This window comes from Megascapheus bottae, chromosome 18, assembly GCF_031878675.1.
Source record: "Megascapheus bottae isolate mThoBot1 chromosome 18, mThoBot2.hap1, whole genome shotgun sequence".
Taxonomy (NCBI): Eukaryota; Metazoa; Chordata; class Mammalia; order Rodentia; family Geomyidae; genus Megascapheus; species Megascapheus bottae.
The window spans coordinates 41,211,509-41,281,921 of record NC_143526.1 but is presented as its reverse complement, the minus strand read 5'-3'; the positions used below and the strand labels follow the sequence as shown (position 1 = coordinate 41,281,921).

The 70,413-nt window shown below is 49.5% G+C and overlaps 2 protein-coding genes across 2 annotated transcripts; both read left to right on the top strand.

Moving 5' to 3' along the window:
* The first annotated feature begins 26,226 nt into the window (after positions 1 to 26,226).
* Positions 26,227 to 43,837, top strand: LOC150050612 (uncharacterized). The gene is made up of 6 exons (XM_090352534.1): positions 26,227 to 26,390; positions 28,942 to 29,184; positions 33,527 to 33,688; positions 35,441 to 35,503; positions 37,164 to 37,415; positions 42,489 to 43,837. Exons 1-6 carry the CDS (start codon positions 26,330 to 26,332, stop codon positions 43,721 to 43,723), a joined length of 2,016 nt encoding a protein of 671 aa, XP_090208660.1. The 5' UTR covers positions 26,227 to 26,329; the 3' UTR covers positions 43,724 to 43,837.
* A 6,555-nt stretch (positions 43,838 to 50,392) lies between these two features.
* LOC150050611 (zinc finger protein 64-like) lies at positions 50,393 to 60,175 on the top strand. The gene is made up of 6 exons (XM_090352733.1): positions 50,393 to 50,453; positions 50,499 to 50,747; positions 54,818 to 54,952; positions 56,248 to 56,310; positions 57,899 to 58,150; positions 59,046 to 60,175. The coding sequence occupies exons 1-6, from the start codon at positions 50,393 to 50,395 to the stop codon at positions 59,726 to 59,728; spliced, it is 1,443 nt and encodes a 480-aa protein (XP_090208859.1). The 3' UTR covers positions 59,729 to 60,175.
* Positions 60,176 to 70,413: the final 10,238 nt, after the last annotated feature.

Below are 70,413 nucleotides of genomic sequence, written 5' to 3'. Positions count from 1 at the left end.
AACTCTTCAGCTTAAGGCTACTGCCCTACCCCTGAGCCTGGGCTTTGTTCCTGAGCTCTTCAGCTCAAGGCTACCACCCTACCCTTGAGCCAAGCCCCATTTCCCATTTTCTAGAGGTTAATTGGAGATAAGAATCTCAGGTCTTTGGACCTGGAGTTTGGCCTAATGGTAAAAGTACTTGCCTAGCATTCACAAAGACTCAGGTTCGATTTCTCAAACCACTTATATAGAAAAAGGCTGGAAATGGTGCTGTGGCTCCAGTGGTAGAGCACTAGCCTTGAGAGAAAGCCCAAGGACAGTACTTAGGCCTTGAGTTCACGGCCCAATACTGAAAAAAAAAGAATCTCAGGTCCTTTTGTGGCTGGGCTGGCTTTGAACCTTGATCCTCAGATCCCACCTCCTGAGTAGCTAGGATTACAGGCGTGAGCCATCACACCCCACTCCCGGCCCTTCTTTATTTTTATGAAATGACTTTCGTGAGTTCTCTCTCATTCCCTCATATTCTCCCCCCCCCCCTCTCTTTCTCTTCCCCTTTCCTCCCTCTGTTCCCATCTCTATCTGCCAGAGAAAGAGGGCCTCTAGCTGTCCAGGAACAAAGCCAACAGGAACAGGTATGAGGAGACAGGGAAGATTCTCACCTGGCGCACAGGTGAGAGGGGCATGGGAACACGGAACACCTCTGCTTGCACATCACAGCCATCACAGCGGATCTCCCATCCTGCCTCTTCTGCAGAGTCTCCCCAAATTTGTGCTGACCAATATCAACCTTCCTGTATTGTGAATTCCACCAAAGGCCATGTGTTGACCTGGCACCCGTTGATGGAGCTACCGGGAAGTGGTAGAACCGCCACGGGAAGAAGTTTAGATCCTAGAGAGCGTGCTTTCAAGAGGCGACTGTGGGCTGAGAACATGGCCTAGAGGTGGAGTGCTAGCCCTCGGGTCAATTTCTCTTTACCACCTACACAGAAAAACCTGGAAGTGGTGATGTGGCTCAAGTGGTAGAGTGCTAGCTTTGAGAAAGCCCAAGGACAGGCCTGAAGATTGGCAAAGGAAAAAAAAAGGATATTGCCAGCTGGGCATCAGTGGGTCGTGCCTGTCAACCTATCAGCTAAGGAGGCTGAGATCTGAGGATTGCAGTTCAAAACCAACCTATGCCAGAAAGTCTATGAGATCCTTCTCTCCAACTGACTACCAAAAAGCCAGAAACGAAGCTGTGGCTCAAGTGATAAGAGTGCTAGCCTTAAGAAAAAAAAAAAAAAAAAAAAAAAAAGCTCAGGAACAGTGCCCAGGCCTGCCTGAGTTCAAGCCGCAGGACTGACACAAAGAAGAAAATAAGGAGGAAGGGAAGGTAATGATGGTGGTGGCGGTGGTGGTAATATTTGCACCAGGGCCCTTTCCTGTCTCTCTTCTTGCTGCCAGCTGCCGTGACATGAACACAAGTTCTTTGACACCGTTCTCCACCGTGGAGTAATTAACGCTCCACCAGGCAACCACAGACGCCTCTGAAACCATGAGGCAAAACTGACTGTTCCACTTTATAAGCTGCTTCACTCAGGCAGTTTATCACCGTCCTGGAAATCTGACACCTCCTCCCTCCTATCCAATAGTCACTTATAAAATGCAAATAAGGGGACATTTTTATTTCCCAGGTCCTGGTTCTCTGCAGTATAGGTTCCAAGCTTCCCTCATGTGTGTAACCCAGCCATTCCAGTGAGTTAAAGCTACTCTTGGCTCAGGACAGCAAAACCTCGTCCTGGACTCAACTCCTTACAACCCGTCAGCCACCATGCATTTTTCTGGTAGTTGCTGACTCCACCCACTTACTCTCACCTGGATTCCTAGCAATCCTGCTCTCCACTTCCCTCTACAATCAGTCCTCCATATAACTACTCCGGAGATCATTCTAGACTGCCAGTGTGACAATAAACCCTTCTCCTAGTTCGCCAATTGCTCTCCCCATGCCAGCAGGAAAAAACAACCAACATATGCAATCCATCATGCCGGATCTAATCGCCACACTACCTCCTCCCTCTGTCCATCTGAAACCACTGAAAGTTATTTCACATCCTGGAGACTGCGAATGTAGTCTCAGCCTGCCTGGCCCCGCCCCTCCCCACCCCACCTATTCCATTAGCCTGGTGAGTTCCTCGCATCCTCCTAGATCAAGCACAATGAAGTCCTGCATTGTGAGACTATGCCACCACTTCTTAATCCTCCCGTTTGTGCTTCCCATGCCACGTCCCTTGATGTCTCATTGGTCCATCTGTGGCACTCATCTCAGGTTCTGTAGTGTCTTTTTTTTTTTTTGTCAGTCATGGGACTTGAACTCTGGGCCTGGGCCCTGTCCCTGAGCTCTTCAGCTCAAGACTACCGCCCTACCCCTGGAGCCACAGTGCCATTTCTGGTTTTCTAGTGGTTAATTGGAGGTAAGAGTCTCACTGGACGTTAGTGCCCTGGCTAGCTTTGAACCATGATCCTCAGATCTCAGCCTCCTGAGTAGCTAGGATTACAGACATGAGCCATCTTGCCAGGCAGGAGGTATTCTTTCAATCTGTTGATTTTGAAGAAAGCATTCACTGAATATACCCAAGAGAGTTTATGACGGCAGCCAACATCGATCAACTTTACAGAAAAGCAAATTGATTGGCAAGAAATCCCAAATTGAGGGACTATCCAAAAGACAAACTAATTAGAGACAAACTAATTAGGTCACTGCCTCCCTGAATTCAAGGGCCCATGGCAGCTACTGGACTCGCCTGCCACGGGGCTTCTGATACTTCTCCAGTACCCTTACCACCAATGCTTTTTAGATCAAGTGTCTCTGTGGCCCTCATGATGCACCAGCGAGGCGTGACAGCAGCCAGGGCAGCGGACCACGTCCAGACTAAGAAAGCAGGGAGAGGAAGCCCTCAGACGTGGTGTCCAGACACGGTGTCGAACCTGGTCTCTAAACATGGCTCCCCAAAATAACTCCAAACACTAGAAAAGAGGGAGGGGAGGGTGACACTGTCCAAAAAGAAATGAACTGTTACATGACTTATGTAACCGTAGCCCCTCTGTACCTCACCTTCGTAATAACAATTTAAAAAAAATTAAAACTTGAGCTGGGTGCTGTGGCTCACGCCTGTAACCCTAGCAACCCAGAAGGCTGAGATCTGAGGATTGTGGTTCAAAACCAGCCCAGGCATGAAAGTCCAGTTAACCATCCGAAAACTGGAAGTGGTGCTGTGGCTCAAAGTGGTGGAGCACTAGCCTTGAGCTGAAGAGCTCAGGGACAGTGCCCAGGCCCAGAGTTCAAGCCCCACGACTGACAAATAATAATAAATAAATAAAATTTGAAAAAAAAAAAAGATTACCAAACTTAGCCCCAAAGCACACATTGAAAATATGGCATCCACACAGGGCACCCCAACATGACCCCCAAACAAATATGGCGCCCAAACATGGCTGCCCCTTAGACTCTGCAGCAGAGTTTGACATGCTGCTTGCTGGTCCCGGTCCTGGTTGAGCTGGTCCCTTGTGGCCTGGGAAGCAGGTGTGTTGAAGCCTCCCCTCGGGATTTCACTTTGCAGCCAGGCTTGGATATGGTTGACCTAGCTGCCTGGACTTGATCTGCTCATGGAAGAAAAGTTCTCTGCTCCAAACTCCTCTATGCAATCTACAATCCACTTCCTGGCTCTTCTTACATGTCTGGCGTTAATGCTGCTTTCAACTCCCACAATTATGCCATTCCCTTATCTTTATACTATTGAGAATACCTTACCACAGCAACTAAATTTATCTGCCTGTCATTTTGTTTTCATTATCCGTGATAGCAATCTCTCGCATAGTTTATGAGGACACATAAAGTGCTTGCTTTTAAACAAACAAACAAAAATCTACCATACCACGTTTGTCCCAAGGAATGTGGGATGTGTGTTGTTTTGGTGTTCGATCTGGCTCCTGACTTCTTCGGAATTCTCAGCCTGGTTCTTATGCCTGTTCTCTGGCCACATGCTGGAAGACATGTGCTGTTTCCCCAGAGAATGCCAAGGCTGTGATCCAGGTTTACCCTAGAAAACCAATGGTTCTGAAAACAAGCGGTGGGAATATGGATGTGTGGTAAGAGGCCTAAGTTCATTTTTCAATACAAATTTGCATTTGCTCATTATGATGGACAGCTGACAACTTTTAGTCCGAATGCATATAATCAACAAGGTGAATTTATCAACAACCAAGGTGAGGACCTGCAAATTCATGAGGATATCAAACTTTCTCTCACTGTTGTGGTAAGAAAGGGCAGAAAGGCCGGGAGTGTGGCCTAGGGGTAGAGTGTTTACTTAGCATGCACAAAGCCCTGGATTCAATTCCTCAGTACCACATATGCAGAAAAAGCCAGAAGTGGTGCTGTGGCTCAAGTGGTAGAACCCTAGTCTTGAGAAAGTTCAAAGACAGTACCCAAGCCCTGAGTTCAAGCCCCAGGACTGGCAAAATAGAAAGAGGGGGTAAAGGGGGATTGAAAGATTCAAAAAGAGTCAGTTTAGAACTCACTGAGTACCTCCAGATCCAAGAGCTCCAACACTGGAGCAGATTCCTTCCTCAGTGTCTGGGCTTGGAGGCGAGCCCAGCCCCATCACCTCCCCGGGGCCGCAGTGGCTCCTCCTCCCAGCCACCCATCAGCCACGGTCTGCCAGGTGGCCAGCCTGAGCTCAGCCAGGACTTGTTGAGGCTTTGATTGAGGGTGAAGGGGCCAGCAGGGCTACTCAGACCCCAGGAGCCAGATGTGAAGGGAAGATGGCCTCCTCCCCAGGGACGGAGGCAGGCAGTGCTGCAGGTCAGCCGCCCCACCCTAGCCACTGCGTTCACACTATGGAAAGGGCTCGGTAAGACCTGGCTCCCACCACGTCCGCTGATTCTTTCCGTTTGGGGCCACAAAACTTTGGACATGCTGGAAACCAGTGGCTCACACCTGTAACCCTAGTTACTCAGGAGACTGAGATCTGAGGATGATGGTGTGCAGTCTGCAAATTAACCAGCAGAAAAGCAGGAGTTGCGGCTTAAGTGGTAGAGCACTGGCCTGGAGCAAAAGAGCTCAGGATCAGCTAGGAGGTCCGGAGTTCAAGCCCCAGGATTGGCACAAAGAAAAAAAAAGTTTAGACCTTGATAGAAAGGGTAGTTTAAACAGTGTGGTGAGCAGACTAAATGGATGGTAAATTCACTTTAAAATGGTGGATTTGGGAGCCCAGGGTTTGGCCTAGCGGTAGAGTGCTTGCCTAACATACACAAAAACCCAGGTTGGATTCCTAGATACCACATACATAGAAAAGACAGAAGTAGTGATATGGCTCAAGTGGTAGAGCTTGAACCCTGAGAAAGCCCAAGGACAGTTCCCAGGACCTGAGTTCAAGACCCAGGACTGGCCAAAAAAAAAAAAAAAAGGCTGATTTGATTATATGTAAATTTTGCTTCCATTTTTTTTATTTTTTATTTAAAAATCTTTAATAAAAGAATTACAGTTGCATAAATCAGGCAATCTCTTTTTTAAGAATGCTTTTGGGTACCAATAATAAATAAAACCCTAACTTTTAAGCAGTGGCTTAAAAATTGACATTTCATTGCCTTTTTTTGTAATGCTAAAGCAGAGGGGTTACACATAAGTCAGGCAAAGAGTATATTTCCTTATGGACAATGTCATTTTAACGTCTTACACAGCAGAGCATCTAGAGGTTGACAGGCCAAGGTTGACCAGTCCAGTCCTGTGGGACTCAGAATTTTTCTTTTTGCTCCATCAGGCTCAGCATGAGATAATGATGCCTCTGTTCACAAGGCAGCTACGCCTTCTCCAACCCTCACATCTATGTTCCACCTGGAAGGCTGAGAAAGATAAAGGGAAAATGGGACTGGATGGAGATGTCACAGAAACTGTCTTCAGAGTAATTATGGTACCTGAGAATCAACCCTGGTGGCAAAGGAGATGGAGGAATGATACTGCAATGCTTGCAACAAACAGGTTCTTCCAGTAGGGAAGAAAGGAAAATAGGGCCAGAAGCTTGGCCTAGTGGTAGAGTGCTTGCCTAGCATGCACGAAGACCTGAGTTCAATTCCTCGGTACCACATACATAGAAAAAAGCCAGAAGTGGTGCTGTGTCTCAAGAGCTCTAGCCTTGAGAAAGTCCAAAGAGAGTGGGAAGGCCCGAAGCTCAAGCCCCAAGACAGGCAAAACAGGTATTGAGAGCCCAGTGCCTGGAAGAGGGAAATCCTTGCTTTGCTGAGTGGAAGTGTGGGGTTTGGTCATGAAATTCTGCAAACTGATTCTGTGTCACTTGTTGCCTCTTACTGCTCCCAAGCATTCAGCTGCAGTTTAAGTCCTAAACGAAAGTTGACTGAGCAGGAGACAATGCAAGGCCTGTGAAAAAGACCAGTAAATCTAATGGCATTCACAGGGAAGTGGATGAATCTAAAGTGAATCATGTTGAGTGAGACAAGTCAACACCTAAGGAACAAAAGGCGCATGGTATCCTTAATATGTGGCTATTAGATCCAAAGAGTACAAGAGCAAGGACTCAATAACTGCATACCCAAAGCTATGGACATGGTAATGGAAATATAAACTATATAGACATAAAAACCTATGACTCTATAGACGTTTTATTTCATAAATTAATGTTTTGATGACATACAAACCCTTAGCCTAATTTTGATTAAGTTCTAAATACTAAGTCCCAGTGATTGTGGAGATTCCCTCCTTGAACACTTGTTTGTTAAACTTGTCATTTAAAATATGATGAAAAAATCAACGTTAATAAATTCTTTCATAAAAAAAGACCAGTGAATCATCTTCTGCCAATCATCTTTCTTTGCCTTTCCTTCTTCCTTTTTTTTCTTTTGAGTGTGGCTCCCTAGCTTGGGAAACAGTGCAAAATCTAAAATGCAGATCATTCACACCTGGGGTTTTCTGCCTGCAGGTTGCCCCCCAAAGTAGTTTTCTGTGGGTGGCTTCACCTGCCAACCCCATGCCAGCCCATGCTGGCAGAGTAGGCCTGTGTACTTCAGACAACTTCCCACTCAAGGACTGGAGAGGCTGAGAAGGGGGCTTGAGAATTCGTGGTGGGCTCTGAGGGGGGCAGGCAAGAGGGCTGTGTTCTCTCTGAATGTGAGGACACCAGCGAGTGCAGGAAAAACTCAGTGTCCACCATGAAAGCAGCACCGAGGGCTCATCAGTGCTAGGCAAATCCCAAAACCAGACTTCCTACCTAAGAACATGTCAGTTACAAAATGTACGTGTGGCAGCTGGACACTGGCAACGCCTGGCTGTAATCCCAGCGACTCCGGAGTCTGAGATCTGAAGATCCAAGGCAGAAAAGCCCTGGAGGCTCCACTTCACTGGCAAAAAGCTGCAATGAAGGCATGGCTCAGATGATAAAGGGTCAGCCAAGCAAGCAAGCACATAAAGCTCAAAACCCAGAGTTTAAGCCCAAATATTCACCATGCCCCACTGCCCCGCAAAAAAAAAGGGAAAAGGAAATATGAGCTAAAATCAATGGCAGGCAGAACTTTGGCCAGACTGTCTGATCCAGTCTACAGAGGCCCTCCATGAGCTTCACCAACCCGAGTCACAAAGCTGCGGGCGCCGTCCCTGCCTGGCCATCCCTCAGTGGACACCAAATCTAATAAGAAATCTGAGTATTGCTTTATTCGCTCAGGTCGGTTTCCAGCATACACTCCCTGTGTATGTTGTGTATCATGAAATGAACTGTGTTCCGCTCATTCTTGACAGCAGGTGTTTACTAAGGAAAGCCACGCCAAGCAGCCACACCTGTGCCTGACCGCGTTCGTCCAAGGGCTTGGCTCCATAAACTGCTGGTGCATTTAGGCAGGTGATTTCACGGTACAGGGCTGGACTCTTATCCTGGAGCACTGGGAAAACTGAGGAAGGGGAGGGGACAGGAGAGAGGAGGGGAGAGGGGAGAAGAAAGCACAAGGGCCTAAGAGCAATCAAAACAAACGCAGGCCAGGCTGTGGCTCAACGCCCATAATTCTAGCTGCTCAGGAGTGTGAGATCTGAAGATTTCAGTTCAAAGCCAGACCAAGCAGGAAAGTCTGTGAGACTCCAGTCTCCAATTAACCACCAGAAAACCAGAGGTGGAGCTTGGCCCAGAGTGGTAGAGTACAAAAAGAGCTTGTGCACAAAGACCCCAGGGACAGAGCCCAGGCCCTCTAAGTTCTATGACTGACAAATACATATACACATACATACATACATACACACATACATACATACATACGGGTCAGTTCAAGCCCCAGGAGCAGCACCAAAAAAAAAAAAAAAAAAAAGCCGAGTGCAGTGGCTCATGCCTATAATCTAGCTACTCAGGAGGCTGAGAGCTGAGGATATAAGTTCAAAGCTAGCCTGAGCATTAATGTCTGAGACTCAACTAACCACTAGAAAACCAGAAGTGGGGCTGTGGCTCCAGTGGAAGGGTGGTAGCCTTGAGCCGAGGAGCTCAAGTGTCCAGGTCTAGAGCTCAAGCCCTAAAAAAAAAAAAAAAGACATTTATATCTTTATTTTCATGAAAACATTTTTTCATCTATCACAAGATAATTCCCAAAAATTAAATAAAGGGCCGGGAGTTTGGCCTAGTGATAGAGTGCTTGCCTAGCATGAATGAAGACCGGGGTTCGATTCCTCAGTACCACATCTATGTATGTACCACATCGAAAAAAGCCGGAAGTGGTGCTGAGGCTCAAGTGGTAGAGCTCTAGCCTTGAGAAAGTCCAAGGACAGTGCTTAAGTCCTGACTCAAGCCCAGGACTGGCAAAAATAAATACATATATACATACCATAATTCACAAATACACATGAAATCTTGTAATACCACACATAGAAATGAATTTCTTTACCTTTCCATCACTCCATTTTGCATATCTGTGCCACATCACTATCAGATTAAACTTTGCCTTTAGGAAGTAGCACTGTGGCTCAAGTTGTAGAGTTCTCGTATTGAGCAAAAGGAGCTCAGGGACAGTGCCCAGGCCCAGAGTTCAAGTCCCATGACCCCCCCCCAAAAAAAAAAGAAAAAAGAAAACTGGAGGGGCCGGGAGTTTGGCCTAATGGTAGAGTGCTTGCCTAGCATGCACAAAGATCCGGGTTCAATGCCTCGGTACCACATACATAGCAAAAAGCTGGAAGTGGTGCTGTGGCTCAAGTGGTAGAGCTCTAGCCTTGAGAAAATCCAGGGACAGTGCTCAGGCCCTGAGCTCAAGCCCAGGACTGGCCAAAAAAAAAAAAAAAAAGAAAACTGGAATGCAGTGAAATTGCCCAGCTAGAGAAGAAATCAATCAATGATATGTTCTTCCCAGTTTGTGGGAAGGGCACGGTTGATTTCTCCAGGGGGCCTGGCTGGGTGCTGAGTTTCACAGCAGCTCCTCAAGCCATGGTCTTGAGGCACGAGTAGTCTGCCTTCAGCCCTCCTGGTTATTCTGCAGACACTGGACGTTCTGTCCTCTGGAGAGACCAGAAGCCTCAGGAACACAAGCAAAGATAGTCCTGGAAATTGTTTCAGATAACCAAAAGCACTGGAAACAAACCTGGACCGCGCTGCCTCGCTTTGTCTTTTAACAGATGATCTAAATCTACAATATTACACTTACATTTTCTTTGAGCAGTAACAGGGAGGGAGACACACACACACACACACACACACACACACACACACACACACACAGAGTCAAAAGGCCTCTGGGATTTCCAATAATTTAAACTTATGTCTTTCGCCTCTTTCGTACCTAATACCCCTGGGACTTGATTACATAGTGAGAGATTCCGGGTCATGTCAGACTTCTTAAGTGGAATTTCACACAGAGAAGCTGGAATATGAAGCAACATCTGGGAGGAAATTTCATAACATGCTCAACAAGAATTGTATCAGAATCCAGAGCCCTGTAGTCATTTTTTATTATTACTTTGATATGAAAAGAATGTTAAATACACAACTAAATAGCGCCCTCTAGTGAGACAGTATTGAGACAAACAGAATTTGACCTACTTTAGGAAAACGCCCAGCTCAGATTGGCTATGGACAAAACATATTATGCATTGAATAGATTCTTTAAAATCGCTATATTTTCTGATAAATCCATTTCTTAAACATTTCTTAGTAGTCTCTTTCCAACTACTAAATTAAATGTAATGGGTTAGTCTTTCAAATGCCTTTTTCTCCTCAAAGGACATCAAGGTTTTAAAACACAATTGTTTTCCTATTAAAATACACTCCTTTGTCTAGAAGTCCCTGAGTGCAAGAGTGCCTCAAAGGCACAAAGGAGGAGGACTCATTTTTTCACCTTTAGATGCTTCTCCCCTTTGGGCATTAGCAAAAACCTGCTGCTGGAGATAAAGGAAGCCCACAGAAGCAGATCTGAACCCCAGCCCCAGGAATGCCTCTGCTAAGATGAGATGCTAAAGGCTTGGATGCTGGATGGAAAAGCCAATAATGACAAGGGACTCAAGGAAACAGCTCATGGAAGCAGCTCATGGGTCAGACAGCCTGCCTAAAGTTCTGCCTGCCATAGATTCTAGCTCATATTTCCTTTTCCTTTTTTGGGGGGGGTGGTGATGGTGAATATTTGGGCTTAAATTTCAGATTTTGAGCTATCTCTATGTTGAACAAGTCTAAAGTATTTTTCCCCTAGAGCATAAACCATTCCTACCAACAATTTATTTCTGAATAAATCAGAAATAGGCACAGATGACTGGGAGTTTGGCCTAGTGGTAGAGTGCTTGCCTAGCATGCGCGAAGACCCAGGTTTGATTCCTCGATACAACATTCACAGAAAAAAGCCAGAAGGACCACCGGTACGGTGCCTGTAATCCTAGCTACTCAGGAGGCTGAGATCTGAGGATCTCGGTTCAAAGCCAGCCTGGAAACTAAAGACCCATGAGACCCTTATCTCCAGTTAATCACTAGAAATGGGGAAGTGGGCTGTGGCTCCAGGGGTAGGGCAGGAGCCTTGAGCTGAAGAGCTCAGAGACAGCACCTAGGCCCAGAGTCCAAGCCCCATGACCTACAAAAAAAAGAAAAGAAAGAAAATGCAGAAATGGTGCTGTGGCTCAAGTGGTAGAGCACTAGCCTTGAGGAACAGCCCAGGGCCAGTGCTCAGGTCCTGAGTTCATGCCTCAGGACTGGCAAAAAAGGAAAAGAAACAAACATAGGTGAGCATGAAGAATACCCTAGGCTTAGAGATTCATGTATGAAAATACAAACAACCTAATGTACTTACGACCTGACAAATGTAACTGTAGCCCCTCTATCCATTATCTTGACAATAAAAAAGAAAAAATACAAGCAACCAGGACTTTCAAAGGCAAACTTTGTTGGCTGTGTAGTTGCACAAATGTGAGAAGTGGCTGTAAGCTGAGAAGGAAACTGTTCTTGTCTAGTTTCAATGGAATTCCCCATGACCAGGTGCACAAACATCAGGTTTACCATGACACACACCCTGAACGTGCTGCACCCATCTCATCTCAGAAGTTATGCGGGCGGAGCCTGGTTACTGTGTGGATGGGAGACAAAACCTTCCATTTGAAACCTAAGGCATTCTGCAAAACATGAGGAGCCCTCCAGAGGAAACACTGCAAAAATCAATGGAGGAGGGCAGGGAGTTTGGCCTAGCAGTAGAGTGCTTGCCTAGCATGCATGAAGACCCACGTTCGATTCTTCAGTATCATATACATAAGGAAAAAAGCCGGAAGTGGTACTGTGGCTCATGTGGTAGAACTCTAGCCTTGAGAAAGCCCAAGGACAGTGCTCGGGCCCTCAGCAAAAAAAAAAAAAAAAAGAAAAATCAATGGAGGTAATAATGATTTAAAGTTAAAAAAACTATAACCAAGGAATATACACATATATACATAAACATATACGTATACATATACAACTGACTTCCTTCTAGAATAAAATGGGTTCTTTTGGGCATAGATATAATGGTTAAGTAAATACTAGCAGATTATTTATAGGCCTGGTTATTACTTCTCTACCATAAAACAAATTTATATGTCAAGTTAAAATGTGCCTGAAAGAAAAGTTTTTAAACATGCTAACAATGAAGCTAATACAGAAGAGGTCTCCTACTTCCATTTTTTTTGTTTTGTGCTTTATTTTATTTTGTTTTTAGAAAATCAGTGGGAGAGCATGGGGAGGGGCTCACGCTTGTAATCCTAACTACCCAGGAGGCTGAGATCGGAGGATCTCGGTTCAAAGCCAACCCGGTTACTACAAAGCCCATGAGACTCTTATTTCCAATTAACCACTAGAAAACCGGAAGTAGTACTTTGGCTCAAGGGGTTGGGTGGTAGCCTTGAGCTGAAGAGCTCAGGGACAGTGTCCAGGCCCAGAGTTCAAGAGAGAGAGAGAGAGAAAGAAAGAGAGAGAGAGAGAGAGAGAGAGAGAGAGAGAGAGAGAGAGAGAGAGAAAGGGAGAGAGAGAGAGAAAGAAAGAAAGAGAGAGAGAGAGAGAGAGAAAGAGAGAAAGAGAGAAAGAAAGAAAGAGAGAGAGAAAGAGAGAAAGAGAAAGAGAGAAAAATCAAGGGGAGAAGATAAAAAATAGGAGAGGAAGAAGGGGGGAAGGGGGACTGAAAGATACTGAAAGAACAGTTATGCATGCACTCCATCATAATTGGACCAAGGCCATAATTCAAGTGATAAAGTACCTGCCTAGCAAGCAGGGGGCCCAGAGTTCAATTCCCAACACAGCCAAATCAACCATATTTGGTTCTGTTGTAAACATTACAACAAGAGTCTAGTAAGTCACCTCCAAGAGTTATTGTAACTGTTTGATTGACAATCTCTGAATAATCCGCTGAAACTCCAGATGAATTTCAAAATGACTCCACACTGCATGAGATAAACCTTCAGGATGAACCTGTCAGTTTAAATTACATGATATGTTCGTCTCGATGCAAGAGTATCCAGTGCCTGGCTCTAATTCTCCCCCACGCAGCTAGAAAATCACAGGTAACAAAAGCATTTAGGAAAAACACATTGGTGTAAGATCCATTTTCTTTTCTCTTTATCTATTGATAATGTGTCTCTCGCTTTAATATAGTGGTTATCTTGATGACACAAATTACAGAGAAGTGCACAATTTTCCCCCCAAATCTTCCCCATCCTTCAAATTCCCAAGTAAGGAATAAATTCCTCTAAATGAATTTTCAGATGCCTTCCCCTGTTAATTTAAAGAGAAGCAATTTCTACATTGTCTCCATTCTGCCTATTTCATAGTTATTTGCAAATATTGCATTGAGAAGGGGGGAAACTCACAAAGCTACACAATGCTGTTTGTTTGAGAATGAGAGCTTATTTTTTTATGTGGGAATCAATAACCATCACCCCCATATGTAAAGCTTGGCATTGAGCTAGAATGAGATTTGTAGAACAAAACATCTAGAATGCATATTACTGTGAGAAGCATATTACTGAGGACAGCTGTGCTGTCTGTGGTTGGGTTTGTGTATCCCTCTATCCCTCCCTCCTGGGGCTCCTCAGCTTCTTAGTGTGATAAAATGATCTGAGCATGCGCTGTAGCCCTACGTCGCTCACACACACCTCCTCAACCCTCCCCCCTCCACCCAACAAGCATTTACCAGGGACTTCTGGAAAACACAGCAAGTGTGTAGGTACTGAATTACACAGCCACAAGGACTCTGAATCCTTTCATTTTCTTTCACAAATGGGCCTTTTGTCATTGTTAAAACTCTGAATTTTAAACAGATTCTTGGACTGGTGGTTTGTATCCATCAGCTCACTCAACTTTAGCACTGGTCTTGTCCCCTGTAGCTTTTCCAGAACTACCACCTTCACCATGAGGCTCCATGCGTTTTCCCAATTCAAACTTGGGCTTCTTCAGCGTTCTTACTTTCCTAACGAAGACAGAATGAAGTGGATAGACTGGCAAGCCTTTTCTTTGTCTTTACCAATGCTGTCTGGAATCAACTTATTAGCTACTTCTTTCAAGTCACTTGTCTGCACTTCTCTGGTCATGATTTATGATTTCCTTCATCTTCCAGATCTGGCGGACCTGCTGATGCTGAGTATACAAGGCCTTGCAGATTGGATTGGTGTGTTTTTGAGTAAAGCCAATGCAGAACAGAGGAAGCAAATACCCATCTGCAGTCTTGACATCCACATCAGCTTCCATCCTGGTCTGCCACTTTTTGACCACGGAGCACATTTTGTCTCGGGTGAGATCCATCCATGGAAGCTAATCAGGCAGTCCTTGCCCTGAACGTCCTCAGTAATTAGCTTGAATTTTCTAAATGCAACGTCATCGTTCTGCAGGTCAGCAAGGCTCACTCCAAACACCCAACCCTTGAGGCCATCAGATGCGATTTTGGTTCCATGAGGCCTCATGACTGGTGTTTTCCCAGTATTTCTTGTATTGAATATGGCCAGGCTTTCACATCATACCAATCTTTCTTAGAAAATGGGTCAACCATTTTCTTCTTGGCTCCTTTTTCGCTGCCTTTCAGAAGGCACTGATTCTTGCCAACCACCATGTGCTGATTAGAGAGCCAAAAGGGTATATTTTTTTTTTTTTTTGCCAGTCCTGGGCTTGAGCTCAGGGCCTGAGCACTGTCCTTGGACTTTCTCAAGGCTAGAGCTCTACCACTTGAGCCTCAGCACCACTTCTGGCTTTTTTTTTTTCTATGTATGTGGTACCGAGGAATCGAACCCGGGTCTTCATGCATGCTAGGCAAGCACTTTAACCACTAGGCCAAACTCCCGGCCAAGGGCATATTTTTTTTTCCTATGAGAATGTCAGAATTAAAATAGAGGCAGCGCCAGTAGCTCACACCTGTAATCGTAGCTGCTCAGAAGGCTGAGATCTGAGGATAACAATTCAAAATCAGCCCTGGTAAAAACACCCACGAGATTCTTCAATAAATTACTCAGGGGGCTGACGTTTGGCCCAGTGGTAGAGTGCTTGCCGAGCGTGCACAAAGACCCAGGTTTGATTCCTCGGTGCCCCATACATAGAAAAAAGCCGGAAGTGGTGCTGAGGCTCAAGTGGTAGAACTTTAGTCTTGACCACAAAAAGGTTTCTGACTTGTTTTTTGAGTAGTTAATTGGAGATAAGAGTATCATGGGGACTTTTCTGCCAGGTGTGGCTTCAAACCACAATCCTCAGAACTCCGCCTCCTGTGTTGCCCCACCTCGTGTTCTTGTTTAACTTTTTGCTCAAGGGTGACACTCTACCACTTGAGCCACTCTTCCACTTCTGCTTTTGTGTGCATGCTTTTTTTTTTTTTGCCAGTCCTGGGGCTTGAACTCGGGGCCTGGGCACTGACCCTGAGCATCTCTATGCTCAAGGCTAGCACTCTACCATTTGAGCCACAGCACCAAGGAATCAAATCCAGGGCTTTGTGCATGCTAGGCAAGCATTCTACCACTTGGCCACACTCCTGGTCTGTGCTTTTTTTTTTTTTTCCCTTTAAGTTATAGGGCTTGAACTCAAAGCCTGGGCACTATCTGAGCTTCTTTTGCTCAAGACAGTGTTCTACCCTTGAGCCACAGCTCTGCTTCTGGCGTTTTTTTTGTTGTTGTTGTTTTTTTCCGCTTCATTGGAGATGAGTCTCACTAACCTGACCAGACTGGCTATGAACTTGCATCTGTAGATTTCAGCCTTCTGAGTAGGTAGGATAATAACAAAGACAGGTGAAATTAAGATTTGAGCCACTAGCATCCAGCTTACTCACTGTATTTTTCTATTGCTCTACAGAGAGTACAGAAGGGTATGGAAAAATTACCAGCTATTGATCTGTGTAAGACATCCAGGCACACACGTGTGTCCAAAGCAATCTCCTTAAACCCCAAATCCTACATCCCACAGTCCTTTAAACAGTGCTCACTTTATCTAAGTTCATCTTCCACATAGAATGAAAAATGTGACATTTACAGGAATTATAGGAGGCTAAACACTAGAAGAGGCAAATTATAAAATCTCTAGGGCTGATTCCAGTTCCCAGGCCTGTAGTCTCAGCTACTCAGGAAATTGAGATCTGAGGATTGCTGTTCACATCCAGCCCAGACAAAAATAAAGCCCATGTGACTCTTATCTTCCAGCTCAGGTCCTAAGTTCAAACCCAGGACTGGTGTGCGCACACACGCACGCATACGCGCACACACACACACACAATGCCAGTGCTGTCTAATCTTAGCAAAGGGCGTCTAAAGTAACTCAGCTGACAGTGAGAACGGAAAGTGGCAGAAGCTTTGTGAGAAGCTCTTCTGCACTGGACTTGATGAGCTTTGCAGATTGCGCTGGAATCCAGTGTTGTCACATCTAAAAACTTGCCTTCAGAAAAGACTGATCTTAGCCAGGTGCTGGCATTCTCTATGCACGGAAATGTAGAAGGGCTAGGGAGCTGGAGCTTAGCCTGGCAGAACCCCGCCCCCACCCCTACTGGTACCCACAGTGCACTTCACTGAACCCAGTGAAATTAAAGTGTGCTATGAAATGCCCCATGTATAAAAGTTGTAATGTGTAAAAAGCTGAATACAATCACAAGGAAAAGAGTCCATTTGCACAGATCACCTACAAGAATGGCAAAACAAAAATATGGGGTGCCAGGTGCCAGTGGCACGCCTGTAATCCCAACCGCTCAGGAGGCTGAGATCTGAGGATCATGGTTCAAAGCCAGCCAGGGCACAGAAGTTCGTGAGACTCCTATCTCCAGTTAACTGCCAGAAAACGGAAAGTAGTGCTGTGGCTCAATTGGTAAAGCACTAGCCTTGAGCTGAATAGTTTAAGGAGAGTGCCAGACCCAGATTTCAAGCCCTGCAACTGGAAAAAAAAAAAATATATATACACACACACACACACACACACACACACACACACACACACACACACCTGATGGCCCAGGAGTGTGGCCTAATGGTAGAGTACATGCCTAGTATTCACGAAGCTCTGGGTTTGTTTCCTCAGTTCCACATACACAGAAGGAGATGGTGCTGTGGCTGAAGTGGTAGAGTGCTAGCTTTGAGAAAGCCCAAGGACAGTGCCCAGGCCTTGAGTTCAAGCCCCAGGACTAGCAAAAAAAGAAAACCAAAAAAAAAAAAAATGAAGCAGGGTGTGGTGGCTCACACCTGTTATCCTAGCTGCTCAGGAAGCTAAGATCTGAGGATCTCAGTTCAAAGCCAGTCTGGGCACTACAAAGCCCATGAGACTCATCTCCAATTAATCACTAGAAAAGGGGAAGTAGGGGTGTGGCTCATGCGGTAGGGCGGTAGCCTTGAGCTGAAGAGCTCAGGGACAGTGCCCAGGCCCAGAGTTCAAGCCCCACAACCCACGAAAGGAAGGAAGGAAGGAAGGAAGGAAGGAAGGAAGGAAGGAAGGAAGGAAGGGAAATGGATGTAGATCCTGTGAAATGCATATTTAACACAATATTAAGAGAATGGGCGTCGTGCTTTCTATTGTTATACAGATATACTGACAAACAAAATTCCCAGGTAGTACAACTTTTTTTTTTTTGCCAGCCCTGGGACTTGAACTCAGGGCCTGCACGCTGTCCTTGGACACTTTTTGCTCAAGGCTAGTGCTCTGCTGCTTGAACCACAACACCACTCTACCTTTTCTGTGTATTGGTACCAAGGAATTGAACCAGGGCTTCGTGCATACTAGGCAAGCACTCTATCACTAGGCTACACTCCCAGCCCTGGTACAATCTTTATTGTGGAAAGATAAAAGCAACCACAGTCTTCACAAGGTATTCCAACAATACTTCCACTGACACATCTGAACCATTGATTTGCAATGTAAATTCTACTCCAGAATTTTCCTGACACTTATTGGCTACATCCTACCAAAATTTAAACTTTTTTTTTTTTTTTTTTTTTTTGCCAGTCCTGGGCTTGAGCTCAGGGCCTGAGCACTGTCCTTGGACTTTCTCAAGGCTAGAGCTCTACCACTTGAGCCTCAGCACCACTTCCAGCTTTTTTCTATGTATGTGGCACCAAGGAATCGAACCCGGCTCTTCGTGAATGCTAGGCAAGCACTTTAACCACTAGGCCAAACTCCTGGCCCCCAAAATTTAAACTCTTAAATAATACATTTCAAAAGAAAACTCAACTTCACTTCCGAGATTGAACCTCAGCTCTAACAATTTGCTTAACATTTTCTGCACACTTCCCCCAAATTAATAATTATACATATTAGAAAGCAAGCAAACAAATTGCTATTTTGACATAATTAATTGGCCACTTTTCATTATTATAAATTTGTTATTCTCTCATAGTCATACTTTAATGTGTACATGTCAATAAGACAAGCCAGGGATGGGGATTTTAAATAGTTTCAAAAAGGAGCACAATTAATTTTCATGGTTGTTACATAGACCTTGCAATATGTGTCAAAGGAACACACTGGACGAATTCAAATGGCTTCATAAAAGCAAAGAAAATGAGAATCATAATTAACTTTATCAGAGAATGATCAATTGTTCTTTTAATAGAGGTCTCTTGCTGAGAATTAATGAACATTCATTTCTACCAGAATGTTCCAAAGTATGTGCTATTATTTGGAAAAGAGATTAACACAACAGTATTTCAGTAGTTTGCTGTTTCTTTTAACATATGGTAAAAGCAAATAGCCGGGTGTGGGGGTCTTTCGTCCGCAGTCCCTCTCGACTAGTAGGAGGGATAGAGAGGAACACGCCCCGACCAGGATGAGCCTTGAGAGGAGAGGGCCCACTGTCCTCCCGCACTCAGCCTTCTTACCCCGGAGCACGAACAGAGACACCACGCAGCTTCATCAAGGCAGGAAAACCTCTCTCTCTTCCCCATATCCCTCCTCCTTATATTTGGTGCTGTAGCCTATCAGCACAACAGGTGGGCAGGACAAAGAGGGCCACGTGTTTACCCCTACTACAGGTCGCAGCAGAAAGTTATTAGACATGGCGTTACTCGGCCCCCAACATCTCCCCCGTCTTTTAGAAAAAAGAAAAAAACTAGAATATGTGGGGCTACCATCATCTCAGATCTACTGTGCCTGTCTCAAGTGTCTCCAAGCTCTTCTTACCCATAATGGCGTCACCAAGTCCTACTTGGCTCCTGTCTTAGGTTGATAGGCTAACAGCTGGGACTTGCCCATCTTTGACTACCAGCTGTCTGATTTAAGCAAATCAGACCTGAGGGGATGCACCTATTTCCATGGCCAAAAACGTCTGTCGTATTAGCATTCACTGTCTACGTTGATTTTGTATTATTTTCCTTGGGAGTCTTCCAATCTCCCCCCCCTTTTTGTTTTAAACTACTGTCTCCCATGTCTCTAATTTATCCAAAAATGACTCTGGTCCTTTCATTTTAAGGGGGATGATGGGCGGCGATCCGTCTTCTATAACTTCTACAAGCTGACTCAGGGGCGTGGTCTCTATGTTTAGTTAGGGACCCTAAAAAGCTTTAGCCTGTTTTCAACTATGGGCGGTGGCTCCCTCTTTTGCAATTCTGCACCAGAGCACAAGCTTTCTAAATCACTACCACTTCATTCTTCCTCTCTCTCAAGTATTTTTCCAAGCGTCTCTGCGCCTCTTTTCACCTGTTCTTTCACATAGCATGCTGACAGTTTAACCTTGAACATGTTCACTCACACCCACTCACACATTCATACTTGAAGATCTTAAAGCGCGCAAAATTAACACTGGCTGTTCATTTTTCCACATAAGCCTCAGCCGTGGCTTCTTTTACTGCAGTACCATTAGCTTTAAGTAAAACTCTTTTACAACTCTAACCATCCGGTTCTTAGAAACTTCTGAACCCATCATTCCGGTTCTTTTTCCGAACCCCTTATTGCCTCGCCCTTATACCGCTCTGGCCAGTGACTCCCTACCGTGCCGAAGTGACCTGCGCTTTGGAGGTGATCTGGGAATAATTATTGCTTCGCCCTCCACGAGGTTCCTCAGTTTCCCCACTGTGCTGAAGTGACGTGCACTTCAGAGGCGGACTGGGAATGATCTGTTAAAACACCTGGCTTCTTCTGCTGTGTTTGACACAGCTGCAGCTTCTTTGTCTTTTTCCTCCTTAGCTTTGGGAGGAGTTTTTGGTTTTTCTTTTCCTCAATTTTCTCCGTGTGGGTTGCTTTCTTTATGGGTTTTTCTTTTTCTATCTTTTGCCTTTTTTATGGGTTTTTTTCTTTGTCCTTTGCTTTTTTTAGTTTGTATTTTCATTTCAGGTCTCTCTGATTTTTTCAGTCTTTGAGAAGTTTTTCTTCTTTGACTTTTGTAGGTAGTTGCTTCCCTTTCTCTTGTTTACCACCTTTTTTCTTTCATGCCCCATTTCGGGCCCCACGTTGGGCGCCAGTATGTCGGGGTCCTTCATCCCTGGTCCCTCTCAACTAGTAGGAGGGATGGGGAAAACACACCCTGACCACGAGAGGAGAGGGCCCACTGTCCTCCCGTACTCAGCCTTCTTACCCCGGAGCATGAACAGAGACGACACACAGCTTGATCAAGGCAGGAAAATCTCTCTCTCTCTCTCTTCCCCATATCCCTCCTCCTTATATTCGGTGCTGTAGCCTATCAGCACAACAGGTGGGCAGGACAAAGAGGTCCACATGTTTACCCCTACTACAGGTCGCAGCAGAAAATTATTAGACATGGCGTTATTGGGCCCCCAACAGCCGGGCATCAGTGGCTCACTCCTGTAATACCAGCTACTCAGGACGCTGAGAATCTTTTCTCCAATTAACTACCCAAAAAAACCAGAAGTGGCTCTGTGGCTCAAAGTGGTAAAGCACTAAGCTTGAGCAAAAGAGTTCAAGGATAGCACCCAGACCCACAATTGACAGAAGAAAAAAAAGCTAAATATTCCTTGAGCAAACCTGAGGAAGATACCGCCAGTGCTGCTGGTTATAATGAACTCCCACGTTGAAAGAAATTCAGTGTAAACAAAATGATTGCTGTTCTTGGAAGTGTGACACAGTCACTATACTGGATTATACATTGGATCTCTGTCCTACTTTCTTACACAGACAGCTCACCCCCTCCCCCAACCTCCTACTCCACAATTTCACTCCTCAGCTCTGTGCCCATCTCCAATTGCTGGTGCCACTTTTCGGAGCCTCAGGATGTTTGGAGACTTTCTTCACCACACTCTGGACATATCCTAGGTAAGTGCTCCTGCCCCTGGGGGTCTTTAATACAAATATGGAAGAGACATGCTCACCCTTCTTATGAATGGATTGGCAGCTTTGAGCTCCGTGTGATCTTTGGACCACAACAGCCAGTCTCCTAAAAGGCAGGCACGCAGTCGCCGTGGCTCCTGAGCCAGCACCCACACATTATCATGACCTCCTCCCCTCCAGTCTTCAAATGCTCCATTGGGCTTGAAACACCAATCCCCAGCACTTTCCTATGGTCTCTTAACTTATAACCAGCTCTTTGTTAAGTAGTTGTACCAAGGGGTTTTGATTGGGAGTTTGGGGTTGTGCTTGCTTTTTGTGCTAGTCCTGGGGCTTGAACTCAGGGCCTGGCCCCTGGTCCTGAGCTTTTTCCCCTCACGCTAGCACTCTACCACTTGAGCCACAGTTCCTCATTTAGCTTTTTGGTACTTTGTTGAAGAGTTCCAGGGACTTCCCTGCTCAGCTGGCATCAAACCACAATCCTCAGATCTAAACCTCCTGAGTAGCTTGCATTACAGGCTGAGCCACCAGCACCGAGCGTTATATTAAATCTTAAAACACCCTTCACTTATTCTTTGTTGTGCAAATCTACTGCATCAAAAAAAGAGGAAATAAGGCAAGAAGATAAAGACACAAGATCTATAAACACTAGAGGAAGTCACAAAACCAAAAAATGAAGAACTCTAAGATATGGTACAGACAGGACCTCAAGGCAACCATGGCTCAGCCATCCTGCCCAAACTATACACTCAGGTTTTTTGTTTTTGTTTTGTTTTGTTTTTGCCAGTCCTGGGCTTGAACTCAGGGCCTGGGCACTGTCCTTAGGCTTTCCTCAAAGCTAGCACTCTACCGCTTAAGCCTCAGCACCACTTCTGGCTTTTTCTATGTATGTGGTACTGAGGAATTGAACTTGGGTCTTTGTGCATGCTAGGCAAGCGCTCTACCAATAGGCCAAACTCCCGACCCACACTCTTCTTTAAAACACAAAACCACCAGAATGCAATGTGTTTGAATGCAGAGACATGATTTACCAGAGCAGAGAATAATTCTGATGAATGAATATATAGACAAGCAAGCAAACAAACAAAAGGAAAGTTTTTTTTAAAACTCTAATGAAAACAAAAAAGTACTACAAGAAAGAAAAAGTAATCAGAATACACAGTGCTTGGCTCCAGTATTTACATAATGTAAACATTGATCATTGGTCTAAACACAACTACCTTATTATTCAGCTGAGGAAGAATGAGAGAAGACCTTTCATTTTCCTAACAAGCCTTTAGACCAGTTAACTCTTTAAAGGACATGCTCTTCATAGTGCAGATCCAGCTGAACTGAACACAAACGTGGACATGATTCCTGTGGTCTTAGCTTCCCGCCTGGCTTTACCTCCGCCCTCACTCCCTCCCTGAGAGGAGATGGTGGCTGGTAGGCCTTAATCCTCTATAGTCTTGGGGCCACTGAGCTGTCACCTCTGTGCTCACCGATCCACCCAGTTCTCTGCCATCCTTCTTGCTTTCCTGACCTCACTACAGGTGAACTTACCTGAAATGCACTTCAGGCTCTCCCAGCAAACTTGCTGAGCCCCCCAGATGGACTGGAACCATATTTTGGGGTGTATTATGGTCCAGACCTGCACAGCTGGAGCTGTGGTTTATGTCACTAGCAGGCTCTGGCTTCACTGCATCCTCATCCTGGAAAGGAACCATTGCACTTCTCATGTCACTAACTACCCACAACCCTTTGTACATACATAATGAAGACCCGTGGAACGTCAGTGCTAACCCTCTGTGACTGGGGGTATAGCTGACCGTTAGACAGTGGGTACACAGCCAAGAACTTTGATGAGAGCTGGCTTTGAGCCTTGCCTGGCACCTAACCTGTGCAGCACACACGGGATTCACTAGCATATCCTATTAGGAATGAGGCCTGAGGTTTTCCTTTCTATAACAAATGCACAAACCTGAAACACTAGACATTATAAAGGATGGATGGTAATGGGTCCCTCAGTTTCCCTCACAGAACTCATCCCTGCTATTGTGCTATTAGATGTCCTTGAAACTTGCTTATGAAAGGACGTATGCATATTCATCCCCCTCCTCTTTTGGGAGAGGGCAGAAGTAGGGATTGAACTCAGGACTTCATGCTTCCCAGGTACGTGCTCTGCCACTTGAGCTCCATATCAAGCTCTTCTCGTGTTGATTACTACTAGGGTAGGATCTAACTTTTTGCCCAGGACTCTGATCCTCCTACTTCTGCTGCTTCTCCTTGTTGTGGGGATTAACGGGCACACACCACCAACCCCAGCCATTGTGCAGATGCCAGCATACCCAGTAACTGGTTAACATGGAATCTCTGATATTTCTTTTTGCTTCGGGCTAGCCTCGAACTGTGATCCCTTATGTCTACCTCCCAAACAGCTAGAAGTACAGACTTGAGCTGCCATGACCTGCTGCTCATCCCCTCCCTTTATTAAAAAAACAAACAAACAAACAAAAAGAAAAATAACAGGTCATTACAACACCAAAAGCATTCTCCATCCTGCTTTTTTGAATACTGTATTAGAAGATACAGCATCTAGATGTATGCCTCTACATTTTCCTCCTGGATTAAGGAAGAGTTTAGTTTTTCAATGTACAAAAATACAAACACTCATATTTACTGAGGCCACCCCCACAGCTGGACAAGGGCTTGTTTCCAGTTTCCTGTTCTATCTGTGTCTACTTCTGTGCATGAGAAATCCATCCTGTCTGTAGACATTTTTCTTAACAGAGTTGCTGGAGTTAAACTCTCTTACTTTTAGATGCTCTTTATCTCTTCACTGCATATCACAATTGTTTTGGTAATCCAAATTTTCGTTAAAATGCTCCAGGAAGTATTTAAGTTAGGGCCACAGGGGATACTGAGATTAATAGCTCTCCAATACAAAGGCTGAACATCGTAGGAACTCATATCTCATTCTCAAGTCTGAGATGGGTGTTTCTGCCTTCCCCTAGGGTAGGGTCTGAGAAGGCCACGCCCCCTGCACCTACTTCCTGCTTCATTGGCTGGGTCCTGTCACATGACTGAATGTTTAGGGGTGGGATGGGATGTGTAGTCCCTGGGTGGGTAGCAGTTGCCTAGATACCACTCCACATGGTGAGGTGAATGTTGATGGGCAGATGGTTGTCTCTGTCACAGAAAAAGGTTTTCTACTTTTGTTCAAAAGTTATTATCACAAGATATCTGACCCAAGTTTTAATTCCGCCTATTATTTAGCCACCTCCCATGGCTTTTTTTTACTTGTTTGGTATGTCCACATCTCTTTCCTACTTCTGATAACAGGAGCCCTTTTCTCTGACTCTGTTATGGGAGCCCAACACCTTCCCCTCTCCCCCCCCCCACTCCACAATCCTGATTCCCACAGTCCCACATGCCAGTGATCACAAAGTAGCAGGATCTCTTGCTACAGCCAATACCATACAAAATTATCTCTTTATTATAAGCACTTTTCCTGCAAGTCAAATAAGTTATTGGGTTCCATGCAATTTGATCCTTGGTGGATGCCTACTAGGCCCTGCCTTGAGCAGGGAGCTGTCAGTCAAAAGGATCCTCTTAGCTGGCTGGACTGTCATTATGTCCTTCACGAATGCCTTGAGGACGCTCCACTCCAGCTGCAAAGACAGCTGCTACTGACCCGGAAGACGGACCCAGCATGCGGGCCGGGGCCATCACAAGTCTCGGCGGAGTCTAGGCGACCCGCTCCCTCCGCCCTCCTCAGAGTGGGGGGTGGAAGGAGAAGAAAGCTTGTGATCCGTCCACGCCCGGCGCTGTACTGGGCTGCTCCACTCCAGCTCGGAGGGGCTGCCTCCCCATGGGGCGGCGTTGAGCTTCCCCTGGGTCTTTATCCTCGGCCTGGGCGGAGCTGGTAACGGAAAGAGGTGAGGAGGCACCAGAGTTCCAGAGCAGACCCGGGAGCAGGAGGAGCAGAAACCACCAAGGACGAGGGAGGTGGAGAGGGGAAACCCGCAGGGCAGCAGGTTCGACGCCACGCACACGCACGGGCCGTGCGCACGCGGGCCTGCGCGGGCCCTCAATCTGCGCGGGCACACATACGCACGCGCGCGCGGGCATGCATGCACGAGTGTGCTGTGCCCTCCACACGCGCGCGCGTCCGTGCACGCGCACGTGAGCGCACACCTGTCCTGTGCACGTGCACGTGAGCGCACACCTGTCCTTGTGCACGCGCACGTGGGCGTACACCTGTCCGTGTGCACGCGCACGTGAGCACACACCTGTCCGTGTGCACGCACGGGCTCGTCCCTCACTGTGTCACCGGGAGCCCCTGGGCCTCCAGAGGCGGTGGCCACGCTGCAGGCGCCCAGGCGTGCGTGGAAAAGAAGCTTCGGGAGCGGCGTGGCCGCCCGGGGCGCCCGCGGGGGCTCACGGCAGGCAGACGCGGCGCGCGGGGGTGCAGGTGCACCTCCCGCCTGGCTGCACGGCTCCCGACGGACAGGAATGGAGGCGCGAGCGGACACCGCTGACCAGCAGGCCGCGCTCTTCTCCTCCGGGCGGTCCCAGGGTCGGGAGGACCCAGGCCAGGCCCGCGGGCCCGGGTGGGCAGCGCCTTTCCCAGGGGGCCTCGGCTCCTCCGTCCCCGCCCCGGATCCCCGACCTCCGCGGAGCCAGGCCAAGACCGGAACCCGCAGGACGGGCGCCGGGGCTGGGCGGCTGGACGCCCTTGGCGGGGGAGGCGGGCTGGGGCCGGGGTCCCTGGGGCGGGGACACCGCCCACCCGCCTAGGTGACGCTGCCCCCCGCCCCGCCCTCCGCTCCCCGCCGAGCTACACGCGCTCCCAGCCTCGGCCCGCAGGGAGGCCGCGCTGGGGACCCGGCGGCGCAGAGCGGCCGGGGCAGGGCGGGGCGGCCGGGCTGGGAAGGAGAGGCCGGGCAGGGGCGGGGTGGAGCACTGGGGCCGGGCAGGGGAGGAGCGGCCGTGGTGGGGCGGAGCACTGGGGCCGGGCAAGGCAGGAGCGGGCGGGCCGGGGCGGAGCGGGCGGCTGGCGGCCGGGCAGCGCCCTCTAGGCAGCGGAAGTACGGCTCCACATCCGTCCTCCCGCCGCGCCGAGTCGGGAGGCGGCGGCGCGAACCCAGGGGCGGCGGGCGCCATGTAGACGGCGCCCGGGCCGGGGAGCGCGGCCCGCGGCCATGAACGCGAGCGGCGACGGCGGCTTCGCGGGCTCCGCGGGCGCGGCGGGCTCGGTGCAGAGTGAGTCCTGGGCCCGGCTGGGCGAGGCTCGCCGCGCAGGCCCGGGGCCCGGGCCGGGGGGCGCCTGGAGGCCCGGGGGGCTCGGGGTGGGGGGCGGGCCCGGGGGGCGGCCGTGCCCCGATCGCTCCCGCGCGCCTTCCCGCCGGGGCGCAGGAAGCCTCGGCGTCCCCGCGGGGGTCTCGGGGGCCCCGTTGGCTCCTTGCACAGCGGTAAGAGGCCCCCGCGACCCCGAGGTCTTCCGATTCACTGTTTCCCCAAGTGTGGCGCCGGCCACCTGCCAGCGCGCCATCACACAGACACTGTCGGGGCCCACCCCAGGCTCGGGGGCGATCCGCGGGTCCCCCCGGCCCGTCCCCTCCCGCCTCAGTCTCCCCTGGATGGGGTGAGTCGGGGCCTGGGTGACAGGCTAGCAAACCTGGCCTGCGAGGGCCTGGACGGCAGGGCTGACCCCCTCCAGCCCCCTCGTCCGCCCTCACAGACGGGAACCCGACGCCAGCGTCCCCGGGGTGGGCGTCCGCCCGGAGCCGGGTGGCTCACGCCCGTCATCCTGGATCCCCGGGGGGCTGGCGGTTCAAAGCCATCCCTGGCTGCGGAGTCCGAGGGAGTCTGGTCTCCAGCGGGAGGACGGGAAGTGAAGAGGTGGAGGGCGTAGCCTGGAGCCCAGGAGCCCGGGCGCGGCATGGAGCCCCACGACTGACCGCAGGAGCTGAGTGCCCGCCGCCTCCGTGTGTGCAGATGCTCCGGCCAGGCCCGGTCGGACTCCTACTCCAGATCAGCCCGGGGAACTCCGGAAGCCACTGCTCTGGGCTCAGGGGGTAAAGCACTAGATCTGAGCAAAAGGAGCTTGGGGGACAGTGCCCAGGCCCAGAACCCAAGGCCAGCACCAGGAGAGGGAGGGAGAATGCGACTGTGACGCACTTGTATGCATACATATGTCTGTGTGTATACACAGGTGGTCGTTTGCTCATGAAGTCTAGAAGGCTGGGGGTGTGTGGCCTACTGACTCCGCAGTACCACATACACAGAAAAGGCTGGAAGTGGTGCTGTGGCTCAAGTGGTAGAGCACTAGCCTTGAAAAAGCCCAAAGGCAGAGTCCAGGCCCTGAGTTCAAACCCCAGAACTGGGAGGGGGGGCACAAAAGGTTGCTTTTCACCTGCATGTTTCTTCCAGTTCTTTTTTATTATGTGTTTTGTTAGAAGGAACGCTAAATAAAATAGACTGACTATATTTTCTTACTTAAACATTTATGCATACTTTCTAATATAGTGTTATGTACTGTGCTAGGTGCCTTACAAGTAATTAACACATATGAACTCTTGGAGTCATTTCTGTAAAGAAATAATATTCCTGTCGAGAATGAATTTTTTTTTTTTTTGGTTGGTCATGGGGCTTGAACTCTGGGCCTGGGCACTATCCCTGATCTCTTCCGCTCAAGGCTATCACCCTACTCCTTGAGCCACAGCCCCACTTCCTGATTTGTAGTGATTAATTGGAGATAAGAATCTCACAGACTTTTTAGTGCCTGGGCTGGCTTTGAACCTTGATCCTTAAATCTCAGCCTCCTAAGTAGCTAGGATTGTAGGCATGAGCCACTGTGCCCTGCTAAGAATGAATGTTAATTACAAATAGCACAGGTGAAGGATGCGGGAAGTCTGGAATTGGTTGGTTCCAGGTTCAGATTCAGGGATCTGAGTAGTAAGGGCTGGAATCAGCAGAGTTCTTAGCAGCTTCCTTCTAGTGATATAGTAGCTGCAAAAACCCTCGAATCACATCTACTTTGAAAGCCAAAAGAAGTTTGCTCCCTTTTTGTCATGAATATGTCTTTTTTGCAGAAACTTCCAGCAATATACTGAAGCAGTTCCAAAGTATTCAGGGGACAGAGCTAATTGGGACAAGCAGTGTGCATGTAGTGATAGGTGTAGAAATGGGAGGTTGGGGGGGGGATAGGGAGATCATGTGTGGTGTGTGTGCGTGCATGCGTGCACATGCATTCTAGTCCGGGGCTTGAAATTCAGGATCCATACCCTGAGCCTGAGCTTTTGTGCTCACGGCTAGCATTCTAACTTTGAGCCACAGAACCACTTCCGGCTTTTTATTTTGGTTTGTTCTGGTTTTGTCAGTCTTGGGGCTTGAACTCAGGGCCTGCACACTGTCTCTAAGCTTTTGTGCTCAAGGCTAGTGTTCTACAACTTTGAGCCACAGTGGCATTTCCAGTTTTCTGGTGGTTAAATGGAGGGTAAAAAGAGTCTCATGGACTTTCCTGCCCAGGCTGGCTTTGAACTGCAGTCCTCAGCTCTCAGCCTACTAGGATTATAGGCGTGAGCCATCAGCTCACTTCCAGTTTGGTTTGGTGGTTCATTGGAAATAAGAATGTCTCACAGACACTCCAGCCCAGGGTCAGCTTCAAACCGCAATCCTCAGCTCTCCCTCCTGAGTAGGTGGCTGGGGTCACAGGTGTGACCCGCCACACCCAGTCATCCCTGGGTTACGAGCTGATGAGCGGATGCGTGGGATGGGTCTGGGTGGTGACCCTCATCCTGTGGGGTTTCAGGTGGCACGGCGGTGCTGGTGGAGCTGAGCGCAGACATCCACATCTGCGGGGTGTGCCGGCAGCAGTTCAACAACCTCGATGCCTTCGTCACCCACAAGCAGACTGGCTGCCAGCTGAGCGGCGCCGGGGCCGCGCCGGGCACCGTGCAGGGCACCGTGCAGTTTGTGGCAGAGGAGACCGTGCCCATCACCCAGGCACAGACCACCACCACGACCATCACCTCGGAGACCCAGACAATCACTGGTAGGATGGGGTAGGGAGCTGCTGGACAGTCCCAGGGCCCAGCCCCACCTGGCTGGGTCATTATTTTTAACAAGCACCACTGAAGGGCCAGCTGCCCTGCCAGGTTAGGGAGTTGCTGGTTTAAAAAAACATTTGCAGTTACAAATAGCATGTGTGAAGCAAAGGATCCAGAAACCAGGTTTCCCACAGCAGTCTCTTTATGTGAAGCAGATACTTGGCTAGGCCTGGAGACTCACTTACACCTGCGGCTATAATCCCAGCTACTCAGGAGGCTGGGAGCTGAGGCTCGTGGTCTGAAGCCAGCCCAGGCAGGAAAGTCCATGAGACTCTTACCTCCAAGTAACCACCAAAAGCCTAACGTGGAGCTGTGGCTCCAGTGGTCAATCGTCCTTGAGTGAAAAAGCTAAGGAACAATGCACAGTGCAAATACTTGCAGGAAACATTGCTATAAGCAAATGGATGTTGGGGGATGCAATGTGTGTGAATTTTGTTTTTGAATTGTTCCAAAGCAACAAAATGTATCTTTACTTTTTTTTTTTTTTTTTTTTGCCAGTCCTGGGCTTGAGCTCAGGGCCTGAGCACTGTCCTTGGACTTTCTCAAGGCTAGAGCTCTACCTCTTGAGCCTCAGCACCACTTCCGGCTTTTTTCTATGTATGTGGTACCGAGGAATCGAACCCGGGTCTTCATGCATGCTAGGCAAGCACTTTAACCACTAGGCCAAACTCCTGGCCCATCTTTGCTTTTTTTGCTGTTGTTTTTTGTTAGTTTTTTGTTTTTGCCAGTCCTGGGCTTGACCTCAGGGCCTGAGGGCTATCCTTGAACTTTCTCAAGGCTAGAGCTCTATCACTTGAGCCACAGCACCACTTCTGGCTTTTTCTATGTATGTGGAACCGAGGAATCAAACCCGGGTCTTCATGCATGCTAGGCAAGCACTCTACCACTAGGCCAAACTCTCGGCCCATGTATCTTAGTTTTTAAGCAGATCTACAAATAGGTATTGAGTCCTGGGCATAGGCCATCGGCTGTGAAGGCAGAAAATCAACCCTGTATTCTGCTGTGGGTTAGCCAAGAGATCTTCCCAAAGGTCAGATTGAAAAGGAGACTGCCGTGGTTCCCAAGTAAACTATCCACACACACACACATACACGGCTGCACATACAAACACGTGCCGACACCCATGACGCACACAAGCACAGATCACACTGTTAAACATACACAGAGTCTATGAATGTGCTTACTAACGTAGGCAGATTATAGACCAGCCCCCTCTTCCCAAAAGAAGGAATCACAACTGCAAATAAAGTTACTTGCCTTTTTTTTTTTTTTTTCAAAGGGGGAAATGGGGAGAGTTGGTCTTGGGGCTTGAACTCAGGCCTTGAGTGCCGTCCTTGGGTTTTTATGCTCAAGGCTGGCACTCTTCCACTTGAGCCACAGTTCTACTTCCAGGTTTTTTTATGGGTTCTTTTTGGTAGTTGATTGGAGAGAAGAGTCTCCAATGAAGTTCCTGGGCTGGTTTTGAACCCCCTAGCTAACTAGGATTACAGGTGTGAGACACCAGTATCTTTTTTTTTTTTCTTTTGGTCAGTCATGGAGCTTGAACTCTGGGCCTAATGCTATTCCTGAGCTCTTCAGCTCAAGGCTAGCTCTTTATCACTTGAGCCACAGCACCACTTCTGGTTTTCAGGTGGTTAACTGGAGATAAGAGTCTCATGGGCTTTCATGCCTGGGCTGGCTTTGAACCTCGATCCTCGGAATTCAGCCTCCTGAGTAGCTAGGATTATAAGCATGAGCCACCGGCACTTGGCTTACCAATATTGGGGGGGGGGGGTTGTTGTTGTTTTTTTCAAAGTAAAAGACAAAGAGCCTGAACACAACCAACCAACTTGGGAAGTTAGCATGCCACAAATGGCATACTCGGCTGAAACAACCTTGTATGAAGAACTTCTAAAAAAAAAAAAAGCCAAGAGCAAGAACAGAGTAGAGAGTTGGTAAAGGCAGCAGGCCACAGACACCCAGAGACACCGATGCTAAAGGAGTCCTGCGTGAGTCGCTGTCCCTAGACTTATTTCAGAGCTGGATAGTTTTGTGAAGTCCTTCAGTTTCTAAAATCATAAACTTGAAATCTGATCAACTTTGTTGTCGTTGTTGTTTTGTTGTTTTGTTGAAATGGAATTTAAACTTAAACGGGCCTCATGCTGGCACTCAGTTTTTTCACTCCCAGCTGGTGCTCTACCACTTGAGCTATACCTCCACTCTGGCATTTTGCTCATTTACTGGAGACAGCATCTCCGGGATTTTTCTGTCTGGGCTGGCCTCAAAGCATGAACCTCTGGATATCAACCTCCTGAGTAGTTATAATTATAGGCATGAGCCACTGGCACCTGGCTTTAAATTGGCTTTGAAGTGTGTGTAAACATGTTTTATAAGTCTATATCCGGGTATTTATCCTGTAAAACAGGATCTGCATTTTTAGCTAATACTGTAGAAAAACGTAGGCGTGTTGTCAGGGTATGTGCAGACAGACAGCAAATTCCTGAAATTCCAACAGTGGAAGATGGCTCAGTCTTTGAAGGGGATAGCCTGTTTTTCCATGCAAACTGAAGAACAACCCATATACAGTGATGTTGTATGGCCTTAGGTTCCAGACAAGCTTCTAGAACAGGAAGCCACATAGCTAACAGGAATGAGACTAGATCGGTGAGGAGAGTGGAAGACCAGCAGGGACTGTGGCAGAGTGGGGATCACGCTGAGGCTCTTTGGGTCTAGCTGGCTCCACAGTCAGATTTTAGCGAGGCCCCACCGAGCCACCAGGATGGGCAGAACTGGGCTTACATTTCCCTTTCCCACTTCTGAACTCAACTCCCCCGAGTCTTGGCCTCAGTGCCCCATGAGCCAACAGATCACAGTCCTGCCTGGGGGCCAGGCTCCCTGGAGCCCTCATTAAGGGCACAGTGCCTGCTGTGCTGCTGTGTGCTTAACAAGCTCCCCAGGGACACGGGCGCACTGCCTGCAGGACAGCAGCCCTGCACCCATAGACTCCCTCTGAGTTTTCCAGACTCACCTGCCCTGCTTTGCTAGGCCCCAGGCTCCTCTCCGCTGCCAGGGAGCTGTGAAATTCCCAGATTGCACACCCGCGCAGGAACAGGCAAGGCCCCCATGTGGGGAAGCCCACGCCCAATTCTGCAGTCCTGGATGAAAGCCATGGGGCTGGGAGTCGTCATCGGATGGCGTGTGTTGTGCAGAGCAGGGGGTAGAACTAGAACCCAGGGCCTTGTGTGTGCAAAGCAAGCACTTGACTGGGCATGGTGACTTATTCCTTCAATCCCAGCTACACAGCAAGAGTAAACAGGAGGACTGAGGTCCAGGCTGGCCCGGGCATAAATGAGACCCCAGTGAAAAGCAGCATCCGGTCACCAGTGGCTCACCACAGTACCCTCAGGTTCTCAAGAGTCTACAATCTGAAGATCACAACTTGAGGTCAGCCGGGCAGACAAATCCACTAACCAGCAAAAAGCTGGATGTAGAAGTGTGGCTCAAATGGTAGAGCACTGGCCTTGTGTAAGACTGAAAAAAAGGGGCCGGGAGTGTGGCCTAGTGGTAGAGTGCTGGCCTCCCATGCACGAAGACCCGGGTTCAATTCCCCGGTACCACATACATAGAAAAAAGCCAGAAGTAGTGCTGTGGCTCAAGTGGTAGAGCCCTAGCCTTGAGAAAATCCAGGGACAGTGTTCAGGTCCTGAGCTCATGCCCAGGACTGGCCAAAAAAAAAAAAAAAAAAAAGACTAAAAAAAAAGAAAAGAAAGTTTAAGCCCGATACTGGCACCAAAAAAATATAAAAATAGTAAAAAACAAACTCAAGGGGCCAGGAGTTTGGCCTAGTGGTTAAAGTGCTTGCCTAGCATGCCAAGAGACCCAGGTTCAATTCCTCAGTACCACATACATAGAAAAAAGCCAGAAGTGGTGCTGAGGCTCAAGTGGTAGAGCGCTAGCCTTGAGAAAGTCCAAGGACAGTGCTCAGGCCCTGAGCTCAAGCCCAGGACTGGCAAAAAAAAAACAAAAAACAAACTCAAGGCCCAGAAGCCAAACCCCCCAGTACTCCAGATAAACAAATATCTGGGGCTGGGAATGTGGTTTAGTGGTAGAGTGCTTGTCTAGCATGCATGAAGCCCTGGGTTTGATTATTCAGTACAAAAAAAAAAGCCAGAAGTGGTCCTGTGGCTCAAGTGGAGAGTGCTAGCCTTGAGCAAAAGAAGCTCAGGGATAGTGCCCAGGCCCTGAGTTCAAGCCCCAGGACTGGCCGGAAAAAAAACACAGAATATTAACAAGAGCCCCGTCCTTTAGTTTCAGCTCCAGAGTTTGTGTTTGAACATGGCTATCAAACGTATCTGCCAGCAGAAAGCAGCGAGAGCCAGACGACCACCGTCATCTCACTCCCAGCCAAGTCACGCACCAAGAAGCCCACCGCCCCTGCTGCTCAGAAAAGGCTTAACTGTTGCTATCCAGGTAGAAGGCACGCTGTGTCCCCTGTGGGCAGTGGGTAGCCATGTGTCCTGGTTCCAGGGCTCTTCTATCCATTCCTAACAGCTGGACATAGACTTGCTCCAAAGCTCCTGGCTTAAAAACCAGAGCCCTAGGGATCGGGAGTTAGGCATAGTGCTGGAGTGCTTGCCTAGCATGCACGAAGACCCGCATTCAATTCCTTGGTACCACAGACATAGAAAAAGCTGGAAGTGAGCTGGTGGTTCACGCCTATAATCCTAGCTACTAAGGAGGCTGAGATCTGAGGGTCATGGTTCAAAGCCAGCCCAGGCATAAAAAGTCCCTGAGACTCATCTCTAATGAACCACCAGAAAATCGGAAGTAGCACTGTGGCTCAATTGGCAGAAAGGTAGCTTTGAGCTGAAGAGCTCAGGGACAGTGCCCAGGCCCACAGTTCAAGCCCCAGGCCCGACAAAAGAGAAAAATGAAAGTGGCTTATGCCTGTCTCCCTAAGTACTCAGGAGGATCAAGATTCAAAGCCAGCTTGGTCAGAAAAGCCCTTGAGACTTCATCTCCAAAATAACCAGCAAAAAACTGGACTGGATGCAGGACTCCTGCAGTAAAGCACCATCAGATATGAGCCGGCAAGCCAACTAAGTGGGAGACACAGATTTTAAACTCCAGTATCACCCTACCCTCACCCCTCCCCAAGAAATAAAATCAGTGTCCTGTAGCCCTAGCAGGTTCCACTTTGCTATCCTGGCCACCATACCCAGTGGCTCTGAGACCCATGCCACGGGACCTTAGCCTTGTGATTAAATGCAATGGTTTCAGGCTTGCACAGAACTTGCAGGCACCTGGTCTTGTATTTCCAGGTCCTCATCCCTCCCCGTGAGAACACTTTCCCGTGTTTGCTTCGTCAAACAAGGACTTTTAGTTTAATGTGACTCAGGACTGTCCTTGAGGTGAAGAAGATAGCACTCGGAAGGGGGGCTGGGCCATCTGTGGATGTGCACCTGCATCTCTGGGCCCGCCTTCTGTCCTCACTGGCCCATGTCTAGCCTGGACCCACTCAGCAATCTGGTTTTCCATTTTTCCTACTCATAATTTTTCCTGCAAACTTTTCTCTTGTGATTTTGAAACACTTCTGTGTGCTCCAGACCTGGGGCTTAGCTTTTCACATTCAAGCCTGGCACTCTACCACTTGAGCCACCACTCCACTTCCAGCTTTCTGATGGGTCATTGACGGTAAGAGTCTCATGGTTGGACCGGGAGTTTGGCCTAGTGGCAGAGTGCTTGCCTAGCATGCACAACGATCCGGGTTCAATTCCTCTGTATCACAGACAGAAAAAGCCAGACGTGGTGCTGCGTCTCGAGTGGTAGAGCTCAAGCCCCAGGACTGGCCAGAAAAGAAAAGGAAAAAGAGTCCCATGGTCTGTCCTGCTCAGTGCTGGCTTTGATCCTCAATCCTTAGATCCCAGCCTCCTGAGTGGCCAGGATTACAGGCGTGAGCACAGTTGCAGTTTGACACTGCTGAGAAGACCAACCCAGGCATTTTGTGAACTGCGCCTCATGTGAGCCTGCCTGGTGCCTCCTTGTGGTGGACTGAGGTTGTGCAGCTTCCGAGGACCACAGAAGTCGTGGTGTCCTGGGTGCGTGGTGGGCTGTGACCCTCGAATGCTTGATGTGATGGTAGCCTTTGTCAGTGCGAGTCTGCCAGTTTTCTCCACTTCACAGGCCAGCTTTCCATCTGCAAGCTAATCTTTCCTTGTTTAGGATGCCAATTCAAGACAGCCTACGGCATGAAGGACATGGAACGACATTTAAAGATTCACACGGGTGAGTGATGTGTGCTCAGGTGCTGGGAGGTGCCAGGGGTTAGAGAGCCAGATACAACCCACAGCCCCCCACAGTACACGCAGAGCTTGCACACAAGTGACATGAACACAGAGGACTCCTTTAAGAGTTTGACTAAAAACATCCACAGCCGTTTAAAAAAAAAAAAAAAAAAAAAAAACTACAGCTCTGAGCCAGGTACTGGTGGCTCACGACTATAATCCCAGCTACTCGGTAGGCTGAGATCTGAGAATCAGATTCACCCAGGCAGGAACGTCCATGAGTCTCGACTCCACTGAACCACCAAAAAGCTGGAAATGGAGCTGTGGCTCAAGTGGTAGAACACCAGCCTTAAGCTAACAAAAAGTCAAGCCAGTGTGTGAGGCCCATAATTTCTAGTGTTGGTACTGGCGTGCACATGCACACACTCACGTACACACACTCACAAAGGATAGAAGAAAAGTCTGGGCATGGTGGCCTGTGTTTGTAATCTTAGCTATTGGGAAGTGGAGATGGGGAAGACTGGAGATTGAGGCCAACCTGTGCCCTGTGCTTCAGAAAGTGAGAATGCCCTCTCAACCAGTAGCGGAGCCTGGTGGCGCTTGCCTGTTGTTCTAGCCACTCTGGAGGCATGCACTAGAGAATCACCATGCCAGCCAGTCTGGCCAAAACTAGACGATTCTAATTAAAGAGTAACAAAAGCAAACATGGCAGGGGGTGGGATCATTCAGCACCTGTTTACAAGAAGCTCTGAGCTCAAACCCAGACACCAGAGAGAGAGGTGGATCAAATGCATAGAGAAAAAAAGGTGGTTATTTTTTCTAACCTTAGTTGCATTTAATACTGGAACCCCTTAATGTCTACAAGAGGCCAGTCTGAGGAAAGTCAGATCCCTTGTAGAAAATGGCTTAACTAGGGCTAGGAATGTGGCTTAGTAGTAGAGGGCTTGCCTAGCATGCATGAAGCCCTGAGTTTGATTCCTCCACATACATAGAAAAGTCAGAAGGGGCACTGTGGCTCAAGAGGAAGAGTGCTAGCCTTGAGCCTTGAGGACCCTGAGTTCAAGCCCTGGGACTGGCAAGCAAAAGAAAGAAATGACTTAATTAGACCTAAAATATAACCTGAATGGTAACGTGTTTAGGGTTTCAAGCACGCATGCACACACACTAAGTGTGCTGGCGAGGGTCCGGGGTGGAACTCCGTCTAACAACCAGCACACCACGTAACAGAGTAAATACTGGGACGTGGAAGCATGAGTTTGGGTTGGTTTGGTTTGGGGTTTTTTGGGGGGTGGCCTGGGAATGGAGGACAGAAGGGGAAGTAAATGTGGTCATTATATTTAACTCTTGCTTGAGTGCTTCCCTAGCACAAAGACCCAGGTCCAGTTCTTCTGTACCGCACCATAGAAAAAGCTGTGGCACAAATGGTGGAGCTCTGGCTTGAGAAAGCTTAAGGACAATGCTCAAGCCCTGAGTTCAAGCCCCGGAAGCAAAAAAAAATAATAATAATTACAATAAGCAAACTCTCCAGTTCCCTTATCCTCCGTAGGTATACATCTCAGTGAACATGTCAGGGTTGTGTGTCCCGGTGTGGATGTCAGGGTTGTGTGTCTGTGTCATCTTCTGTGTTGCCTGGCCTGATGGCTGGTGTCCTATGTGTGCAGGGGACAAGCCACACAAGTGTGACACATGTGGCAAGTGCTTCAGCCGGAAGGACAAGCTGAAGACGCACACGCGCTGTCACACTGGCCAGAAGCCGTACAAGTGCAAGACGTGCGACTACGCGGCCGCCGACAGCAGCAGCCTCAACAAGCACCTGCGCATCCACTCGGACGAGCGGCCCTTCAAGTGCCAGCTGTGCCCCTACGCCAGCCGCAACTCCAGCCAGCTCACCGTGCACCTGCGCTCGCACACGGGTGAGTGCTGCGGCGCCGCCTGGCCTCGAACCAAAGCCTGAGGAAGAGGGGGGCTGCAGGGATGGGTGTGTGCGCGTTCACAGAGCTCAGTAACCGTGTCAGTACCTGCTAAAGGATGTATTTGTGAAAGTGCACTCGGACTAGAAATACAAGCGAGTGTAGCTGTGGACACACGTGTAATCCTAGCTGCTTGAGCAGTCTATTCTGGTTAGGTTAGCATAATGGGACTCAGTGGTAAAACCCTTGCCTAGCATGTGAGAAACCTGGGGTAGGGGACAGGGAATCCCCAACACACCACACACATACACACACACCAACACCAGCAGATGGCTAAACAAAGTAGGTACACTCTTGGTATGTGTATTGGTATCAGCTAGCTACCCGTGTAACGACGCTGTGTAACGGCGCTGTGTAACAACCTTGGTGGCATATTGTAATTAGTATTCGTTGCTCACGTACTTTAGGCCAGGAGAGGACTGTTGTTGGCTGTTCAGCCACCTTATGGGGAGCCACTAGCTGAGCCCCAGCTGGCTGTCCACTGGCCTTGGCTGAGCAGTCTGGCCCTGCTCTGTTCGTCTGCACTTCTCCTGGGACTGTGGCAGAGGTACAAGCAAGCCCCAATGCCTACCCTGTGTGGAGCGTTTGTTTACCAACAGCTGCGGTCCATCTAAAGATCAACTGCACACTTCCCTGACAGGCAGATACGTCCACACCCTCCCCAGTCACCCCAGAATCTCACTCGACCTGTCTTTGACCCCTGGCAGGGTCCCCAGCTGGCACTCAAGGCCAGGAAGGGTCCTGATTCGGTGTGGGCACTCCTGGTCCATGGTTCTGCTGCAAGGTCCTTCCCTTCGACTCCCTTAGCCATGAGGGAAAAAGCGACAAAACAATAGGAATGAGGGGAAGCTGAGCGGGAAAGCTTTTACATTGGGCTTTAGTCTAGGCTGTGATGATTTTGCCAATGGAGCTGTCTTAAAAACTGAGTGATCCCCATTTATCTATGTGCCAAAAGCCACAGTTTTTTTTTTTTTTTTTTTTTTTTTTTTTTTTTTTTTTTTTCCAGTCCTGGGGCTTGGAACTCGGAGCCTGAGCACTGTCCTTGAACATTCCTCAAGGCTAGCACTCTACCACTTGAGCCACTCTGGCTTTTTCTGTGCATGTGGTACCGAGGAATCGAACCCGGTTTTCATGCATGCTAGGCGAGCACTCTACCACTGGGCCACACTCCCGCCCCCATGCTCTTCTTTGGAAGTCCTGCTTGTCTCTCTGAACTCAGTAGTCAGTGCTGTCCCCCCGTGCTAGGCAGCTGGACATCCTGCTCTAGGAGCTGCTCAACACCAGCTTCATGCCTGGCAGCCTGTTTTTGTGCCAGTACTAGGGCTTGAACCCAGACACTGTCTCTTAGTTTTTTCACTCAAGGCTGGTGGTGCTCTGCCACTTGAGCCACAACTACACATCCAGCTTCTATCTAATTAAGCAGAGACAGAGTGAGCGAGTATGAGTGTTTGGATGTGTGTGTGTGTGTTTGTGTTTGTGTTTGCCAGTTCCAAGGCTTGAACTCAAGGCCTGAGCACTGTCCTTGGGCGGAATCAAACCCTGGTTTTCATGTATGCCGGCCTTGTTACAGACGTTTTTAGGACTGGCGTTGAACCATGGTCCTCAGATCTCAACCTCCTGAGTAGTGGGGATTACAAGCGTGAGCCAGGGTGCCTGACTCCTGGCACGTTTTAACTGAGTTATCCTCGTGTTTGGTGATCTCGTGTGGACAATTTGGAGATGAACTCCTCAACAGTCTGTCCTCTGGCTTTAGTCTTAATGTTGAAAAGATGAAAAACTGTATCCAGCAAGTCTTCCACTTTCTATATGCCTTCTAAATGGCTAGTTCTTTTCCTTGTATAATGTATTTTCTTTCTTAATCATGTATTCAACTTGTAAAAGCCCTTCACTCTGTTGTTTCAAATCCCAAACTCTATTCTAAGTGATCACAAATGAGTTTTGCCAAATATTCGCCATTCAACAGGGGTGCTATTTTTTCAGCTCCATCCCAAACTCAAAATTGTATCCCAGGCCGAGAGTTTGGCCTAGTGGTAGAGTGCTTGCCTAGCAGGCATGAAGACCGGGTTCTATTTCTCAGGACCACATATGTAGACAAAACTGGATTGGTGCTGTGGTTCAAGGAGTAGAATTCTAGCCTTGAGAAAACCCAAGGGCAGTGCTCAGGCCCTGAGCTCAAGCCCAACACTGGCAAAAAAAAAGGGGGGGGGGGCACATTTCTAGGGACCTGGAGTTTAGCCTAGTGGTAAAGTGCATATTTAGCATGCATGAAGACCCAGGTTTGATTCCTGGATAGCACATACATAGAAAGTCAGAAGCGGTGCTATGGCTCAAGTGGTAGAGTGCTAGCCTTGAGAAAACTCCAAGGACAGTGCTTAGCCCTGAGTTCAAGCTCCAGGACTGGCAAAAAAAAAAAAAAAAAAAACTGGATCCCATCTCTCCCTGCCAGTGTCTGGAGTGAGGGAGTTGTGGTGATACACAGGATGAACAGCCCGCACCATCTAAGGACCTGTGACTTGGGTTGGCTGCCCATCTGTGCTGCTGGACTAGAGCCAGCTCAGCACTTCGAAGGAGTCAGAGCTGGGCCAGCCGTGGCTTTCTGAGGCCAGCCCAGTGACAAGGCCATTTCAGGCTGTCACTAGGCTTGATTATTCCAAATAGTCTGCATCCAGTACCCTGTGGAGCGAGCCTGTGGCTGAAGGTCACAGAGGGTAGCACAGGAGGTGGTAGACTCAGGGACAGCGTGTGACCTACTATAGCAAGCTAAGACACCAGTTGGACTGGATTTCCCTTGGCTGTCTTCCCTGGCCCGTGTCAGGGATGAAGGGTTCACTTCCGGAAGGGGTTTGTTGGGACTTACCATGATGAACCAAGGTGGTCGAGGGACCGCTTTAATGCATGCCACTATTCCATTGTCTATGGAACGTTCGCTTTCTCCTCTGATTCTGTAACACTGGTGAAGTGTTTAAAGTTCACGGCACCTGTTTTAACTTTTGTTGATGACATTTTCTGCATCCTCCGTCATTTTAATGGCAACCTAAACCCAGGGAAGATGTGGTGACTTCAATATATCCATCCCTTTATTCTTTCCCCATGCTCCCCCTGCTCCTCCAGCTAGCAGATGCACACTGTCTGGAGCCTGTGAGAAGCATCGAGGTCAGGGGTGATTTATTTAGGATAAATAAATAAATCAGTGGCTCACACCTGTCATCCTAGCTACTCAAGAGGCTGAGATCTAAGTAAGGATCATGTTTCAAGGCCAGCCCAGACAGTAAGGTCCTTGAGACTTGAGTCCATAATAACCAGCTAAAATAAAGGCTGGGGCCAGGTGTAGCGGCTCATATCTGGAATCCTAGCTACTCAAGAGACTGAGATTTGAGGATCTCGGTTCAAAGCCAGACAAGGCGCTAAAGACCATGAAACTTATCTCCAGTTAGCCACTAGAAAACCGGAAATGGTTCTGTGGCTCGAGGGGTAGGGCAGTAGCCTTGAGCTGAAGAGTTCAGGAACACTGCCCAGGCTCAGAGTCCAAGCCCCATGCCCCACAATTGACCAAAAAAAAATCAGGGCTGGAGGCAGGGCTCTGATGGTAGAATGCCAATCCAGTGTGAGCAAGAAAGTCAAGCAAGAATTCAAGATTGGGTGTCAACACACATTCACACAATAAGAGAAAGAAATTTCAGTTAACAGAGGCCAGGAGTTTGGCCTAGCGGTAGAGTGCTTGCATAGCATGCATGTCCTGCAGGATGGCTCCCATACTGGCTTCCCACTCCTTGTTTGGGGGTTTATGGCATCTGATTTTGGTGCAGTCTCATCATGAAGCTCAGTCCCTGGTTAACCTACCCCAAATCCCCTATTTAAGATAAGGCCCCCTGGGTGGCGCACACAGCTAACTGAGCCTTGGCCTGCCTGGTGGTCACATGGGGTTCCACACAGGCCCGTGAACGAGTTAGTGTTAGAACTTACATGAACACCAGCACCTACCTTGTGGAGGCCACCCGAGGGAGTGACCAGGGCCACACCCACACCGCCATCTCAGAAACAGTCTTAGACTCTTAGGTGTTTTTGTGCCCTTGTTGGCAGTCTAAGCAGTGTGGAAATGGTGGGGGGAGGGGCCACCGATGTGAATGTGGGTGTTGTAGCCAATTTGCACTTGGTGTTTGTAGAGGGAATTTGGTGCCTCGCTTTCCTCCAGATGTTTGCCGTTTTACTCCTTCTCATGCCTGGGGCAAATACAAATTTATTAAAAATAAAGAAAACAAGCAGCTGCATTCTGTAACTTCATAAGCAACGAATGCAGCTGGCGTGTGGGATAAATAAATGCTGTACAATAAACACGTCTATATTAATTAAAAAGACAATCTGCATGAAATAGAGTGGTGCTCCAGCCACTGAAAGGACTACACAGACACATGTGGCTAGCGTGGACCGACCTATGGGAACATTGTGGAAATCCATCACCACATGTAACTCAAGCAAGCTGTGAACCATTAGATACTAAAGCGGGTGCATGCGTAAATGCGTGTATATAGTGTATGTGTGTGTGCGTGTGCGCGCGCGTGCACGTGTGCCCAGTCATGAGCCTGGGCGCTGCCCCCGAGCTTTTTCAGTCATGGCTAGTGCTCTGCTACTTGAAACTACACCTCCACTTCTGGCTTTTTGGTAGTTCCTTAGAGATAAGAGTCTCATGGACCTTTCTCCAGGCTGGCTTCAAACTGCACCTTGAGATCTCAGCTTCTTGCATAGCTAGGATTACAGGAGCCATGGGTCCAGCTGCCATTGTATCTGGAACCAATGAATAAATCTTTTTTGTTTTGTTTTGTTTTGTTTTTTTTCTGGCTTCCCTTCAGGCCAGGGCTGTGCCAGAGCACTGTGGTGGGGGTTTAATTTCGGAGACATAAGCGAATCCCCCTTCCTCCCTCCCTCCTTCCCCTCCCCCCTTCCGATGTGTCCCCAGGGTGGGGACCCCCTGCCGTTGTTGCCTTCCTGTTCTTATGGAAACTCACCTTGTGTTGACAGGGGACGCCCCCTTCCAGTGCTGGCTGTGTAGCGCCAAGTTCAAAATCAGCTCGGACTTGAAGCGGCACATGCGCGTGCACTCGGGGGAGAAGCCCTTCAAGTGCGAGTTCTGCCACGTGCGCTGCACCATGAAGGGGAACCTCAAGTCGCACATCCGCATCAAGCACAGCGGGGACAGCTTCAAGTGTCCCCACTGCGCCTTCGTGGGGGACAGCAAGGCGGCGTTGCGCAAGCACAGCCGCGCGCACCAGGCCGAGCACCCCGAGAAGTGCTCGCAGTGCAGCTACTCCAGCGCCAGCAAGGCCGCGCTGCGCGTGCACGAGCGCGTGCACTGCGCCGAGCGCCCCTTCAAGTGCAGCTTCTGCAGCTTTGACACCAAGCAGCCCAGCAACCTGAGCAAGCACCTGAAGAAGACGCACGGTCACCTGGTGCCGCCCGCGCCCCCGGCCGGCCGCAAGGAGCCGGGCCGCCAGGGCCGCCAGCTGGCGCGGCTGGATGCCAAGAAGACCTTCCACTGCGACTCGTGCGACGCCGCCTTCATGCGCGCGGACTCGCTGCGCAGCCACCGCCGGCAGCACGGCCACGCCGGCCACAAGGGCGCCGACGTGGCCGTGCTCCAGCTGCAGATCCACCCCGGCAAGGCGCCGCTGCAGCCAGGCCCGGCGCCCGCCTTCGGCGAGGGCAGCAGGGTGAAGATCATCGTGGGGCCCCAGGTCCCCCCGGCCGACGCCGCCACCACCACCGCCGCCGCCGTGGTGCACGCAGCCGCCGCCCCCGCCGCCCTCGGCCTGGTGCCGCCCGGCCTGGTGGCCCCCGGCGCCGAGGAGCTGGCGGCCGGCGGGCGGCTGCAGATCCTGCGCCAGGTCAGCCTGATCGCGCCGCCCCCGGCCGCCCAGGCGGGAAGCCCGCCCGTCCTGCTGGCCGCCCCGGCCCAGGCCCTGATCCCCGCCGCGCCCGCCGGGCCCCAGGAAGCCGGCGGCGGCCAGACGTTCATCGCCAGTCCCAGCATCTCGTGCGCCGACTTCGAGGGCCTGAACGCGCTGATCCAGGAGGGGACGGCCGAGGTGGCCGAGGTGACCGTGGTCAGCGACGGCGGCCCCAGCATGGCGGTGTCCTCGGCCGCGCCACCCATCTTCTCCTCGGCGCAACCCGACCTGCCCAAGCCCAGCTTCTCCATCATCCAGGCGGCCGCGCACCCCGCGCTGCTCTGCCCGGCCGACTCCATACCGGACTAGCGCCCCACGGCACCCACGGACACGACGGATCATGGGCAGGACGCCACGCCAGGTTTGCTCTTGACCTTTGAAGGATCATTGTGACACCCATAATAAATTGTATTTTCTACTGCTTCCTGTAATTGTCTTTAACCATCCGGAAACTTCCTTGGAATCGCCTCCAGCTACTGGGGAATTCTAAACGTGCCAACAGGATTCTGGCTAGAAGCTGGGATGAAATGCATTAACATAGTGAAGGTGTTGGTTTCCAACGCAATTTCTTTCTTTTTTTCTGTACTGGTCCTGGGGCTTGAGTTCAGAGCCTGGGTTCTGTCCCTGAACTTTTTCACTCAAGGCTAGGGCTCCACCACTTGAGTCACAGATCTCCTTCCAGCTTTTTTGTTGGTGGTGGTGCTGGTCATGGGACTTGAACTCTGGGCCTGGGCTCTGTCCCTGAGCTCTTCAGCTCAAGGCTACCACCCTACCCCCGGAACCACAGCGCCACTTGTGTTTCTCTGGCTTAATTGGAGATAAGAGTCTCACCAACTTTAGGGGCTGGCTTTGAACCTCAATCTCAGCCTCCTGAGTAGCTAGGATTACGGGGTGAGCCACCTCACCTGCTACTTCCAGCTTTTTTTGCTGATCAGTTGGAGATAACAGTTTCACAGCCTTTCCTACCTGAAGCAACCCATGATCCTCAGATCTCAGTCTCCTCAGTAACTAGGATTTCAAACATGAGCCACTGGCAAAGGACCTTTTTATTTACATAAAGCTACATCAATGCTTGGAAAACACTGTTCATTGCTTACAAGCAAATGGACCACTAATAACGTGATTAATATACATTCATATAGGCTGTGGTCTAGGGGTATGAATAACCATGCAACTAAGGAGAAACTTAAGTTTTAGTTCTCTGGTAGACATCCCGTAACATCTCTCCGCAGTTAAATATATATACTATCTAAAGTGGTCCACCCAGCTTTTTATTTGAAATTTCAGACTGACCATCCTGACATTCCCATTTAGATGCAAATAGGATTTAAATTCAGGATTTTGCAGGATTTTCTAGGAGTAGTTTTTGTTTTTTAATTTTCTTTTTTTTTTCCCAGTCCTGGGGCTTGAACTCAGGGTCTGAGCACTGTCCTTGGACTTTCTCAAGGCTAGAGCTCTACCACTTAAGCCATAACACCATTTCCAGCTTTTTCTATGTATATGGTACCAAGGAATCAAATCTGGGTCTTCATGCATTCTAGGCAAGCACTCTACCACTAGGCCAAACTCCCGGCCTATAGGAGTGTTTTTGAGCTGTTAATATCTACACAGGCCCAGCATCTGAGAAGGCATCAGGTTTTCAATATAACCTGAGTTATGCTGAACACAGACATTCAAATTGTGTACCCCTTTAAATTGCTATGTGGTCGGTAGGTGGCACCCGAGAGCAAGCTAGGATTTCCCATTTCTGCCTAAGGAGATTCTCTGGGGTGGATAAACCGCAGCTTTCCAACATCAGCAAGGGTGGAGTGGACGAAGGACCAGAAGGGTACTCGGGGGTCCTGGGACATCTGGATGGGGGTGAGACTGCTTCTGGACCACTTCACCAGAAGTGTCCACTTTCATACTTGCCTGACACACAAAATTAAAGATGGTCAGACAGGTCATAACACTTTTATACACATGTGTTCTAGGCCCGCACAACAAGCTAGGGAAATCAGTGGTGTTGCTGGGAACTTGGGGGTTTTGCCTATTGGAAGTGTAATATCCACTTCCCTGGGGAGACAGGTATAGGCCTGGGAGTGGGGGTTACCCCCTCACACCTTCCCTCTGTGAAACTTGTGAAAAGCCCCACTTTGTGGGGAGTGAGGGCAGAACTAAAGTGTGAGCTCAGGACCCTGGAAACAAGTCTTTACCATTGGTCAACCACTCAGCCAACTCTTTGTTTTTCTGACAGGGTCTTTTACACACACACACACACACACACACATATATATATATATATATATATATATATATATATATATATATATATATATATATATACCAGGCCAGCCAGCCATATGCAATAACCCTACATAGACTTCATGCCTACATGGAATCACAGGCCTGTCCCACCATCCCTAGCTTGTTGGTTCTACAGGACCCCACTGACTTTTTGCCCAGGAAGGCCTGGGACAATGACCCATCCCTCTTCCTGAGTGGCTAGGATTATAGGCATGAGCTATCAAGCCTGGCAAAAGAACAGTATTTAAAGTAATACTTCCACCCCAAAATATCTATCACTATTATGAACACTGCTTATTAAGATTACAAATAACTTTCTGTATACAGAGTCTATTGGTATGTAAGCTTTTAGTTTCTCCCTATCCTATCATGTGATTATAATTATGGATAGGATTTTTTTTTCCATTTTAAAAAGTTTCTTGGGGCCAGGAGCATGGCCTAGTGGCAGACTGCTTGCCTAGTATGCACAAAGCCCTGGATTCAATTCCTTCATACCACAAACACAGAAAAAACTGAAAGTGGTGCTGTGGCTCAAGTGTTAAAGCTCTAGCCTTGAGAAAAATCCAAGGACAGTATCCAGGCCCTGAGGTTCAAGCCTCAGGACTGGCACACACACAAAAAAAGTTTCTTGTTGTAAGCACAAAAGCTATTTTGAAACGTGGCAGTGGCTCACACCTGTAATCCTAGCCACACAGGAGGCTAAGCCAGCACTGGCAGGAAAGTCTATGAGACTTATCTCCAAAAAACGACTCAGAAAGAGCCAGAAGTGGCACTGTGGCTCGAGGGGTAGAGCGCTGACTGAGGGGACAGCACCCAGGCCCAGAGTTCAAGAACAGAACTGGCACCGAAAAAAAAAAAAGCAATTTTGATATATTTGTTGCACTCAGCTAAAATGCATGTTAATCAACACTAAGTATTGGAAAATTGGAATCTAGTAATAATGCTTTATGATGATACCAGATTACCTGTGCCCTCACAATAGTTGCAGAGTTTTTTTCTATTTTCTTGTCCTATGGCCTTAGCCAGAACCTCCAGACAGTGGCTGGGTTGATCCCCCTGGGCCACTGGTCAGTCTAGTTTGAACGTGATTGGTGATAGAGTTCCCCAAGGTCATCGCGCATGCGTGTCTTTTGGGTCCTGGTCTCTATGGCTCTTATGCCTATTTTGGCCTCTGGCTGGGTTGCTACATTTATCAAGTATCGTTAATATTTTTTGCTATAAGCATTCGGGGTTTGCAGTTACTCGTTTTGCTGACGCAGTGGGGTGCGGCATTGGGGTGCGGCAGTGTGGTAGCCTGGTGAGGAGTCATCACCCCCCCCTCCCCTCCGCCCCCTGTTCCCGGCTAGAGTTTGTTCCCAGCGCATTGCGTGGCTCAGTTCCTCATATTTTCCCAGCCGAGTTGGTCTGTGCTTTTGTGTGTGCTGTCTCTGCCTGATTACTGCTGGTTGTCTGTTCCAAGCCGAGCTGCTTGGGAAACCAACTGAGCCCTTCCCTGCTCTTTCACTGAGCTGTGGTGATGTGATCCCGGCAGGCCTCACCCCCAGGCTGCTGCCCTTTCACCCTTACCTCTTTCATAAACGTTCCAGTGACTGTGCGGCCTGCCTGCCTGTCTGCTTGCCACCTCCCCATCAACTTTGCTAATTTATGTTGTGCAAAATAACTCTACACTTCCAATTATTTTATCCCTGGAGATCCATTTAATGTTCTCTTAACATTATTCTAGATGTAAGCAACGATGCTCATATCTATAATCCCAGCCTCTCAGGAGGCTGCAAACTGAGGATCACAGTTTGAGGCCAGTCCAACCAGAAAAGTCCATGAGACTCTTATCTCCAGTTAACCTCCAGAAAGCAGGAAATGAAGCTATGGCTGAAGTGGTGGCACACCAGCCTTGAGCACAAAAGTTCAGGGAGAGCACCCAGGCCCTGAGTTCAAGCCGCAGGCACACATACACATAAAAACGGTGCACACTCAGGCTGATAGGCAGATGGAAAACGAGCGCCTATAAAATAAATAACCCAGGCAAGGGAAGGATGAGCACCCAGTAATCTTTTTACCTACTTCAAAACTCTGAATTTGGGGCCAGGAGTTTGGCCTAGTGGTAGAGTGCTTGTCTAGCATGCACAAAGACCCAGGTTCAATTCCTCAGTACCACATATATAGAAAAAAGCCAGAAGTGGTACTGAGGCTCAAGTGGTAGAGCTCTAGCCTTGAGAAAGTCCAAGGATAGTGCTCAGGCCCTGAGTTCAAGCCCAGAACCAGCAAAGAATAATAAATTTTCCCTTACATATAGACTCGTATAAATTTTTATATGAAATGCCGTTCATGACACTATTTCGCTTTCAGGGTGGTCTGGTTGGGTGGCTGGGTGAGGGGCTATTGAAAACATGGGTGAAAAGAAGGTTACAGTTACCTCCGCCCCTCCCCCACCAATCCTTAACATTTACAAAATAGAGCTTCAGTGTTTATGCCATGGCATGGATGGCTTTGGGTATGAAAAGGTGCTTTTTGTAAGCTCCGCCCTAGCCCTATTCCATCACAGGGGTAGTTTTTGTGACTCTGGTGACTATCAGAGAAAGGCATGTGTGGTCTTTGATCCACCAAAAAAAAAGTTCCCAAAAACCTCTCTGTAGAATTGCCTGTGTGAGACTCAGAGAGAGTAGTGGAACTTGAATTCAGGGCCTCAAACGTTTGCTGTTTTGGTTTTCTCGGGTTTATTTTTTTTTTAACTTATGGCTGGAGTTCTACTGCCTGAGCCCTGCCCCCAGATTGGCTTTTGGATAGATGGAGATAAGAGTGAAGATGTGGCTGGCTTCACTGACCAGTAACTGGTAGTAACTGACCAGATACTACTTTTGACTGGCAATCATTTACGGGAGAAGCTGTTTCCACTTGTTGCTGGGGGGGAGCTGGGGGGGGGGGTGGGGAGAGAGAGTCCTGGACTGGGATTTGGAGGCAGGAGGCTCTCTCACTTTCAGGCCAGGTCTCAAACCAGGAAGGGACACTGTCCTCACGCCTGTAACCCTAACTACTTAGGAGGCCAAGATCAAAGCCAGCCTCACAGCCAGCCCCAGCTCTAAAGAACCTGAGACTCTTATCTCCAATTAATCACTAGAACTCGGGAAGTGGGGCTGTGACTCACGGGGTAAGGCAGTAGCCTTGAGTAGAAGAGCTCAGGAACAGCCCTCAGGCCTAGAGTTCAAGCCCCATGACCCCCACCACCACCAAAAAAAAAAAAAAAAAAACCAGGCTGGATGGCAGCCAGCTGTAATCCCACCTCGGGGAGGAGGGGGGGGGGGGGAATTAGGAGGATCTGGCTTCCAGGCTGCTAGGACACTTAGTCTGCGGTTAGGGTCCTGGATTTAAATGGGGGGGAGGGGGTGCTAGTGCCTCTTGAATCATAGAAAAGCCTCCCATCCCCCGCCCCGGCCCTCTACCTTCCCAGACACCCCGACCCATTCACAGCTTGAAAACCGGCGTGGAAGCTGGGAGCGCACAGGCCCCTCCCCACCCCCGCCCTCCCCACAGGGCCCCAAGCCATCCTTGCCACGGTATCCAGCTCACCTGCAGCAACTTAAAACTCCAGATTCCCACGGCTCTGAGGACCCTGGTTCAGGGCCAGCAGCTCTTACCTCTGTCAACCCTCCAGAAGCTGGAAGTGGAGACGTGGCTCAAGTGGTTGAGGGCCGGCCCCGGGCTCAGTGCAAGCCCTAGACCAGTGCGCACACACACACACACACACACACACACACACCGTGAATTTCTAGCAGAATCTGTTTTTTATTTTTATTTTTAATTCACTAGGTCCCATATGATTCTCAGGTTGGAACAGGCTCCAGGCACCACCCTGCTTAGCCAACTCCTTAATCTGAAGAAAGTAAACACGGGGTGGGGGGCTCGCTGCTCCAGGTTGGGTGTCATTCCTAGGGTACAAGCAGGGGTCCCCTCGGGTCTCCGGCTTCTCCTGGGTCCCCCCCAGCGCCGAGGGCCCGGGCAGAAGTAGGGGCACTCGGTGAAGTAAAAATGATTAATTTTTTTTAAAGATGCCTGGGCCAATTGATTGCAGAACTTTCGGGGTGTGGGTTTCCAGCCGGCTGCCGGGGAACTGTGGTTCAGCCTGGTTTCTTTTCAGCTTGATGCTGGAATCCGAGAGGAGGCTGCAGATGGGGGGAGGGGGAGGTAAAAAAAATAACAATCCGCCCTGCCCGGGTCTGGGGCCGAAGCAATTACGGGGCCTCGAGGGCCCCCGCGGCCTCGCCCGGGAGCTCGTTAGCATGGCGGAGCCGGGCCGGGCCGCGGTTAACGAGCTCCCCGGTGGCCGCGCGCAGCCCGGGCTGGGGGAGCGCGGCGCTTCTGCCATGCTAATGGCGCGGAGTCGCCCGGGACCTCGTTACCGCGCGGCCCGGCCCGCAGCCCGGCGGCCGCCCTCGCCCGGGACCTCGTTAAAATGCAGATTCGGGGGCGGCGGGCCCCAGCCCGAGCGTCTGCATTCGCCACGAGCTCCCGAGCGGAGCGGGGTGGGGGGCCGGGGCTCCCCGCGGTCCTGGCGCGGCGGAGAAACCGCGCGGCCCGGCGGAGGAGCGGCGCTGCCCGGACATGCGCGGTCGGGCCGAGGGGGGCGGTTCCGAACCCCGGGAGTCGGCGGGGTGAAGCCGCGCCGCCCGCGGGGACCCGCGGCCCCGGGCTCACGCCATGTCGCGGCGCAAGCAGAGCCGGCCGCGGCACCGCGACGCCGAGCAGCCGGCGGAGGCGCGTAAGTAGCGGGGAGACCCGGCCGCGGCGCCCCGGGACCCCCAAGAACTGCACGAGGCGGGCGCGGCGAGCCCCCAGCGCCAGCCCCGACCCCGGCCCTTGCGAGCTGCGCCCCGCGTTCGGAGCGCCCCGCAGGACCCCCGGGCCGGGCGGTGTCGGGGTGCCGGGCGCTCAGCTCGCTCCCCGCGCCGGCTTAGGCCGCGCCCTGGAGGCGGCGCCGAGCGAATCCCGACTTTCTGCACCGCGCAGACCCGGGTTCGGGGCCGGGCAGGGCGCGGGAACCCGCACTTCGGAGGTGTCCCCGCTCCGCCCAGGGGCGCCGAGCGGGCGCGGCGTCCACGCCTCACTCCGGAGTGGCCCTCCGGCCGCCGCGTGGCTCTGGAGGACGGGCGCGGACCCCCCCCACCCCGCCCCGGGGTTTGGCGGGAGGTTTTCTGAACCCCAAATTGCTCAGCCACCCTCGCCCGCGGCTGGCACCCCAGAACTGAGCGGGGCGCGCCGCCCCCCACGCGGGCCCCTACCCCGGCCGCGGGTTTCTCCCGTTCTCCCTCGAGCTTTTCCACTGGTCTCCTCGGGGCTCGCGCCCCGGCTGCGCCCCACGCCGGGCGGCTGTCGGGGCAGGGGCCCCTCTGGGGAGTGCCTTTGTTTTGGGTTTTGTAGGTCGTGGGGTTTGAACTCGGGGCCTGGGCGCCGTCCCTGAGCGATTTGGGCCCCAGGCCAGCGCTCTACCACTGCGGGCCACTTCCGGGGTTTGAGTGGTTAATTGGACTTTTCTTCCTGGGCTGGTTTCGAACCGCGATCCTCACATCTCAGCCCCCTGAGTAGCTAGGATTACAGGCGGTGAGCCAGCAGAGTATTTTATTTTATTTTATTTTTTTGCCAGTCCTGGGCTTGAGCTCAGGGCCTGAGCAATGTCCTTGGACTTTCTCAAGGCTAGAGCTCTACCACTTGAGCCTCAGCACCACTTCCGGCTTTTTTCTATGTATGTGGGGTACCCAGGAATCGAACCCGGGTCATCGTGCATGCTAGGCAAGCACTCTACCACTAGGCCAAACTCCCGGCCCCCAGCAGAATATTTTATATATGTCTGTGTTCATATATGTGCATATATATATATTCAGAACTCACTGTGCCCAGAGGAACCTGGGAGTCAAAGGGAAGTGAAGGGGGGGGCATTTTAAGGGGGAGCTAGAAATCACTGAATTCCCCAGGGGCCAGAGTTAAGTCAGTCTACTGAGGGTGTGCATGCGTTGTAAGCCTGTGTGTGGGGGGGTGTGTGTTTGTGTGTGTTGGGACTTGAACTCAGAGCCTTGTGTTTTTCCTTAGCTTTTTAGCTCAACACTTGAACGTCATCTGCACTTCCAGCTTTTTGCTGGCTAACTGAAGGTTCCCATCTCCAGAACTTGTAGGACCCCCTAACTGCCTTCCAGATCTCAGCTTCCTGAGTAGCTAGGATTACAGGGGTGCTTTGTACTGCTGGAGACAACTCTTATTTGGATGCTGTAGCTGAGCACAGAACCAGACCCAGGGTGACCTCAGCCACCTGCCAGCTTGCAAGGAACCTCTTTATCCTGTGTCTTAGAACTATGACACTGACCTAGGGGCTGGCCTTGTATTTTTAATTAAGGTTGTGCCTATCAGCATGTGGCCTCCCAGTTCAAAAGCTTTGGGTGGAAAGGGTTGAAGGGTAGATTTACACCACTTTGTGTGTGTGTGTGTGTGTGTGTGCCAGTCCTGATACTTGAAATCAGGGCCTGGGCACTGTCTTTAAGCTTCCCAGGTCAAGACAAGTACCCTACCACTTGAGCCACACCTTCACCTTGGCTTTTTGATGGTTACTTAGAGACCTTCCTTTCCAGGCTGGCTTTGAACTGCAATCCTCAGATCTCAGCTTCCCAAGTAGCCAGGATTACAGGGGTGAGCCACTAGCACCCAGCTTCCAACACTTTTTGCTTTATTTTTTCCAATTATGGGGCTTGAACTCAGGGCCTGGGTGCTGTCTCTGAACCTCTTTGTGCTCAAAGCTAGTGCTCTACCACTTGAGCCACAGTGCCACTTCCGGCCCTTGAGCAGTTAATTGGAGATGAGTTTCATGGGGAGACTACCCCAGCTAACTTTGAACCATCACCTTCAGATCTTAGCTTCCTGAGTTGCTGGGATTGTAGATATGAGCCACCGGCGCCCAGCTTCCATCACTTTTTTCTTTTTTTTGGTGGGTCATGGGGCTCCATCTGGGCACTGTCCCTGAGCTCTTCAGCTCAAGGCTACCACCACCCCACCCTTGAGCCAAGCCCCACTTCCTGTTTTCTAGAGGTGAATTGGAGATAAGAGTCTCAGGTCTTTTCGCTCCTGGGCTGGCCACTGCGCCCAGTTCCATCACTTTTTTCTTTCCAGCAAAATAAGGTAGCAGCATGAGAAAGGCAAGCTAACTTGGGGAGTCTGGGGCAGAAATGCTCCCTGGACTCGTTCAGACCCTGGGGCCCCACTTCCAAGCTCCAAGTCCTTTCCAGTGACCCTGGACGTGCCACTGATAGATGCCCCCTTCCTTCCCCTCAGAAGTTCTGCTTAGTGTCCCTCCTGTGGATGTAAATATGACATGTGGTGGCTTTAATCCATCCTGTAGTCACCTTGTACCCCAGTTCAAGTTCACACTGGAAACTGGTTTTCCCCTGAGACTTGGGTACAGTCAGTGAGCAGTCTTGATAGTTGGGCTTGGCATGGCACTAACAGAAGCCAACAAATTGAATCTTCCTCTAACCCCAGGAGACCAGGGCCCCAGAATCTCCATGCTTCACCAGGTCACACCTTCTTACCCAACGTCACACAATTAAATAATAAAACTGAATTTGGTATCTTAATTTCATCTGTGTGTTGCTTACTGGCACACAACTGTAATCCCCAGCTGCTCTGGGGACAGAATTGAAAGTTTAAGGGCAGTCAAGACAAAACCCTAGAGCCCTTATTTCAAAAATGAAATCTTAGGGCCAGGAGTTTGGCCTAGCGGTAGAGTGTTTGCCTAGTATGCACAAAGACCCAGGTTCAATTCCTTGGTACCACAGACATAGGAAAAGCCAGAAGTGGTGCTAAGACTCAAGTGGTAGAGCTCTAGCCTTGAGAAAGGCCAAGGACAGTGCTCAGGCCCTGAGTTCAAGCACTAGGACTGGCAAAAAAAAAAAAAATCTTAGAGAGTGAACGTGAGTGAATATTGTCAAAAGACATTGATAGCAAGTGTAAAAACAGGGCAAGGAAACTTGTTGAGGTTGTATTGTGAATGGGGATGTGGTGAGGGTAAGGGAAGTGATAGGGAGTTAATTAGAATGCATTGCTCAGATTGTGGAAATGTCACAGAGAACCAATCTCCACCCCCGCCCCCAGCTAATACATGGTGCTAAATGAAGATTTAAGGAGAAGAGGACCCGTGGGGTGTGGCTCAGTGGTAAAGCCTCACCTAGCAAGCATGCGCTCCTGGGTTGGATCCCAGATACGATCAATGGATCAGTCGATGATCATAGATCCATAGATAGATAGATACATAATATTAGATTCTGAGACTTTAAGCCCCTCATCCTGAATCAGTCTTGGGTTTGTCCTCTTCCATCTCCTTTCAGGTTATTTGTTGATGCTGTGATAGCTGAAGTGTCTTCCCTGACCTGTTACCAAACTGATGCAAAAGCTACTGGGAGTGGTGGGGCCATAAACCCTAGACCCTCCAGCTTCCTGCCCCATCTAATCGTAAAAATAGTGGCTCACGCCTGTCATCCTAGCTACTCAGGAGGCTGAGATCTGAGGATCAAGGTTCAAAGTCAGCCCGGGCACAAAAGGACCTGAGACTCTTCAATTAACCTCTAGAAAACAGAAAATGGGGCTTGGCTCAGGGTAGGGTGGTAGTCTTGAGCTGAAGAGCTCAGGGACAGCAGCCAGGCCAAGTTCAAGTCCCATGACCCACAAAACAAAACAAAACCAAAAAATAGTGTTGGACCAGACACCATAGCTTACTCCTGGAATCCCAGCCCAGGAGGCTGGGATCTGAGAATCATGGTTCAAAGCCAGCCCAGGCAGAAAAGTCCGTGGAAGTATTTCCAATTAGCTAGTCAACTTGCAAAAAGTCAGAAGTGGTGGTGTGGATTAGATGCTAGAGCTCCTGCCTTGATTGGAAAAAGCCACGCTAGAACACAGCCCCACTATTGGCTTCAGATCTTCCTTTTGTCTTACTTCACATTCCTGTAATTCAAATTCATTCTTTCTTTTATAAGTGTGCGATTTAAAAGCTGAGGCTTTTGCATCTTTTGAGGAATGGTTTGGCGGACTTCTGGGGAGATTGGGAGGCAGAGGCTAGAAGTGACAGAAAACTTGTCTTGATTTCAGGTTCAGAGCCGCTCAGTGGAGACCCAGAGGCTGCCAGCTGCCCCACTGAATGCACTGGCAGCCAAGAGACGCCTTCCAAAAATGCCCCTTCCGAGGCCACCCTGGGGGAGAGGACCTTCAACTGCTGCTATCCAGGTAAAAGGGGGAGCAGCGCTCCACCTTTGTGGGACTTCTCACACTGTGTGTGCGTGTGTGTGTGTGTGTGTGTGTGTGTGTGTGTGTGTGCGCGCGCGCGCGTGTGCGACTGCGCATGCGTGTTGGGACTTAACCGTGGGGCCTGGGTGTTTTACTTAAGCTTTTGTGCTCAACACTTGAGCCACAGCTCCACTTCTGGCTTTTTAGTGGCTAACTGGAGATAAGAACTCATGAACTTTCCTGCCCAGGCTGGCTTCAAACCGTGATCCTCAGACCTCAGCCTCCTGAGTAGCCAGGATTATAGGGGTTAGCCACAGTGCCCAGCTTAGGATTTTCTTGACTTTTTTGCTTGCACTCAGGGCCCAGGCACTGCCCTTGAGCTTCTTTTGCTCGGGGCTAGCATTCTACCACTTGAGCCACAGCACCACTTTCAGCTTTTTATTTTTGTAGTACTGAGGAAATGAACCCAGGTTTTCATGCATGCTAGACAAGCACCCTACCACTAAGCCACATTCCCAGCCTTTTTCTTGACTCTTGAATGATATATGTGTGAACAAATGACCCACATGTGAACAAATGGCTGGCACATAAACAGATGGCCTGCTTGTGAACAGATGGTCCACATGTGAATAGCCCATGTGTGAGCAAATGGCATGCATGTGAGCAGACCCCTACATGTGAGCGCCTGCTCATCCCCGCCCTGTGCATGGCAGAGCACTGCTTGCAATTCCACAAACACCACAGCTTCCAGTTTGAGGTCCAAGGCTCCCCAACGTACATAGGGCATCTCCGTAAACCCATTGTAAATTAAAATTTCTTAGGTTAAAATGTATTTTGGGGCGGGGGGCGTGGCCTAGTGGTAGAGTGCCCGCCTAGCATGAATAAAGCCCTGGTTTGATTCCTCAATACCACATACACAGGAAAAGCCAGAAGTGGTGCTGTGGCTCACGTGGGAGAGGGCTAGCCTTGAGAAAGCCCAAAGACAGTGCCCAGGCCCTGAGTTCATGCCCCAGGACTGGCAAAAAAAAAAAATGTATTTCAGTGAGCTGTAGTGCCCCTGCCCGTAATCTGAGCTACCAGGAGGCCAAGATTTGAAGCTCAAAGTCAGCCAACAGCAGGAAATAACACCATGGCTTAAGTAATAGAGCACCAACTTAAGCCAAAAAAAAAAAAAGCAAGAGAACAAGGCCCTGAGTTCAAGCCCTATTACCAACACACACACACACACACACACACACACATGCACGCACGCACAACTGAAAAAACAAAAACAGTTGTGTTTTCTTCTCTCCTAGGGTGTCACTTCAAAACTGTTCACGGCATGAAAGATCTGGACCGCCATCTAAGAATCCACACAGGTAAGAGTGGTTCCCGAAGACCTTCAGTGAGGACGAAGGACGTGGGCGTGGGCTAAGTGACAGGCACAAGGGTGAGGGATCCTGGGGCCGGGGGGGCCTCTGCCTCATGACTGGTGGCTTAGTGGGGCTGGGAAGGAGAGGGGTGGGATGTGAGGAGAAGATAACGAGGACTGGGCAGCACTGTCTTGGAAAAGACCTATAGCATGGCTGCTTACAGAGGCAAGTCATTCATTGCAAAACGTTGTGGGTGAAAGAAGTGTGGAGAGGCCCGCCACAGGGTAGGAGGCGCCCCTCGCTCCCAGCAACCTTCCTCGGGTAACCCACCTGTAAGCCGAGCCCAGTGGTAGCCAACACCAGAGTCCTCCTGTTGTCAGGACCCTGAGATTCCACGAAGATGGAGGTGGCTCTAGTGACCAGCACCTGCCTTGCACGTGGATTGCAGGGTCCTTTTACCCTAATTGAAGCCGCCAAGGGATTGGGTTCTGTCATAGTGGCTGTATCAGTCACTAAAGAAGCCTTCAAATACTCCAGCATCTGTAATGCCAGCTGAGCTCCCAGGATCACAGCCTAGGCAACCTGTGAGACTGATTTCCAGTGAACCACCAACAAGCCAAAAATGGAGTTGCGGCTCAAATGGTACACAGCTGGCCTTGAGCAAAACACTCAGGGACAATACCAAGGTCCTGGGTTGAAGCTCAGAACTGGCACGCATCCATGCACACACACATACACACACACAGTAATAATATTTTTTTTTTTGCCAGTCCTGGGCTTGAGCTCAGGGCCTGAGCACTGTCCTTGGACTTTCTCAAGGCTAGAGCTCTACCACTTGAGCCTCAGCACCACTTCCGGCTTTTTTTCTATATGTGGTACCGAGGAATCGAACCCGGGTCTTCATGCATGCTAGGCAAGCACTTTAACCAATAGGCCAAACTCCCGGCCCAGTAATAATATTTTTAGTAATAGTAACTAAGTTCCATGGCAAATGCTCTGAGAAGTAGCAGTGTTTCAGTGTCCTTTGTAATCCTTCGACCTTGCACCAGGAGTCAACCCAGCAGTCACCAGTGCTCATACCCAGAATCCTAGCTGTGCAGAGGGCTGAGACCTACCTCGAGAATAGACGTTTGAAGCCAGCCTGGCACAAAATCCAGTAAGATTCTATCTCCAAAATACCCAGCAAAATGCTGGGATGGAGGCATGAATCGAATGGATCAAACTATGGGTGAGAAAGCTGAGAGCTCATGGCCCAGAATTTAAGCTTGGAAGGTATACACACATGTACACACCCACACCTGTTCACATGTATGTGCACAAGTACACATACACACACAAGTACACTGAGCCACGCATACAGCCCAGGGAATCTTTGGTGCCCGTCTGGGTAGGTGGGTGTCACACTGGTTGACACACATGTGCTTGTTGTCACACTGAGCATTAGTGATCAATGGCTGGCGCACACACATTATCCACGTGCTCCACTCCACCGTGCACGCTGTTTGGGGGGAGGAGGAGGAGGAGGAGGAGGAGGAGGCTGCCAGCCTGTAGGCCCCAGAGCCCCTTAGAGCTGTGTGTACCTTTGTATTGGAAGGTGACAAGCCCCACAAGTGTGACTTCTGTGACAAGTGCTTCAGCCGCAAGGACAACCTCACCATGCACATGCGCTGCCACACCAACAAGAAGCCACACAAGTGCCACCAGTGTGACTACGCAGCCGTGGACAGCAGCAGCCTCAAGAAGCACCTGCGCATCCACTCGGACGAGCGGCCCTACAAGTGCCAGCTGTGCCCCTACGCCAGCCGCAACTCCAGCCAGCTCACCGTGCACCTGCGCTCGCACACGGGTGAGTGCTGCGGCGCCACCTACTGGCCGGTCCCCCCTTTCAGTTGGCTGCGTTGTAGAACATTCAGAGGGGCTGGGGGCCCAGCACAGCACTCGAGAGCCTAAGAGTATCTCTCACATACGTTTACTTCTCACCTATGAATTAGGTGTTTGGTCACATACTATATGTAGTTCAGAATTAAAGCCAAGACAGTTGAACGTGCCTGGAAATAGTCAACTTTTCCTTCTCAGAGCTTTCCTTTCTCTTTGTGGGAACTACTGAAATCATAGCTATTGCCAGGCACTGGTGGTTCCCGCCTATTATCCTACCTACTCAGGATCACGGGGCAAAGCCAGGCAGGAAAGGCTGTGAGACTCTTATCTCTAATTAAATCACAGAAAAAGCTGGAAGTAGTACTGTGGCTCAAGTGGTAGAAAGCTAGCCTTCAGCAAAAGGAGTTTGTGGACAGCACCCAGACCCTGTCACACGCAAAGATTTGTGTGCCCAGTAAAACGGTCTCCAGTCTGGGAGTAGACTAGAAGTATGTGGGAGAACTCAAGGCCAGGCACCGTAATCCTAGCTACTCAGGAAGCTGAGAAGTGAGGATCATGGTTCCAAACTAGTCTGGATGGCTGGGAACGTGGCTTAGAAATACTTGCCTAGCATGCATGAAGCCTTGGGTTCCATTCCTCAGTGCCACATATACAGAAAAAGCCAGAAGTAGTAGAGTGCTAGCCGAGAGCAAAAAAAAAAAGTTGATTGGAACACATGTGACTATTGTCATCCACAGGAAGTTGGAAAGAGTTGGAATTCAAAGGACGTAGCCCCCTGAGTGGCAGGCGGGGGGTGGGAGGTGGGAACTGGGGTGTGCTGGGTGTCCTGCCTGATCTAACGGGAGCGCACCCTTCCATGACAGGGGACACCCCCTTCCAGTGCTGGCTGTGTAGCGCCAAGTTCAAGATCAGCTCGGACTTGAAGCGGCACATGATTGTGCACTCGGGGGAGAAGCCCTTCAAGTGCGAATTCTGCCACGTGCGCTGCACCATGAAGGCCAACCTCAAGTCCCACATCCGCATCAAGCACACCTTCAAGTGCCTGCACTGCACCTTCCAGGGCCGGGACCGGGCCGACCTCCTGGCGCACAGCCGGCTGCACCAGGCCGATCACCCAGAGAAGTGTCCAGAATGCAGCTACTCCTGCTCCAGTCCGGCTGCGCTGCGCGTGCACAGCCGGGTGCACTGCAAGGACCGGCCCTTCAAATGCGACTTCTGCAGCTTTGACACCAAGCGGCCCAGCACCCTGGCCAAGCACATTGACAAGACTCACAGGGAGGAGGCCAAGACGGAGAACCGGGCCCCGCAGGGCGGGGACGGGCCCAGAGTCAAGGCGGACACGCTGACCCAGAGGGCCTTCCGCTGTGAGACCTGCGGCGCGGCCTTCGTCAGGGACGACTCCCTGCGGTGCCACCAGAAGCAGCACAGTGACCAGGGAGACGGCAAGAATGCACAGCTGGTCACCTTTCCCCTGGAGAGCAGTGCGCCGGGCCAGCTGGGGACCCTAGTCTCCGTGGGACAGCTGGAGTCCAGCTGTGGTCTCTAACGTGGCCTTAGGCAAAGCTGGGGCTTCCCCTGCCCTGCTGCTGGCCACCGGGAGACACTGGCCTTGGGTGCTAAAGCGGACTGCCCGACCTCACAGGAACAAGCCGCCAGAGCAGCTCAGCAGGCGTCTGGACACCATGTCTTAGACCACAGGTTCACAAAGCCGGCTTCCAGTTCTGCAACTGATCCCTCTCTTGTCCAGAATGGAGTTCTTACATGAGTGAGACAAAATAGAACACTAGGTCTGTATCGAGAGAGGGGTTGAGGGGCCGGGAGTTTGGCCTAGTGGCAGTGTGCTTGCCTAGCATGCACCAAGCGTTCTCTGAACCACATACATAGTGGGAAGTGGTGCTGTGGCTCAAGTGGTAGAGTGCTAGCCTCGAGGAAGAAGTCCAAGGACAGTGCTCAGACCCTGAGTTCAAGTCCCAGGACTGGCCAAAGAGAGAGAGAGAGAAGACAGGTTGAGATGACCACAATTTCCATCGAGAGTCTGGGTGCCAGGAAGAGTTCCGTTTCTTCACCTGGGCAGCGATCCGAACTGCTCAATTTACATACTTGTATGAGGTTTTTTTTTTCCTCTGTTTTATAATAAAAAAAGATAAATGGATCTATAGAGTGATATGCAAGGACCATTAAAGTTTTATTACATTCTTCTGTACTTCCCCCCCCCAGTAACTAGACGATAGAGTACGGAAATCCTCCACGAATTGGTCCTGTGCGGAAGCTGACCTGCAGGGGGCGCCAAAGGTCAAGCTATGACTGGCCCAGCCCACACTTGGGTGTGTGTAGAATGGAATTGAGTACTAGTGTACTCATGAGTCTAGGGCCGTGTGAACCCTGGAACTGGTTCTGAACCCCCCCCCCGCCCCATTGGTGGTATCATTTCTCATTGATATAAGTTCTTGTGGGCTGTCAGTTATAGAATTTGGTTTTGTTTTTTTAATTTTATTGTGCAGCTGATGTACAGTGAAGCTTTGGGGTCTCTGTGTGTTGTTTTTATTTGCTGCTTTCCCTAGAGTTTGAATTCAATATCTGGGTGCTGGCCCTGGACTGTCCAGTATGTATGGGTTTGACGCCCAGTTCAGCCACATGACTATGTGCAAGTTCAAGTCTCAGGGTGAGACTTGATGCAAGTTCTGTTAGATGGGATTGGACGGGCCCTGGGGGGTGCGGAAGGGGGCTGCCCCAGCAGCTTGGAGCTTCTGCCTGGGTTGCTGGCGTGCAGACTGCCCAGTGAACAATGGGCCTCACCTGGGCAAAGCCGCTGTACGATTCCCCAGCCAGATGCATGCAGAGTGAGGCGGTCACCAGGGTGACTGCAGAGCCGGGCTGAGGGCAGCTGCACTGTCCCCAGGTGTGACTCATCTTGGAAGCAGCAGCAGTGGCATAAGCACAGGTCTCAGGGACAGACACCAGAACCCAGGAGTGTCCCAGGGGCTTGCACAGGAGGACTGTTGGGAGGCCACCGGCCTACAGCCCTAGAACACTGGAGGGCTGCAGTAGCCAACAATCACAGAAGCCAAAGACACAGCACCCAGACGCCTGGGTCACTGGACCATAGAAAAGCCACTTCCAGCCGGACACTGGTGGCTCCCGCCTGTAAGCCAAGCTGCTCAGGAGGCTGAGACCTGAGGACTCCAATTCAAAGTCATCCTCATGAGACTCCAATTAACCACCAAAAACCCAGAAGTGGAGTTTTCTCTTAACTGTTAGAGCACTAACTGTGATCCCAACTCGTCAGGAGGCTGGGAATGTGGCTTCGTGGTTGAGTGCTTGCCTAATGTGCATGAAACTCTGGGTTCAATTGCTTAGTACCTTATAAACAGAAAAAGCTGGAAGTGATGCTGTGTTTGTGCTAGCCTCGAGCAAAAGATGCTCAGGGAAAGTGCCCAGGCCCTGAGTTCAAGCCCCAAGACTGGCACAAATTTTTTTTTTTTTTTTTTGCCATCATGGGGCCTGAACTCAGAGCCTGAGCACTGTCCTTGGACACTTGTTCAAGCCTAGTACTCTGCCACTTGAGCCACAGCACCACTTCTAGCTTTCTGTGTATGAGGTGCTGGGAAATTGAACCCAGGGCTTTGTGCACTCTATTCAAGCACTTTACCAGTAGGCCAAATTACTACTCCCCTCAAACCCACTTTTTTAATCTGTAGGAACAGTAGCCAGATCCTACATTCAAGACTTAAGACCAGCACAAAAAAGGGTGGGTAGAGGGGAATAAGTGAAAATTGGTCAGAAAAGACAAAGTCACTTTATATTTTAAAAGACAGGGACCCATCAAGAGGAGATAACAGCCAGGTGTCAGTGACTCATGCCTGTAATCCTAGCTACTGGATTCTCAGAATCTGAGATCTGAGAATCCAGATTTAAAGCCAGCACAGACAGGAAAGTCCAGGAGACTCATCTCCAATTAACCAGCAGAAATCTGGAAGTGGCACTGTAGCTCAAAGTGACAGAGCTCTAGCCTTGAGCTAAAAAGCTCAGAAACAGTGCCCAGGCACTGAGTTCAAACCCCATGACTGACAAAAAGGAGGGAAGGGGAGGGAGATGCATTTATCACCTTAATGCATAAAGCTCTTTCCATATATGGGATTATTTTCTTCAAATAGATTCCCAGAAATTCAATTTTTGGGTCAAAAGCTATACACATTTTAAGGCTCTTGCTTAAACACTTACTTTCCATGGAGGTTGGGCTAGCTTACCCCTGCTGACAAGGCCAGCACCCAGTTGGCTGTCTCCGCCCCTAAATGGACTAGTATTCTGTTAAGGAGTCCGCTGATTTTGACAAGCTAATTATTACCACAGCATTAACATCTCATAATGACACGAAGAGAGGAGTTTTTAAAAATTCACTTGGGGTTGGGCGCAAAGGCTCATACTTGTAATCCTAGCTACTCAGGAGGCTGAGATCTGAGGATCATGGTTCAAAGCCAACCCAGGCACTAAAGTCGGAGAGACTATTATCTCTAATTAACCACTAGAAAACTGGAAATGGGGCTGTGACTCAAAGGGTAGGGTGGTAGCCTTGAGCTGAAGAGCTCAGGGACAGCGCCCAGGCCCAGAGTTCAAGCCCCACAATCAACAAAAATCAAGAGGGGCTGAGAGTTTTGGCCTAGCTGTAGAGTGCTTGCCTAGCATGCACAAAGACCCAAGCTGGATTCCTCAGTACCACATATATAGAAAAGCCAGAAGTGGTACTGTGGCCTAGTGGTGCATTACTTGACTTGCATGCATGAAGCCCTGGGTTCCATTCCTCAGTACCACATACACAGAAAAAGGCTCAAATGGTAGAACGTTAGCCTTGAGCACAAAGAAGCTCAGGGCCATTGCTCAGGCCGTGAGTTCCACCCCGGGATTATAAAGAAAAAGAAAAAAGGGGCAAAAAAACCATATTCTATAGTGTCACAAGCTTGACACAAGATCCTGCGACCACTGTAGTATAATGTCACAACCGACACAGACAGCAGCGATGAAGAAATGTCACCTTTTTTTACTGCTTGAAAGTTGGAAATTGATTGCACATGCCTTGGCTTGCTTCCCCAATATGAAATAGCCCTGTGTATGAATCCCAGGACTCAGCAAACGCAGATGCTTCAGAGGGACCCGCTGCCCCCGGGCCCTAACCTGCTGCTGCACACGCCAGCAGGAAGCCATTTCCAATCGATCGTCTTTCGTTGCTAATGGCCTCCAACATTGTTCTTCTATACCGGATATAAATTTTGGTTTAGAATGAAGTGGTGACCCAGAAAGGCTGAGTGGGCCACAGTGAAGGACCTCAGTGGGGTTTGCAGTAACTCCGTGGCACCCTGAAAATTGCAGAGTTCAGCAATCACAAAGCTCCTTAGAAGCCTGGCCTCGGTGCTCACGCTTGTAATCCCAGCTACTCGGGGGTCTGCACTCTGAGGATCAAAATTCAAAGCCAGACCGGGTAGGAAAGTCTTCGACACTCTTATTTCTAATTAGATAGCAAAAAAGCTGGAAATGGAACTGTGGTTCAAGTGGCAGAGGGACAGCCTAGAGTAAAATAACTAAGAACGGAGGCTTTGAGTTCAAGCCCAGTACCAGAAAGGAGCGGGGTGGAAAATGGGCAAAGAATTCTGAAGGGGAGAAGAAGAGACAAAAAAAAAAAAAAAAAGGAATGAAAAGGGGAGAGGAAGAAGAAAGGAAGAATAGGAGAATTTTCCAAAGAGGATCACTTCATTGTCCTGACATGCTAGGACAATGAAGTATTTGCAGGCTCATGAATTAACAACTTAATTCCATCACTGACATAGTTCTATTTCTTTAGGCCCAAAAAGAGGAGGGAAAGGGTACCAGTTAGCCAACCCAAACCAATCCAAAAGGAACAAGGGGCCCCAAGACTCCTCTTCAGAGCCTACTTAAAGAGATGAGCCAGCCTTATCTCTGTGAGTCTTGGAATGCCATTGAGATTTGCCTGGTATCTGTAATTGTTTTAATTAGCCACCCAGCAGGGTTCCTCTTCTGGCTGGTATTATAGATTGTACCCCAGGTCCCGTTAAAACAAAGCCCAGACATGGTGGCTCCCTTAATCCTTTTAACAGATTCTATAATTATTAATTATTATTACTAATTATTAGCTTCTTTTCATCCTCTTGTGCCTTTTTTTCTCCCTCTTGATTTCTCCCAGAGGGGAGGGCAGTACACAAAGTCTCCAAGCTGTCCCAGAAGGGATGGATTTCACCCAGGCTGTGATAAGCACTTCCAGGAGTGGGGGCGTGGCTCACCCACGTGGTCCTCACCCACGTGGTCCTGAACTCCAGATAAAAACTTTAGAGGCCATCCTTCCCCCAGAATTGTAGGGACTCATCAAGGTTGCTTTTCTCCCGTGGTGGGAGGAAAGGAAAAGCTTGCAAAAAAAGAAAAATAATGCTAAAGGTCATAGCAGCTGAGGTTATCTGTTCACTTTGTCCACACCCTTCTTCTGGGGGTGGTATCTGCATAATGGAAAGCAGTGCTTTCTGAGGGCACTTGCCTTTATGAGAGCCATGGGGACATTGTAACAGTGGATTCAAATAATAAGGAGCCGGGAATTTGGCCTAGTGGTAGAGTGCTTGCCTAGCATGCACGAAGACCAGGGTTCGATTCCTTGGTACCAGATACATAGAAAAAAGCCAGAAGTGGGACTGTAGCTCAAGTGGCAGAGCACTAGCCTTGAGCAAAAAGTGTCCAAGGACAGTGCCTAGGCCCTGAGTTCAAGACCCAGGACTGGCCAAAATAATAACAATATAGAAGCGCTATACACATTCTTAGGGGATTCCTGGGGCTTGAACTCAGCGTCTGGCACACGTAAGGCAGCACCTGGCTTGAGACAGGGCTCCACACACCTCTAGCCCATTTTGCTTTAGTCATTTTTCTTTTCTTTCTTTTTTTTTTTTTTTTACTATCTCCAAAAATAACTAAAGCAAAATGGGCTGCAAGTGTGAGTCAGACAGTAGAGTCCCCTGCCTGGCACTCTCAAAGCTCAGAAAGAGAGAACACGCGTGTGTGCACATGTATGTATGTATGTGTGTGTGTGTGTGTGTGTGTGTGTGTGAGAGAGAGAGAAAGGGACATAATTTCCATCTGTGGTGACTTAAGCCTCCGCTTCCTTGAAAATGGAATTTGAGAATATGAAGGGTTTCTCCTCTCTAAACTAATTAGCAGGACAAGTAACCTGAGGAGGCCAACTTGCCTTCAAAGACACTCAGGGTACAGGGTGGGGCAGTGGGGGGTCTCCCATCCGTCCCTCTGACAAGGGGGGACCCCGTGGAGTTGGGGGGGAGGAAGCCATGCTTTCCACAGAGAAAACTCAGAAGTTTGTCTGAAAATGTAGACTCTCGCATGACTTGGTCCATAAATGTTACCTCCACTGTTAAAGAAGTATGCTGTGGTTTCTTGTTTTTTGTTTTCAGGACTGACTGGGTTTTGAACTTGGGGCCTTGTACTTGCTAGGCAGGTGCTCTACCACTTGAACCATGCCCCTGGGACAGTTGTTTGAGTTTGGAAACAGCGTCCAGTAAAGTGTTTTGCCCAGGCTTGGTTTCAACCACAGTCCTCCAGGTCTCAGCGTCCTGAGCCAGGACTGCAGGTGTGAGTTACTGCCATCACACCTGGCTCCACCAGCACCTTCTGAAGCCATGCTGGACCATCATTAAGCAGACTCCGGTTTTATTTAACATTTGGATATTTCTCTCATCATGGATTTTTCTCCAGGACCTTCTCCATTCCCACTCAGTTTTTGTATTTTGAAAATAGTACCCAGGGGGTAGGGAGTGTGGCCTAGTGGTAGAGTGCTTGCCTAGCATGCCCAAAGACCGGGGTTTGATTCCTCGGTACCACATACATAGGAAAAGCTGGAAGTGGTGCTGTGGCTCAGTGGTAGAGAGCTGGCCTTGAGAAAGCCCAAGCTCAGGCCCTGAGTGCAAGCCCCAGGACTGGCAAAAAATAAAATAGTATCCAGACCCTGCTGGCTTGTGTCTGTAATCCTAGCTACTCAGAAGGCTGAGATCTGAGAATCAAGGTTTGAAGCCAACCAGAGCAGACAGAGCCTAGAGACTTACTGCAGTTAATCAGCAAAATACTGGAAAGGGAGATACGGCTCAAATGATAGAGCACTAGCTTTAAGTGAGAGGCCCTGAGTTCAAGCTACATACCCACACCAAAAGAGAGAGGTTGGGTACCCTAGCTACTCAGGAGGCTGAGATCTGAAGATCATGGTTCATGAGACTTTTTTTTTCAGGGCTTGAGCACTGTCCTTGGGATTTTTCAAGGCTAGAGCTCTCTACCACTTGAGCCAGAGCACTATTTCTGGCTTTTTTTTTAATGTACGTGGTACCGAGGAATAGAACCGGGGTCTTCGTGCATGCTAGGCAAGCACTCTACCACTAGGCCAAACTCCCAGCCCCACCAGAAAACAAAGTGATCCTGTGACTCAAAATGGTAAAACACTAGCCTTGAATGAAAAGAGCACAGGGACAGTGCCCAGGCCCAAATTCAAACTCTAGGACCAACCAAAAACAAACAAACAAAAAAACCCTACCAAAAAGTCATGTGCCAGTTTCTCAAACCAGAAATCCTAACAATTCAGGAGGGGCTGAGCTCTGGAAATCATGGTTTGAAGCCAGCAAGGGATGAAAATATGTAAGATTCTTATCTCCAATAAGCCATTAACAAAATGCCAGAAAGTAGACTTTCCTACTGGCTCAAGTGATATAGCACTAGTTTTGAGATGGGGGGGGAAAGCTAAGGGACAGCACCGAGGCCCTGAGTTCAAGCCCTGGAACTGGCACAGATACAACAAGAAACCATTAACAACACTGGGTCTTCCACGGGGGTGTGGGGAGGACGCCTGGCACCTCTGGGGAGCCAGGCTGCTATTTTTTTGTTGTTGTTGTTTATTTTTTAAAACCTAGGGGTGGGGATGACTCCAGCAGAGTTGGTAAAGAGAGCTGTCACCTCTGCAAGCACACAGCCATGCCTTTGACCAATTATGCCCCAGCTTCTTCCAGACCAGGGACCATGGCATAGCCCATGAGCTGCATGGGCCACAGGCCACTCACCTGCGGGAGGGACACTCGCTGGGTTTGGTGTCCAGAGTCGGAGAGCCAGGGAAGCATGGACTGAGTGGTGGGGGCTAGAATGTTCTGCAAACCTGCCATTCTGGGTGACAGATGGCGGTGGGGGCGGGGAGGTGGGGGAGGGGGGCCCTTCTCAAAGCCAAGCTTGACAGGTGATGACAAGGGCAGGACATGCAGCGCGTTAAAGTCTGGCCATAAATCTGAGGTATTCACATGTGCCATGCTTGTGAGCCCTGTGCCGGGTCTGGGGAGACAAAGGCTGGCGCTGACAGCACACAGGCTGCCCAGGTGGCTGGGCCCCGGTACCCTCAAACCACATGATATACAGAGTCCTGAAATCACATAGGAAGTAAATGTGATAAACAAGTTCTATGGTCTAGTGGCTTTGGCGCATGCCTATAATCCTAGCTACTCAGGAGGCTGAGGTTTGTGGATCACAGTTCAAAACAAGCCCAGGAAAGAAAGTCCAAGAGACTCTTACCTCCAATTAACTGAAAGAAAAAAAAAAAAAAAAAAGCAGGCTTTGAAGCTGTGGCTGTAGAGGTAGAATACTAGCCTTGAGCAACACAGCCTAAGGACAGTATCCAAGCCCTGAGTTCAAGCCCCAGGACCATAACAGAGGAAAAAAGAACTAAGATACACATATAAGAAATAAAACAGGGGCCGGGAGTTTGGCCTAGTGGTAGAGTGCTTGCCTAGCATGCATGAAGACCGGGTTCAATTCCTCGGTACCCCACATATATAGCAAAAAGCCGGAAGTGGTGCTGAGGCTCAAGTGGTAGAGCTCTAGCCTTGAGAAAGCCCAAGGACAGTGCTCAGGCCCTGAGCTCAAGCCCAGAACTGGCAAAGAAAAAAAAAAAGAAAAGAAAGAAAGAAAAGAAAAGAAAGAAAACAAAGCCAGGCTCGCTCCTGTAATCCTAGCTACTCTAGAGGCTGAGTTCAGATTGAGGATCTGGGTTCAAAGCCAGCCTGGGCATGAAAGACCATGAGACTCTTTTTTTTTTTTTTTTTTTTTGGTCTGTCATGGGGTTTGAACGCTGGGCCCAGACATTCTTCCTGAGCTCTTCAGCTCAAGGCCACCACCCTACCACTTGAGCCATAGACTCACTGCCTGTTTTCTAGTGATTAATTGGGGAAAAGAGTCTCATGTTCTTTAGTGCCCAGGCTGGCTTTGAACCCACAATCCTCAGATCTCAGCCTCCTGAGTCGTTAAGATTACAGGTGTGAGCCACCATGTTCAGCTTCCTGGAGACTCTTATCTCCAATTAATCACTAGAAAATGGGAAGTGGGGCAGTGCTCCAGGGGTAGCACTTGAGCTGCTCAAGGCTACTGCCCTACCCCTGGAGGATTAAGGCATGAGCCACCAGTGCCTGGCCACACATTATTTATAATTCTGTGCAAAAACTGATTTTTCACATAGCTTGATATTCCCCCTGCTTTGCATTATTATGTCACTGGTTTGAACCAAACTGAGTGAGAATCCTCAAAGGAATGACATAATACAAACTCTCAATTCTTCATGGAAGGAAAAATATTTGTGATGGCCTCTGATTTTTTCCTTGTAATGTCACCTCTTTCTCTAGCTGGCTGTCTCTCTCTGCAGGACAATCATTCTTTCGGTTTGTTTTCTGGTCTCAAGGTTGTACAAACAGAATTCAAACAGTCATTGTTGAAAGAATTAATATGTAAATGAGTAAAAATGTGGCCTACTTGCAGATAGCAGCTGATGTACAGTATTCATAATTGATAAGTCCCTGGGGCTGAGATCACTCTTATCTCTAGTGAGTCATTCATTGTCTCCTCCCAGAGAAACAGAAACCCCAGCCTTTAACAGGAACATGGCGTCCATGAAAGACTACATTTCCCAGCATTCCTGCAAACTTTATGGTCATGCAACTATGTTCTGGCCAATTTGATGGGCGTGTCCATTTCAACTTGCCAGTAAGTCTTAGGAGAGGAGCAGCCTTTCTCCTGGCCTTCCTTTGGCAGGGAGATGGGGGGGTCTGATTGATCTTTGCAGTCCTGAACCTCAGTGGAAACCAGACATTGCGAACAGTGCAGCTGTTCGTCTGAGCCTCCATTCCTGATTATGATAGATCCACCATATTGATTCTGTGTTCCCAAGACAAAGGAGGTCTCTGTTTACGGTACCATTGCTTTGGGATTTCTCTCCTGACTCAGATCCTAAACCTGATCACATCTAAAAGAATACTTACTGTCCCTTACAATGCATGCATTCTTCGTTTTCTATCTAGAAATACATTTTTTTCAAGCAATAACTTGCTAGCTTTTTGTTGTTGTTTTGTTTGTTTTTGCCTGTCCTGGAGCTTGAACTCAGGGCCTGGGCACTGTCCTTGGACACTTTTTGCTCAAGGCTAGAGTTCTGCCACCAGAGCCACAGCACCACTTCTGGCTTTTTCTGTGTATGTGATACCGAGGAATCGAACCCAGGGCTTCATGCATGCTAGGCAAGCACTCTATCACTACGCTAGTTATTTTTGGTGTGTGCTTTCTTGTGTGTGTTCTTGTTCTGGGGCTTGAACTCAGGGTCTGAATGCTGTCCCTGAGCTGTTTTTTGTACAAGGCTAGCACCAGCTGCTAGGTTTTGATAATAGTCAAAAACTATTTTCCCAGCCATGTGTGGTGGTGTGGTAAGCCAGCACTCACAGAGGTGGAGACAAGAAGCTCAAATGAACTAGGCACTGGTGGTTCACGCCTGTAATCCTAGCTACTCCGAGGGCTGAGATCTAAGAATGGTGATTAAAAGCCAGCCTGGGGCAACAAAGTCCATGAGACTCGTTTCCAATTAGCCAGCAAAAAGCTGGAAGTGGAGGTGTGGGTCAAATAGTAGAGTCCACCTTGAATAGAAAAAGTTAAGGAACAGTTCTCAGACCCTGAGTTCAAGGCTCCATAGCAGCAAACACATACAAGGTGGGGGACACTGCTTACTGCCTTTAGAGTTGACACAAATGTTCTGGGAACCCACCATGGAGTTGTACCCCTCCACTGCTAACTCACACCTGCATGAACAAAACAGGCCACAGAGCTTCCCTGTCCCACAGACACAGGGGGCTCCCTAGTGCTCAGACTGCCCACCATGCCACCCAC

Bases quoted from the DNA above. Each gene is read 5' to 3' on its own strand.
- LOC150050612 (XM_090352534.1), top strand. From the start codon at position 26,330: ATGAACGCGAGCGGCGACGGCGGCTTCGCGGGCTCCGCGGGCGCGGCG. The intron at 29,185-33,526 runs GTAGGATGGGGT...CCCGTCCTTTAG, and splicing joins GGAGACCCAGACAATCACTG to TTTCAGCTCCAGAGTTTGTG. The intron at 37,416-42,488 runs GTGAGTGCTGCG...TTGTGTTGACAG, and splicing joins GCACCTGCGCTCGCACACGG to GGGACGCCCCCTTCCAGTGC.
- LOC150050611 (XM_090352733.1), top strand. From the start codon at position 50,393: ATGTCGCGGCGCAAGCAGAGCCGGCCGCGGCACCGCGACGCCGAGCAG. The intron at 50,748-54,817 runs GTGTCCCCGCTC...TCTTGATTTCAG, and splicing joins CGGGAACCCGCACTTCGGAG to GTTCAGAGCCGCTCAGTGGA. The intron at 56,311-57,898 runs GTAAGAGTGGTT...TTGTATTGGAAG, and splicing joins CCATCTAAGAATCCACACAG to GTGACAAGCCCCACAAGTGT.